Genomic DNA, 67,713 nt, shown 5'->3' on the forward strand with positions numbered 1-67,713 from the left:
GTTGTCTCTTTCTGAGACACCGATGGAGGGAGGTGTGGAAATTTTCAGAAGAGCTTAGATGGTAGCCAGTATGTGTGTGACCACAGCCAGTCAGGTGGCTGTATCCCTGTGTGTGTCTCTTTGCATTCAGAGTCCTTCCCTCCTGCCCTTTTACTTTTCTTCCTTTTCTTCCTTCCCCTCCCCTTCCTTCTCTACCTCCTCCTTTTTCCTCCCTTCCTGTCTTCTTTTTCTGAGTTTCTCTGTCTTCCAATTTTCTTATCTCCCCCAGAAGTCAGTTTCAAGATTTTTCATCCAGTATAATTCAAACACCAGTAGTCCATTTCTTTTCTTTTTTATAATTTTGTCACTTTAGATCCCAGTTGTAGCCCCCTTTGTCATCTCCTCCCAGTACCACCCTATCTCCCTCTTCCCCCTATTCTCTTCCCCTAGTCCACATAGAGTGGAGTCCTCCCACTCTACCATCTGACCCTAGCCTACCAAGTCTCATGGAGATTGTTTACATCCTCTTCTTCCATGGCCTGGTAAGGCCACCCCACCAGGGGGAAGTGATCAAAGAGCAGGTAACAGAGTCCATGTCAGAGATAAGACCTGATCCCCTTACTAGGGAACACACATGGAGACTGAGCTGTCTATGGGCTACACCTGAGCAGGGGGTCTAGGTCTTTTCTATGCCTGCTCCTTGGTTGGTGCATCCGTCTCTGCAGGACGCCCTGGGCCTTGATTTGTTGGCTTTGTTGGTCTCCTTGTAGAGCTCCTGTCCCCTCCTGGTCCTTTTATCCTCCAACTCTTCCATGACTCCCTTCATTCTTCCAGAGTTTGGTTGAGTCTCAACATCTGCTTCAATGGCCTTCTGGGTTGGATATTTCAGAGGACACCTATGATAGGCTCCCTTCCTCTTCCCTCTGTTCAACCATTTCCAGTGTCTATTCTATTTGCCCTTCTGAATAAGAATTAATCATCCTCCCTAGGGTCCTCCTTGTCATTTAGTTTCTTTTGGTCTGTAAATTTTAGTATGTTTATCCTATATTATATGGCTAATGTCTACTTATAAGTGAGTATATACACTGTGTGTCTTTCAGCTTCTGTGTTATCTTACTCAGGATGATCTTTTCTAGTTCCATCCATTTGCCTGCAAGTTTCATTATTTCCTTGTTTTTTTTTTTTTAAATAGCTGAGTAATATTCCATGGTGTAAACATATCCCAATTTCTGTATCCATTCTTTGGTTGAGGAACATCTAGAAAAGGTTCATGTGGGATAATTCTAAGGCTCATGAAGACTTACTCTTATTACGAATCAATTTCAATAGACCTTAGAAGAGCTGGTAAAGGCAGAAAATGCAGGAATGGCTTCCCAGCTGGTCAATGCCTATTTTGTCTGTCATCCTGGAGCAACATCCTTTCACTCAGGTGCAGCCTGATCTGGGCGGAAGAGCTGGCCCAACAGTCTTCTAGAACAGGAGGGCCTTCACTTTATATCATTCATGGAAAGAAAGACAGGGATGCGGAAGTGGTGAAGAGGTAACTAACATACTGTCACCTGTGTTGAGGTCCTACTGTCCTCTTCAGTGAAGCAATATAGGGCTCATCTTAGCCCATGCAGTTCAGGTCTGGATGATTCTTACTGTTTTCATTAGAGGGTGACTGGGTCCATCCTTAGTTATTCAGCTGAGAGAAGGAGGAAATTTTGAGCAAATGTTTTCCCAAAATGTCTCTAGAGTAAGTAGACTTGCAACAGTTATCTCAAAAATAAATTTTTATTTAAGGTAAATGTACAGTTCATTTAGAGAAAAATAATTATCTACAGGTCAGCAGGACTTGATGAGTTCTAACATGTGCCTTTACAACAGTGACGATCCTAAGTTGAGGATGGTCTGGTGTGTACATGGGCCTCCTGTGGCACCACAGGCTCTTAAATCATATTTTAGTACCAAGTGTGATAATTAAAAGACACAAGATAGTTTTGTGAAGTCAGTCTTTCTACTCAAAAACATTCTTTTCTCTTCAAGTGTACATGTAAATTGAGAAACAGCCGGGTGTCAGGGCAGATTCTGAAACACTTGAGATGGGTTTTTAAGTCACAGCACCATCGTTCTGTGAGCAAGCCACATTCCTCCTGTCTTCTCTGGTGTGTTCTCCACTTGGCTGCCTCAGAAACTGAGAATCATTGTGTGGTAGCACACTTTCCCCTAATGTGCTCTGCTAGTGACTGATGTGTTGTCTCCAAATTCCTTTAGGAAATTTGTGTGTGTGTGTGTGTGTTTTTCTTTAAAGCTATCCATATTTCTACTCTGGTGACCAAGGAAAAGGACCCTACCAAGTCTAGCATCTTGAAGGCATGGCTTAACTGAGTTGTACTGTGGTATTCGGAGGCCTTGGTGCCAACTTTATAGTTCTGTGCACCATCATACTGGATCTAAAACAACTGAGAAACTGCACCCATGCTCTTCAGGCTATAGAAAAGGAGACTCGGCAAACATACAATATGATATACAGTTTAACATTTTGCACAGGACAGCACCCTCTCCCGAAACCAAGGCAGCAAGCTTATTTGGTTTGCAATCTCACAGGGTTCATAGCCTTAGCTTTTACATCTGCAAAATGAAGATAGTCCTTGCCTATTAGGGTTACTGGGAAGCCCTAATAAGAGATGGAAGAACATTTATTAAGCACAATATTAAGCATACGGTAAGAACTGAAGGGCCAATAAAAATGCTTCAACAGCCATTTAAAGACTCTGCATGTTCCAATACTTGTTTCTATGTCCTAGGAGGAGCAGTCAAAGATGGAGGCAGATGCAGACCAGCTATGACTCCAGCGTTTAAATTATAGAGCCCTTCAAGGCTTTTCACCTGTATGGGCTGAACTTCAGACTTCAGTGTGATGGGGGACAAGTATTATCAGGGTGAAAGGCCCTCGTTACTCAATGAGGGAAGCTGCCTGCCTTGCCCGCTGGCAGTCACTTACCAGTTCCCCGGGCTGTGTAGAAACACATACTGACAGTGACAGTACGTTTGCCCATACACATCAAATGCCAGACACTGTACTGAACTCTTAGATTCTATTACCCATCCTGTTGTCCCAGAGAGTCTCTGTCATCTCTGTACCACAGAGAAGCTTAGGAACTTGCCCAAGCTGGCACACACAGGACAGAGACATATGTGCTGTTGACATAACATGTAGAGCTCTAAACAAACCCATCCAGCCGCTCGCGTTACTTTTCCCCCAAGCATAGCCAATAAAGCCATTCTTGAGATATCCCAGAGTCACTGCCGAGCCCACACTCCCCACACTTTTCCTGTCTCACACTTTTCCATGCCCCACACAGACACACACAGGGAGACCTAAACGGACCCTGGGTCTGTGGTTGCACTTCATTCCTGTGTCTTGGATGAGCCGGGTTCATAAACACTAAACTGAAATGACACTGTAAAGGGAGGCAATCACAAACCTCAACTTAGGACTCCCTACTAACTTACATTCAGCTTCTCACTGGTGAAGGTGGATGGGAAGAAGAGTCACCATTACTATCCTTCCACGAAGCTCTGGTGAGCTACAAACCTCCATGCTGGCTGGGAGAAAAATAACCAAACAAACAAAAAAAAAAGAAACAACTAAACCTGTATAAAGCTGTATAAAGACTGTCTCATCTTCAAAGTCATTTTCCTTTTTCCTTGAAAACAAGATACCCTTATAGGCTTTTTTTCATCTCTAGAATTTGCTGAGTTTGAGTCTAGCATATGGCTGAAATGGGACCCAAGTCACACTCTTTCCATAGAAGGCAAAACATTGGCTTTAGAAAAAAAAAAAAAAAAAAAAAAGGCTAAAAGTCTGATCGAGAATAGATCAGACTTTTTATTTTAATTTTAATTTTTATTATTATTATTGTGGTTGTTGTTCTTGAATCTAAGTAAGCAAAAGGGACTGTGATTTTCTTTTATTTGATTATTTGTTTTGCCACAAATAAAAGAAAGAAGCATGATGTTCATTTGGGCTTAAGGGAACATACTGTCCCATTAGGAAAGATTTTACTAGTTCAGAATGCTAGGAAATCAATTCTGTTTAACTGCCTGATTCACAGGAAGCCCACCAGCTTCTTTGGGTTTGGAGTGAAGATGGTTAAAGGCTAGACTTTAGGTGGGTCTTGGATTTCTGCAGTGTTCTCAACTGAAAAACTAGTCCTTTAACTGGTCAGCAGTCAGTATTGTTTAAAACCCGCTTGCTCACTTTGATGGGGTGGCCTGACTTCTAATAACAAAGGCAGTCAAGGCAAGCGCCAAGTAGAAGCCTCAAAGAATTATTTTTGCCCCCAATTTATCCAGATCCAAAGGCTCAGGAATGATGCCAAGTCTTCAAAGTAGTTGTTAAAATATTCTAAGGGGACTGGTCATCTGCCAGGCCTGCTTCTTGCTGAGAAGCATGTAGCTTCTAACACCTTTTTACAGATTTGGGACTGTGAGACTTGGCTAGATTTCTTCACCAGGGTCTACAAATCTATTGATTTTTCTATCCTATGCAGATATTCCTCAAGTCCCTGGACATTCCACTCACAGTTGCCTCACGTGACAAGGTAGTTTAATCATAAATATCCTTCCTAAGAATTTGTTGCTCATCTTTCACCCCTTACTGAGTTATCTACTACAGTAAGCTCTAGAGCAGTGGTTCTCAACCCTCCTAATGCTACGACCTTAAACAGAGTGCCCTAACCCAGCTATAAAATTATTTTGTTCCTACTATAATTCTGCTACTGTTATGAATTGTAACATAAATCTCTGATATACAGAATATCTGATAAGTGACCCCAAAGGGGTCAAGGCCCACAGGTTGAGAACCACTGCTCTGGAGACTCACCCAATTTACGTCAACCCATCTCACAGAGTTCTTAAGGTCTTGTTTGGGTAATAAAGGCCTGTGTTCTCATTCCTTATAAGCTATTATACACTGAACCAATTAGCAGTCTCACCAGATAGCTAACTACTCTAGCAATACTTAACAACACTCTGTCAGTGACTTTGTACTTTTTTTTATCTACTGTAAATCTCTATCTAAATTTCTCTATTACAGAAGAGATAAGGTTAAAAGAACAAAATGACCTTGACTGTTTTAGATGCTAGCTCGGCCAGTTCTTCCTCGAGGAAGCGGTGCTGTTCTAGACCTCACAGAAGAGTTAGATAGAGCATCCTGTCTGTGCTTTAAGCCTTGCATCTTTCTTCACTTCCCAGGCATCTTGACACTTCAGAGTAAGAATGTGGCAGCCAATGTGATAGAAAACAAACAAATCTCCCCCCGCCTTTACACAGTACCCCCAACTCCTTGTCTGTTCACACAGAGTTCTACAAATTCCCCACAGGAAGAACATGTCTACATATATGATGCTAGACAACGTTACAGTTATACTTCCATGAAGCTGCATTAAAATGATTTCTTTGTCAAACTTTAGGTTATATCAGAAGTACATGAAGAGTTTGCGAAAACTGTTTTCTCATCCCTATTACTGGGGTTTCTGATTAAGTAGGTTTGGGGTGAGGCTCAAAATCCTCATTTCTATTAGGTTCCTAGCAGCCCATGCTGCTGTTCCTGGGATATGCTGAGAACCGCAACTGAGATTGTTCAACAACACTTCTGAATATCCTTCCTACCCAGCTCCATGGTAAAACAGGCCTGACTCTTATAATTGAGCCCTTTCCCATGCCAGAGAAGGCACTTGTCTTTGACCTACAAAGAGTGATAGAACATGGACAACCAAGTATGAGAACTCATGGGAATCTTAGCATGTATTTCTAGATCATTGTGAAAGACAATAAGAAAAAGAAACCTTCTGTTAGCAAAAGGAATTCTTTGAAGACAGTGTCTTTTATAAAATAAAAAAACAAAATAAATGGTCTGGGGATAGTGGTACAGGCATGTAATCTTAGAACTTGGGAAGCTGAGGCAGGGGCATTGCAAGTTTGAGGCCAGCAAAGGAAGGAAGGAAGGAAAGAAGGAAGGAAGGCAGAAGAGAGGAAGGAAGGAAAGAAATGAAAGGAAGGGAGGGATGGAGAAAGGAAGAAAGCAAGCAATGAAGAAAGGAAGGAAGAAAGGAAAGGAAGAAAGGGGAAAAGGAAGAAAGAAAAGAAGGAAGGAAAAAAGAAAGGAAGGATAGATGATAGATTTGGGGGAACAAATACTAAATACTAATTTTTGTTGTTAGTTCTTAGTTGTAAAAGATTCTAGCCCAATTATGGACTTAGTTGTACAACATCAAGAACTATAACTTAGAACATTTGGTACTCCTTTTCTCAGAAGCTCATCTTAGAGGAATAATCAAAACCAGGGTTAAGCTGCTTGGTTTAATCTTTTTAGCACTTGAAAAAAAATGTACAGTAGTTTGAAGTCAGTCTTTGCAAACCTCCATGGAGGTCAAAGATTTCATTCATACGTACAAAATTAGTTTACAAATTTTTTTTTTTTTTTTGGCAATTTCATCTTAGTAACCCGTTTTATCCTATTGCCATTGTCCCAACCATTGAAAAAAAGTTTACAATAATTTACATAGAAATATCTTCAAAGTGCTTAAGAATAGTGATTGTTCTCTGGGGTATGTACAGGTGGTCTATACAGTGTATGTACAGGTGGGAGTCACTATCGCACAAGGTTCGTTGCTGAAATATGGCTTTCTAGGGAAAGTGCATATTTGGCCAGAGGTGGCAATACTGTCTAGAGAGTCAAGGGTTACAGATACTTGGTAACCACATCCAAAGCTGAAGTAGAATGTGGCCAAGAGTATTTACAAAAGTAATATAAAAATGATCAAGTACACAAACTTGAGCCACGAAAAGATATCTTGAGTTCTTCCAGATGGGAGGAAGAAAAGACTTCAGCGCTGGCTCAGTTACCATTCCAGAGTCAGATGTTCTTGGTTTGAACCTCACGGGTCAAGATTTGTTCAGATGTCAGGCGAGGTCGTCATCTGTGCTTACAACTGATATCTGCAGAGAAGAAAGGTTCCAGTAAGCGTGGTGTTGCTCACTGTTAGCAACTCTATGAAGTGGACTTTGCTTTCATGTTGACCACTCAAAGACCCAAAAAGCTGGAGGTCAGACACATGAGTTGTATTTGTGTCCCCAACCTGGAAACCTGAAACTCCAAGAGGCTCCCCATGACACTACAAAGAGAAAATTCCACACCTCACCTTATGTTATTGGTTGTGGTCAAAATGAGCACACATTAAAATATTGTGTAAAGTGTCTTAGGCTATGTGTATAAGAATACATGAAACAAGATGATTTTGTGTTCAGATTTTTTTATGTATGCAAAAATTAGAAAATCCATGCCCTAACACTGACACCTTTAAAATATCCCCAACCCTGAACACTCTGGCACCAAGTATTTCAAATGAGGGATACTTAACCCGTAACTACTTGGTAGGGAAAACAAAAACAGTGCAACTGATTCTGTCTACGAATTGTAAGTCTTAGAGACAGATGTGAAAAGACATATAATGTAAAGCGAACACTGTTCCATGTTTCGCTGGAGAGCTTGCAAGGACACCCTTCCTGCTCATCACGTTTCATTTAGCCTGATCCTGAAGTGGAGGCCAAATATGCACGTGGGTCTTTAGCAGAAGAACAAGTGATTGCTGTTGTCGCACCTGCAGGAAGCTGGCTCTCCTGGGTGGGATGGAGCGCCTCTTCAAGGAAAGCATTTAGTACTCTTGGCTAATATTGAATATCACTCAAGCTATTGACTTTCAGCCAGCTCCCCTAGAAATGATTTTCACATGTGCACAGTGATTTGCCTTTAGCTGTCCAGTATGCAAGGAATTGAAGTTTAAAGAGAAGCTAGATGGTTCATACTGCTATTTACATGCCATTTCTATAACCTAAAATAATATCGGGTGGGACTTATCTGCCTTCCTCTCTAAGTTAGATGTTTATTAACTGACTGTTCCAGTGGGCCAGACGTTTAGCATCTAACATGCAGTTGCTGGATAAAATGTCTGGGGACTCAGTGATTCTCCCCAGCCCAGGTAGCCAACGCTAGCAGCTATGGCCTCCTTTGAAGAGATTCATCTCAAGCCACAGTAATATAGACAGAGCACACTTACCGCTGGGTATGTGTGTCCTACTGAAGCGCTGTGTCTGCCGATGTCTATTGAGAGGTCCTCTTCAGTGGTCTTCAAGTACACAGGATTGTCAAAGTTCATGCTCTTCATGTTTTTATGTTGCCAATTCCTCCACATCAAGTAGCCACCTACTGCTGCCATCACTAAGAGCACTGAAAAAGAATCAGAGGAGACTAAGGAAGGTCTAATGTTTGTGGATCTACGATAATTGACATTAACAAAAGCTCCATGTTTTAGGGAACTTGGATAATTAGAAGTTGGAAAATGGGTAAGACAAAATTCTAAGATAACTTCAGCCCTGTGGTTGTGTGAATCTTTGCTCTGGGGAAAGTGCACTCAGGGAAGGGCAGCGTCCTAAGCTCCAACCCTCGGCCAAAGGCATGAAAATCGCAGAAGCCTTTGGAGTGCTGGTCAAGTAGTCCTCGTGTGTTAGGCCAACTAGTAAGCTAAGTTAAAGGGGCCATTAAAGCAAAGCACCTCAGCACTCACATGCTTTGCCCCTGAGCTTGAAAATCTTTTACTACTTTTAATTTATGCCTCCTGAATTCTACCTCCTTTTCAAAAAGCATTTGAAAGAGGAATAAGCAGGCTAAAGAGTCCAGCACATGATAGGACCTTTAAGGCAATTGATGAATATTCACCAGTGTGCATTGTCATGTGAAAAATTGCACTGAAGTGTAGGTACCAAGTAGGCGAGGGAGGGAGTGCAATTTAGTGTCTTGTGTGTTATGACAGCATAAAAGACAACAGGAAGGTGGTTGCAGATGAACTAAAATTGTCTATGAGATCTATATGAGAAGTGAATTTACTTACAGAGAGGAAGGATGGCCCAGGCGGCTGATGTCCCTTTTGGGGGAACACTGACCTCTGATACTGTTGTAGTCACGTTGATCCCTACAAGGACATGCAAGGAATCAGTCTAAAGAAATTTGGATTAAGACGTAGCAATCTATCCATGAGGTAGAGCTCCTCCTACCTTTGTACCTAATATTGACAGTATTGATATTGATATAGTATCCACTATAATTTGGTATCAGAACAACATTGGCTTAGAATTATTCGAATTACATGGCCATTCCGCCAACAGGTTTAAATAAGTCAGAGAAATCCAGGATGTGCACATTCTACATCTTTGGACTTTAGGCACAAGTAGCCAGTTGGGGCAGAACCAGTAGTTAAAGGCTGCATTAATTATGTAAGCGGCAGTTAGTTGACATTAACGGTTGGCAGTACTGGACCCAATACCTCCAGGAACCAGTCCACTAGTTCGTAGAATGTCTGTTGTGTTGATATCTTTTGTCTCACTGTAAGTCACAGGAGTTGAAGTACCTGGATTACAAAAACCAAGAACCTGGTTAAAGGCCAAGGTTCCTGAGTAGCCGGCTGCATCGTCCGGAGAAGTCATGTTGAATGTTTATTTTAGCTCCAGGTAAAAGAGACAACCCATTGCAGGATTAACTTGCAAAGCAGATGTATCTGAATGTAGAGAAATAGCCAGCTTTGCTCAAAACCCCAGAAACATAGGAAGCTTTGAGCAGGGCAGTCAGCATGTGGAATTTGACAACTCAGAAAGAGTCACAGACATATGGATTCCCTCTCAACAAAACTTCAACCTCATGAAATAACCACAAATGCTCTCAAGATTGCTATAGTGTGCTATTCACACCAGGAGGTCTTGCAACTATATTCTCAGAAAACCGAATAAGTGTTTATTATGGTACTATATAACGATGCTAACTGAGACATCACTATGTGAGCTCCTTGCTTACAATTAGCAAGTTCAGTTTGCTGCTCAACCAGAAGCTGAGCACAGAATCTTAAAATTTAAGTTCAGACTATCTGTGAGTTTAAACTTGTGTAGTCTCCTGAGGCCAGTAAGTGTCCTGAAGCCATGGCCTTCTTCCTCAAGTGTCTTCAGTATATTTGTTCTGTCATCTATGGAGGACTTTAGTTAGCTAAAAATCGGCTAGCTTAGGGGTATTATATGGGTACAAATTAGCATGTGGTGCACTGATACTTTTGTCCCCTATAGACTCATCTGATATTGAAATGGGTCACAGGTCAGCCCCAAAGCACTGAGAGAATGCTCACCATGCAATCGTAACACCTAATCACCTATTCTGAAATCAGTTTCAAAGGTTAGCTACAGCAGAATCTCTCAATATGGACAAGTTGTAGCTGGTGTCTTACAGTGCTTGTTCTATTTCTTGCTTGTGGTTGAAATGCAGAAAGCTTACTTTGACATTCTCGTCCATGTTCCTCAAGATTGTACCCATTGGGACAGGAACAGGTATATTTCGGAGAGTGTTCATTGATCTGTGGTGCTGGCAGGCAGAGGTATTCACATCCTCCATTCTCCATATCTTCTTCACACCAATTTTTACCTAGTCAGGAAAATTTTCTTTAAAATAGGCATTGCAGTATTAACTATGTATAGTCTCCATGGAGCTTAAGTTTGTCCACTCTGTCAATCCTTCAAGTGAGGTTAACATCAGTGAAGAATGGCTAGCACGGGCATTAAATGGGTATCAATCAATGTACCGGAAGCAAACTCTAAAGATACCAGAGTATTCATAGAGTAAGAGTATGTCTTCCCTACATGGGTGTGAAGGGAGATGAGGGGCCAAGTCTGGTTCACACTGTTCAAAGCTTAGAGTGAAGACCCAGAAGGAGACAAGTCAATTTTCCTGGCTTTATATCGACTTATTCCTACAAAGTAGAAGGAACTCAGCCCCAGGGAGGTATAAGGGTCTCATTAGATAGATGAGCTGGTGTTCTGGGTAGGAGATAACATGACTAGATTCAATTGATAATTTGCATAAGTGTTACAGATTGTGTCCGTTCATAAAATTTACACAGTGAAGTCTCAACTGCCAGTATCTTAGAATCTGACCTTATTTGTAGATAATATATTGACAGAGGTAATCAAGTTAAGATGAGGTCATTAGGGTAGGTTTCCAGCATCCAGTGTCCTTTTCAGAAGATGAAATATGGATGCATGCATGTTTCAAAAAAAAAAAAAAAACAAAAAAAAAAAAGATGTGAATAGACACAGCCATCTGCAAGCGCAGAAGAGAAATGTGGGATAGAGTCTTCCCTCAAGTTCCCAGAAGGAACCAACTTACCAGCACCTTGACTTTGGACTTTTTAGTTTCCAGAATTGTGAGACAGTAAATTTCTGTTGTTTAAGGCACCCAGTTTGCGGTATTTTGCTACAGCAAACCTAGAAAACTAATCATAAGGTGTATCTGTGGCCTGAAGGCTACCGTGGAAGCTGATACAACAGGCTTAGCAAGGAAGACCCAGGAGATATAGAAATGAAAGCTCTGCCGGAGGGTAGGAAGGACCTAGGAGCTGATTCTGAGGCCATTTCTTTAAGATGGCTGGGATGCACGATCAGGCATCAGGGGTGGAGTTTGGCCTGGGGTTCAAGATGGACAAAGGCTCCGTTTTATAGGAAGGTGTGCTGCTAAGGAGCCAGTAGGTGATAGGTTCTAGATCACACTACTCCTTTAGCATGGTCACGGGCTTCTCCATGCTACCTGATGGCTGGATGAGTTCATGGTAGACAATGATGTCTTGTGCATCATTGAGGTTGTTGACTAGCGTAGCCAGCTCCGACCCAGTGAATTTATTGGCACCATACACCGCTTCATTTTCTCCATCTATCCAGTAGACACGATCCTAAAACAGAACCCCTACAATTAGCATGCATATACCCAAGATTGACACCAATCAAGATCTAAGCTTTTCATGATTAGGGAAAGAGAAGCAAATGACAAGTTTCTTGAATTCTCTTGAAGACTAATGTATACCAGGCCTTGGGTGAAAGTTGTTCAGGTATCTACGGCTCCCTCCCCTTCCCACACACCTGTTCCAAAAGCATCTTCTTAGATGTGAGGTACATATCTTACCTCAAATATTGTGAGTGCAAGAGGATGTGCTAGGAACTCCAGAGACTTGAGCACTATCCTGCGATCTTGACCATTCAGGTCCACACTAGACAGCATATGCAGTTTGGAATCCAGCCAGTAGAGGCGGCTTTTGACAAGGTCTAGGCAGGAAAATAATTGACATTATATGAGTGGTTGCTGCTCTGGCTTCTATTTAAAATACCCAAAGTATTCTGTTTTATGGTTCTTAACGGGGTCACATGATACTGGTGAAGCCACATGTGTCTATCTGCATTCCCTGGGGGGGGGGGGGGTGATTGCTAAGACTATCAAGGTATGTTACATTATAAAAGGTGTTTAAAGAAAAAGAAAGAAAGAAAAGAGAAGGCTTGTATTTTGCATCTCTTCTCAGATAATTCAGAAGGAAACCATTACAAGTTACCACACAGGAAAGGCAAAGACACCCATGCTTGCAGTGTTCCACATGAGAACCCCAAAGATTCAAGAGTCACTGAGTTTCCATTGCATTTTAGTCCAATCAGAAATTGCTGGCACCCACAGTTTGTTAAGTCTGCCCTGTTTCCCCAGCCAGTCTCTCCCAAAGTTGCTGCTATCGGTGGAACTAGAAGAATCACCTCAAATTTATAAGGGGCAAACATTTAAACACTATGAAGACAGCTGACTACTGAGTGAAGGAGCAGGACATACATACCAAGTGTAATTCCATTAGGCCATTGGATGTCCTCCGTCACCAGTGGACGCCTATCAAATCCATTCATTCCTGCCTTTTCTATTTTAGCTGGCTCACCCCAATCTGACCAGTAAACGAAGCTGGGAAGAGTTAAATCAGAAACATGCCTTAATGGCTTAGAAGAAATAAAGCTGCAACTTAAAACAAAAGCTTAAAGAGTGGGCAGAACACTCTCGAGCTTGAGGCTCTTGAGATGAATGCTGATGCTGAAGGCTCTAATTATGCTTTGAGTAAATTAAACTTAACAGTTGGAATTCACAAGGGTTGGAGGCACAGCTCAGTGGTAGAGCACTTGGCCTACCATGTATGAGGCCCTGTGTCCACTCCTCAGGACTATCGGACACAATAATATAATTTCCAAGTTATAGCCAAGTTAGTCTGTGTTGATCTGATATGTAAGTATCAGCCCAAAGTCCCAAGTCTCTACATTTCCTTTTAAAAGGCACATTCTTTCAGAGTCACAAAAGAGGCATTTTCTGTAAGCTCTACAGGAGGAGCTTGAGGATTATGTTCTAATGACATTTCATAGGGGCCAAATGTGATGATTACAGTCAACTTTCTAAGCTGCCTGCATTTGTGAAACATTTTGACAAAGGTCTATTCCTTTCAATTGTACTTTCACAATTTGCATTTTTAGATAGAAACCTTGAGGGAACAGGGCTATGCAAATCCCAGTATTTCCTGCAAGTCCTAGATTTGACCACCCAGAGCTAACTAACCCAGCAAAGTGTTCACACACACACACACACACACACACAAGATTATTTGTGCAGAAGCTGGGTAGACAAAGGATTCAAACATACTTTCCGTGTATATAATGCATAAAATCTAAATCAGCTGGATAAGAAGGAGCAAGATTGGAAGAGCCCATCACACACAAGGGCTGTCCCAGGGCTGCTCATAGTTGGTTGCTCACAACATTTTTTATTAGTTTACTATTTATCACATGCATCAATTGTGTATTGTGATTGGTTTCAAGAAGATATTTTCATTCAAATTCATCATGTCCACATGGAATTTTATTTAGCCATAGAGAAGAAAGAAATTATTTTATTTTCAGAAAAATGAGACAACTGGAGGTGACCGTATTAAGTACAGAAAACGCCAACAACAAATATCACATCTTTTCTCCTACTTGTAGATAGCAGATTGTGTAAAGATACATAAATTGCATGTGTGTGTGTGAAAGAGAGAAAGAGGGAAGAAGAGAAGAAGGGAGAGAGAGAGGGGGAGGGAGAGAGAGGAGAGAGGGAGAGAGAAGGAGAAGAGAAAGGAGAGAGGGAGAGGAGAGACATGAGATGAAAGAAGATGGGAGAATTAGCTGGAGGGGTTGAGGGGGGAGTGGAAGGGGCCAGGCAAGGAACACTATCAGTGGTGTCTTGAACCAGGTAATTCTGTTCCTGGGCACTCTTCCAATAAGTGAGATCTTTATGAGTAAAGGTCATGAACACCTTATGAGAAAAGCTCCTGACCTATGTGGCTAAGTGAAGGTAAACATAGAATACGAACCCAGACAAAGGGTCCACAGCTATGGAGGCAGGCTCTCGCAAGTCAGAGTTAAACAGGAATTTCCTCTTGGCTCCATCTAGGGTAGCTACTGAAATAGTCTTAGAAGCCGCATCAGTCCAGTAGATGGTCTTGTACACCCAATCAACAGCAATGGCTGCAGGATTATAGACATTGTCGATCATTTTAAAATGTCTACCAACCTTGTCATCAATTGAGGCACTGAAACAGAATAGGTCACAAGAAATTGAAAAGTTGTCACCATTGGACCCTGGAGAATGGACTTTCTGCTTATGAAATATGTTCAAGGACTTTACTCAGAAAGGTCCCTGGGAACTCCATTGCTCCCCACTGAAATAATTTAGCCATGCTGCTTGGGGATGGAAAGCTAGTAATACTGTAGCTTATCTAGTTGTGGATATGAATTCTAGATACAAGCTCAACAAAACAGGAAGAGAAGCATTTGACTAAGCAGCCATCATCCCAGGCCTACAGTTTCTGCTGAGAAAGAACTGCTACCATCATCGCTATTTGTAGTACAAGGAGATAGTTCACAACTATAAAAGGGGAGGAAATATGAGGAATTCAGATGTCTTCTGCAGGCATAGCCATCTTTTACGTCATGAACAATGGTCCATTCCTAAGTAACGGCTGACGGCAATTTAATAGCCAAAAAACCAGTGCTGGATTCAACACCCCCAGCTAAGTTGGTGGTCGACTGGAGCTAGACAAAGACAGAACCAACCCCTACTGCAACCCTTCCCACAGGCCCAATGACAGTGACTTCTCCGCCCAGATGTCAGGAATGCTGCTGCTGAAACTTACCTGAAGATGGCCCTTTGGCTTAGATCAGCCCAAAACAGCTTCTGAGCTGCGATGTCGGCATCCAGAGCCACCGTGTTTCTTAGTTGTTCTACAAGTTGGATGTATTCCTTCCTCTCTAGTCCAATCTTCCTGATGTCTCTTCGATTAGTGAAGATCAGGCTCGGCTCTTTGCCTGTAAGACAGAAACGAGGTTGCTTTAGTTTTGCTGTCAGGCAAGCTCTGCCAAGTCACCTGCTCCCCACAGAGGAACGCTTATAAAGATACTGGTAAACATCTCAGTAGTACCCAGCCTGGGGTCCCAACCCCCAGGATCTGGAAGTACTTCCACCCTATTTAGGAAGGCAGTCTTGGGGTTGCAGGTACTTGTTTGAATTGTGCTGTTTGGAAGCAAACATGATGACTATTCATAGCATCCTATGCAAAAGGGGCACCAAGGCAGATGGGTGGGAAGATGGTTTAAACTATCGTGCTCCACTAGGCGTTTTGGAGCATTGCTCTGGGGTGTGGCTATGTGTAGGTTGGCTGCTGCAGCCACCACTTGTACCTTTTAGAATCACTGGCTCATAAAGGTACCAGAGCAACACCAGCCCAAGTCCATTTACCTACTGCCTTGCACACGCCCGTGGCAAGATCCATTTGATAGCCACGGCTACATTCACACTTGTAACCGCCTTTTAAGTTGATACAAATCTGACTGCAGATCCCCGGGTTTTGGCATTCATCAATATCTAGGAGGGAAATTAGAATTAGTCTTGCTGTCCCTAGAGGCTTGTTCCCCCTCCCCCTGTCCTCTAGGAGCCAGGCTCTTCGTTTCAACTCACCTCCGCAGGTTTTCCTATCTATCAGTTCAAACCCAGCTGCACAGTCACATTCATAGCCTATAACTAGGTCTTTGCAGATATGGGAACAGCCACCATTATTGACCAAGCATTCGTTGATATCTGGAATTAAAGGGTAGCAAAGTCAACCGACAGCTTTTTTTTTCCCTTTTAATATTTTAATTTATTCTTTGAGACTTCCGTGTATGGATACAATGTATTTTGATTCTATCCACCACCCCTTACCGACCTAACCCTCTGAAGACGCTTTGCAAACGTCTCCCTCACAACTTCATGTGCTCATTTTGTTTTCTCTTTTGTAACCCAGAGTCCAAATTAGCATGACAGCTTATTCTTCATTGAGTTGTCTTATTCACATTTAAGCTCAGGCTATTGGTGATGCCTTTTCTAAGATTTGATGATGATTATGATTATTGAAGCTATACATTTCAGGCTAGATGGGAAGCTATCAGTTAGTTATGCATGACTGAGTCAAGTTTTGTGATTGTTTTTATTTATCTGAAGGAGTTCCTAAACTCTGGGTTAGTTTGTCAGTGGCTGAAGTTCCATTTCGTAATGCTTTATCTTCAAGCTTAACCATTAAATTTTAGTTCATCCTGAGTTCAACAGGGCACTAAACAAGGTCCAAATAGCATCAGCTCCGACGGGCTGAATGCAACCTCTCAGCTGTGGCCTCAAGCAAGCCCCCTCACTTACGGCATTCTTTCAGGGGCTCATCACTCCAGTCTCTGCAGTCCTGCTCCTGGTCGCACACTTTGGTGATGTCTATGCATTCCCCACTCCTGCACTTGAACTTTCCAGGACCCAAGCACTGATTGACTATAAACCAAACACAGGAGAGAAGTCCCCCCGTTGGTCTGACTGGAGCGGCCAATGGCCTGACAGAACGCCCTTGAGAGCCCCCTCACCGTTTTTGCAGTTGACTTCGTCAGAGCCGTCAACACAGTCTCGGATGCCGTTGCACTGCCTGCTGCCGTGGATGCAGCTGCCGTCTTCACATTCAAACTGGTCGGGTCTGCAGGTTCGAGAGGCTGCGGAAGGAGGTAACACGGCGGAATGAAGGCCAGCCGCGTGGTTGCCGGCCGGCGCGTGGAGGCGAACCGGAAAGCTACTTACGGCAGCTGAGCTCGTCGCTGCCGTCCCTGCAGTCCGGATCGCCGTCGCAGCGCCATTTCTTGTGAATGCACTCGCCAGAGCCGCACTGGATCTCGCTGGCGGGGCATCTGGTGTGGATCACTGGCTGCCGGCCGCACTGCTCCAGAGACTCATCCGACTGGTCGGAGCAGTCCGCGTCGTCATCGCACACCCAGCTGAGCGGGATGCAGGAGGACGTGCTGCACTGGAACTCGTGGGCGCCGCAGGTCGGGGGCGCGCAGTCCAGCTCGTCAGTACCGTCGTCACAGTCGTCCTGGCCGTTGCACACGAAGTTCCTGGAGACACAGCGGCCACTGGAGCAGGTGAACTCATCGGCGCTGCATGTGATGTTGCCTGTTAGAGGGAAGACGCCCCAGGGAAGGTGCATCAGCCTTGTCTGTTTGTTTGTTTGTTTTTAACAGAGGCTTCTCGTCACCAAATCAAAGAAAACTGATCTTTGATGATTAACTTTAGCCTTCTAATTTAAGAAGCTATAGCGCTGTGATACTGAGAACAAGCGTCTGGAACATGACAAAACAGTTTCACAGTATAAGATGCAGCCATACCATGTATAAGAGCAGAAATAAATGACCAAGAAAACAGTAGGAGGCTAGAAACTAATTTGAGATGAGACCCACAACTGACGCTTAAAGGGACAGTGTTCAATGACTTAAACTGGTATTGGGTATTTCATTTTGGAAGGCAGAAGTATGTCTAGACCAACCTATTGCATGTCAGCCCAAATCACATCACTAGCTGAGGAAATGCATCAGCTGTATGGGCAATGTATAATGGGTATTAAGGCACTATCCAAAAGGAAACGAACCAAAGAACACTCTACACGGTTTCTTTCTTTTGGGTCTTTTAAATAAGCATCAGGAATACCATCTTAATAATTTTCAGCATTTTTTTTTTAAGTCACTGCTAGGGCCAGAATCACAGCCTAGCAACCCTGTGTGCTATTGATGACAAAGTAGTCATAGCAGCCAGTTTAGATTTTGGTTAAATTCCTGCCAAACATACCAAGGTCACAATTTGATGGTAATTGGACAGGAGACCACGACTCTCTTGGGAAGCAAAGTGTAGATTTTTCGAGGGAAATGTTTGGCAGCTCCAGGGCTCGCCATGACAATGTATGAAGCTCAATTCTATGACTGAACACGAAACTCATTGGACTAGGTGCAGTGGTGGTGTCCTCACGAAGTGATTTGTACAACTAGTGTTTGACCTGCGAGGACTCTGGACTCCCTCGGATACTACTGCAGCCTGACATTAGGCTCATCAGCTCAGATTCTAGAAGCGCCATCAAGGGGTAGTAGCTTGAAGGAAAACTGAGAGCAATGTTTGTTCCAACCTGCAGATTTTCCCCCAGGACCTCACCTTTAACATGGAACACCTCATTATAGACTTTCCAAGAATATAAGCATGAAAGAATAGGAAACAGTGCTAGCATTCAGAGACAGTATTATAACAGGACACGAAGGTTGGGTAGACTATTTGCTGGCAACGTGCTAGATCAGGCTTCTATGCTAACTTAGCCATGGATTCTAGTTGGCGGAAATGTTTGTCTCATACTCAAGTACCTTATTCTAACAAGCTAATCTAACTAAACCTATGGTTGTGTCTTCTGGCCCTGTCACCTTCTACTCTTATTGAGCCAATGTAAGGAAGGCCCATGAGTTCCTGTCATAAAAGACAAAAGCCCACATTGCTGCTACCTTACTAAGCTATGTTAAATGCACTATGCTGAATGTAAGCACCAAGATGACTTCTCTGCTTGCTTCTGTGTGCCTGGAAGACATGCCAGGCAATGGCCAATTGCCAGGAAAAAGGACTTTCATAGTCTTATGGTGGTTAGGAAGGACAAATACTGAGCAGACAGCGAAGCCACTGAAAAGTGAGTCAGTGGCTCTGCGTCTTCGGGCTTCAGTTAGCACCCCTTGTTCACCTTTCTTTAGGAAAAGGGTCGTTGGGGTAGGCCACTGCACACTGGCCTTCTTACCACAGTTTTCTTCATCTTCTCCATTGTCACAATCATTTTCACCATCGCATCGCCAGGACACTGGGATACACTGAGTGGAACGGGCGCCACAGCTGATTTCATTTATGCGGCATGTTCTCATATCTGTTGATGACATACAGTCTCAAAAGAGCCTCCAAACTGGTCAGTGCAAAGCTGCTGCTCCCGTGCTGCCTGGAAGTGCAACACCTGGGACTCAGTGGTCAGGGACAGGGCACACTGAGTGGTGGAAGCCAGGCAGATCCTTCGCCAGCTCCGTCCTTAGAAGCTCCGCCAAGCAAGGCCACCTGGCAGCGTACCTGAGAACCTTGACCTCCTTCAAGGTTCTGCCGCATGCTCAGCCCTGGCTTTTGTTTTACTTGGCACAGTTAAGTTGATTTGTTGGCCTGCTCCTACTCCATTACTTATGTTTAGACATCAGTGGGCACACCAGATATTGTCACCTAATCCTACTCCCTTAAAGGTCAGACGGGCTAATACCTCTGAAGTCTTCCAGGGGACAGTTTTTTCCTAGGCCTCCTTTCACAGTTTTCTTTATATATGCAAAGCAAGAATATATCCTGATCCTTGATTTTTACCACATCATTAGCTACTAAAACATGGGGCTGAATCTGTGTAGACCTTGTCTAGGACCCTCGGGTTTCTAACTCACTGACAAAATTGTCGCTAGCGTTTCTTTGCTAGAAAATAAAAGTCTAGCCTTAGTTATTTTCATAATCATATCCTAAACCTAAATTTGGTTCATGCCAATCCTATTTCTTCTGTATCAGCATGCCTCTCCTGCAAAGAATCCTCAGACTTTTCATCTCAACATTCAAATAATCTCTGTTTATTTGATTCCAACACACCTTTCTCTGTGGTTTTGGGACTTTTGCCTGCACATCATCCTGTGGGAAGAGAGATATATTTGTACCTTTTTAAAGCTTTTCTTATCCAGAACAGACTTTATGGGCCCTGCAGGTTTGTTAAAATTCCCAAATTATCTCATTACTAATCATCTTGTTGTTTTAATAATATGAAAATCTGGACATTTCAAAACTTATGCTCAACTCTTAGGAATCCTTCACATCTTGAATTCACCTCCAGGATCAGAGGATCATCTATTCAGTTATTGTCAAACGTTTGAAATCTATGCACCTAGTCAAGGAGTTCTTAATTGAATCTGCTGGCTTCAGTCGTGAGTATTCAAATGAGGAAGCTACCCAAGAGAATGTCAGTCTTGTTAGACTAGGGAAAGCAGTCTTTAAAGAAGATGGAATAACTGTTAATAGCTTGAATGACCTTCAAGTCAGTTGGCCTCAAGTTTAAGGCAGGCAAAGAAAAATGAATGCCAAGCAATCGATAAAAGCTTCACTTAGAACAGAGACAGAACAGCACGGAAGAGGTCAAGTCCAAAGCAATTCAAGGCACACTCACGGCACTGTTCTGGGCTTTCATCAGAACCATCTTCACAGTCAGGATCCCCATCACACTGCCATCTGTTAGGAACACACTGGCCGTTTTTGCACACAAAGTCAGATTCAGCACAGGTCTTCTTCACTACAAGAGTTTAGTGCCAGAGTTAGAATTAGAGTCAGTTATCCCACACCCCACTTCTCACATTAGGGTAAAAACTACATTTAGGTATGTTTTCCTTTAAAGGTAATTCTGAATCGATTGACTGATATTCAAACTGTTGATATCTAGGGAGTTTTTAGAAAGCCCATCTTTTCCTCATAGGTCTCAGAAGAGGGAGTTATTTATTGGAGAGACTTGAAGGCCAAAAGAGTCAAGGGAAGACAAAGGCTGTCCATTGTCTTATGATCCAGGGGCATCTTAAAAAAATGAACTAGTCTGTTTACAATGCTAACACCATGGATTTCTTCCAACTCATTGATACACTCTGAGATGTTTTTCCCTAAGACCATTTTCTGTCCCTATAACGGAACACTTTATAGTGGACATTTTGTAAAGGAAAGGAACTTATTTCAGTTCAAGGTTCTAGAAACTTGGACTCTTAAGAGCATGCACTAGTAACTGCTCAGCTCTGGGTGATGATCTCACGCCTTGCTGTCTTGCCCACTCTTTCAGTAATTAATCTGGTCCAGGGAGAATTTATTCCTCCTCACTGATCTAGTCACTTCTTAAATGCCCTAGCACCCCTCACACCATTCTTTTAAAATTGTTTATTAAAAATCAGACTTCAGCATGAGCCCCAGAGGAGACAAGCCATAGAAAATATTTTTAATAACCAAACGTTCCATCCTATGACTGGTCCTTCGGGTAACTGTTTGCTATGGAGAGAATGGTGTGTCTTCATATATTTCGTATCCTGGAATCCCTGCCGTGCTGTACTGGGAGGGAGGACCTGAGGGATGTGATTATATCATGAGGATGGAGTCTTCGCAGGGGGGATGGCTGCCCTCATTAGAAGCACGAGTGCTTGTTTACTTGCTCTCTCCTATCATGGAAGGACATAGGAGAAAAGCAACCATCTGCAATTCAGAAAGAGGGCTTTTATCAAACCCACTCAGGTGAAAGTGCTGCCACTTCTTTGGGGGACTTTCTAGCACTCAAAACTCTCAAATCAAACTGTCATCATTTACGCCATCCTGCCTATGGTATTTTCGCCACAGCAGTGTAACCCAAGATTGTTTCAGGGGCATATATCACAATGCATGCATTCAGAGTAAAGGTATGTAGAGGTATCCTCCAGAACTGAATATTGCCATTCCTCCTGGCCTTCTGGGGCAGAGGAGCTCTCCCCCTAGACAAACTTAAAGCCAATAACAAGTGGTAGAACTTGGAATTCAAAGAGATTTTAGGCCTTCAGCCAAAGTTTGGTTTAATATCAACCAAATGAAAATCACAGAAGCTGCCAGTGCTAAGTTCCATAATTCACAGCTCCCACCAAATAGCCAAAAGGCAAAATATCAACTCTACCACTGATTCTTCGTTGCGCAGGATGTAGAGTTACACTATAGCTTGTCATCCATTCATTAGACCAGGAGAGTAAAGACAAGCAAAGCAGGTGGTTTGGTTACCATACCCATGAAGGAGTCTGAGAATTGGAAAGAACCTTGCCAAAGTAGCCAGATAAGACACCAACACCCTGTGACTAGATTACACTAGATTCTTCCATGCCTATGTGTCTATACTTTCTACCCAAACATCCATTTTCAAACTACCACTCAGAATGAGTATTCTGTATTTGTAAATCAGATAGAGCCTGCAATGCATTGCGAATTTAACAGAGATTATTTGGCGCAAGTGCTTTAAGCTAGGTAGAGGCCCTAGGAGCTAGGGCCTACTCTTAGGTCACCGTGGTTCAGCCTATAAACTTGGGAGACAGTTACTTTGAAACAGTCAGCATGGGCTGATGAATTATGATGATCCCTAAGGGCTTATTCATATCCTTGAACTACATAGCTAAGGAACCATGGAAAGCCATGCCAGCTCATAAATTCACCCCTGTTTCTAGATCACCATAATACAGTGTTAACACAGAAAATACTATACAAGGCTATACATGTTCTCCAGGGCCCATATGGAAACAGAGGCCAGGCTAAAGGGCTTGTTGCGTTAATTCAATCTGTGGATCACCTCTGTAAATTGCAAAAGAGAGAACAGGGTAATGGCCATGAAGAAAGCAGATGATTTTGCAAGGTAGAAAATGCCATGGTGATATGTAAGATGAGCTATGCAACAAAGAGTTAGAGCAAAGATAAATAAGGACATGTCTTCACAGAGTTCATTTTTCTCAATCCTGAGCATATACTGTAAGGGCAAAGAAAAGATACTCGAATCAACACTGACATGCAGACAGACAGTGTTTTACAGGGGAGGAAAGCCATCTCTGGGAACCCACAGAAGCAAGTGGCATATGGAATCCACACTCAACCTGATTGATTACACTAGATGTCACTCTCAAAAGTGAGTGCTCCCGAAAATGACAACCAGTGTGGGTCAGAGGTTAGGCAGGGAAGTCGGAGGAAGGCTTCGGCAGTTTTAAGTAAATAGTTTTTCCACTTCAAGCCCACGTTTAAGGCTGCTTTTGGTGATGCTTACGCTTTCCCTGTTTACCTCCGTGGATGGGAGCTAGCATCAAATCTGCCTAGCGATATGTTTAGTTTATCATTCCTCAAGTGATCTTGACTCACTGTGCTGTTCATCTACCCCCCCTCCCTCACCCAAATCTTTCTACCTTGTATCTGGTAGAGAGTATTTATGCAGAAAGGACTTGGTCTGGTTATTGCTCCTATGATGACCCAGGTGTTTCTGCTGAGTTAGATGATAAAACCTTCTATAACAGGAAGTATAAAAATAAGCAAAGTAAGGCTTTTGCCTGATACAAGATTTTTTTTTTTATTTTTTACTTTTTGGTAGACTTGTTCCTTTCAACCAGAGAACAGCTGAAAGGAGGTCCTCTTAGTGAGATACGGATTGAGAGAACCATATTCTCTAAACAACCTAGAAACAGTAGGGAACTCAATGTCTCCTGGAGCAGACTGAAATCTTTATATTAAAAGCACACAAAGGAAAAGGATAGCACAGGAGAACCATTCTTGGTCATGAGATTGGGGGTAAGTTTTTACAGAATGGACTTTCAGAGCTGGCACTGGGGTATGGCTGGCTAGGATTATGTTTGTGGCATTTTAATGATGATAAACAAAGAAGCAGGCAAAGGCATAAAGAACATGCCAGACAGTCCTCATGAGACTTGATAAGCTAGGGGCAGATGGCAGGGGAGGGGAACTTACCCTTTCAGTGGACTAGGGTAAGGGAATGGGGGAGGAAGAGGGAGGAAGGGTAGGATTGGGAGGAGTTAAGGGAGGGGGCTACAACCAGGATATAGAATGAATAAGTTGTAATAAAAAAAAAAAAGTTCATGCCAGTCAATACAATCTGACATGGCCTTTATTTTTCTTCTGTTCCTGAGTGCTGGGATATGCATGTGTCTCTATATGCAGCACTGTAGGTACCATCTTTCAAAAGGCAAATGACAACGGTCACACTGATCTCACTCAACATTGCTCGGGGATTTTAGAATACAGAACAGAGGGATTAAAAAAACTAAACTTCAGCAAGAATTCCAGGTCTGTGTGATCTTGGCATGAAGTTCTCAGCTATTCTTTGTGACATAAGGTCATGGGGCCTACACACAGGCATTTCTCACAATGACCTTATGATAGAGGCTGATCAATGGTATGATATTATGTTCATATCCGTTTGGGGAAAGAATATTTTCTACCCTGCCTAATGCTTTCAAAGAAGCAAATATTGTGAGCAGAGAAACAGAAAGACTCCTTTTCTGATCTTTGACATGTGCCGGCTTGTTATTTTTACACCAGTTAGTTAATCTCGGAAATGTTAGGGGATTTCATAGTATCCACAGCTCACTGTCTTCTTGGATCAGAGCCACTTGGGACTTCAAAGATTTATTATTTTATTTTTGTGTACATGTGCATGTCTATATGTTTGCATACCATGTGCAGCTGTACATGGGCCCATACCCAGGGAATGTCCATGAGTGTCACGTAAGAGTGTCAGATCCCCTAGAGCAGGAGTTACATGAGATGCCCAACACGGGCGGTTAGAACAGAACTCAGGCCCTCTGGAAAAGCTACACACAATCGTAACCACTAAGACGTCTCTGCACGTTGCCCTGTTTGTATAAAGTCACTTTCAAGCAATCTTCTGTCTGCTTCTAGGTCTTCTCTTTCCTTTCTCTGTTTCCTATAGCACATGCCTGTCTGACATAAGATAAATCAGGTCTTCTCACTTGGAAGAAATCCCACTTGGTTGCCAACATTCCATATTCAAGTTGATTACTTCACGTCAAATATTCAATTATAGTCCTCTAGATCAGTATAGATTAATTGGACTCTGATTCAAAGCGATACTTTTTATTTGTAGAATTTCAATACATTTGTAGGAACTAACAGAATACCTGCACATTTGAATCAAGTGCATAAGCCCAATCAAGAAGTAAAGCTTTGTGACAAGCGAGACTGCCAAAGTCTTCACTTACCACAGTTCTTTTCATCACTGCCATCAGCACAGTCTTCATCTCCGTCACATTTCCACAGCAGAGTAATGCAGCGGCCATTTGTGCACTGGAATTGGGAGCTGTCACATTTGCCTTTTTTCCCTAGGATGAGAAAGGAACATTGAGCAATGCATGCATTGAAGGTGAGTCGGAAATACAAGTTCCCCAAGTTCCCTGGATAGGACAGCTGCAGATTCAGCAAGCTGTAACATTCTAGGGTCCAGCCTTGGATGGGTTTGGGGACAGTTGACACCAGTAGCACAGTCTTTCACTGGGCAACAAGCTAAAACAGAACACGAGAGTTCCAGCTTTTCTCCCAGAGAGGCACAGCTGTGATCCCAGGTTCCAACTAGTAGAATCTGGAAAGCAGAAAATAGTTATAGAGCTTCTGAGAAATCCAGTCACACGCTGGCCAGTGATGTTTTATGTCACCATCTCCAGTGGTGACTGTAAAATTGTAAGAGAGCAAAATAATTCCTAGCATCTAGAGAATACTCAGCTGAAGAACCAGAAGGAAAAAAAAAATCTTCAGACAAAAAAAGAACCACTTCTGAGAAAATTGAAGGGTTAGGAGAAGATTGCAGACTTTAAGCAGCTCGGGAATGCATTGGAAAACATGGACACCCAACACTAAAATGGCTTCATCGACAGGAAGGGGTGTCCATAGAGAACTGTCTGATTGAGAAGAAGAAACAAAGCATGCAGACCACCCTGGGCATATTTCCGAAAAGCGTGAAGGAAGGACCCGCCCCAGAGAGAGCTCTAGTACTCTCCTCTGGGAGAAAATTTAAAAGGCCTTAGCAAAGGATAGCTCATGGACACAAGGCAAGATACTGATGGGCCTGACCCTCTAAAGGCCTGTAAGAAGGTGGATGTGCTTGTGCTAGCCCCTAGAAAAAGGTCGGGACACAAGAAGATAAGTACAGAAAAGCTTGTAGAACAAACATATAAAGAAAATATTTTTGTATAACTGTGCAGCATGTGTTTTAAGATGATATCAGAGTTTAAAATTCTAAAGAAGTGGGCCAGTGAGATGGCTCATTGGCTAAAAGTACTTGCTGCCCAGCCTGGTCACCTGGGTTTGAGCCCTGGAACCTATGGTGGAATGAAATGACTCCTGAAATTTGTCTTCCAACCTTCACACTGGCACAGTGGCACGTGTGCTCCCTACCCACGGAATAAGCATATAATTTTTAATGTTTAAAAACAAAAATAAAGATACTTCATTATTGAAAACAGAAATATGTTTATAAACTTTTTCTAAGTTGAGGGTCCACCAAGCATATTTTTGAAGTGACAACAATGTCCTTGGCCTTGACTTTTCACTCACAGCCTTGCCCAGAGCATCTTCCAATCCTGCAAGGCCATCCATGCTACGCATCCTGTACAGAGGTACTATTTTAATCTTTTACAGGTGTATTTTTCTGTTCCTTTACATGTTTAAATATATTTGGATACACACAAATGTGCCATTGTGTTATAACTGCCTACAAGATTTAGTGCAAGTACCATGCTGTATACAGGTAGCCTAGAATCAATAGGCTTGACCATAGGTATGAAGTCAAGCCATTGTGGGTTGAATGAGAATGGTCCCCATAGGCTCACACATTTTAATGTTTGGCCTCCAGTTGGTGGAACTCTTTGGGAATGATTAGGAAGTTCCAAAAGCCCAGTCTCTCTCTCTCTCTCTCTCTCTCTCTCTCTCTCTCTGTATGTGTGTGTGTGTGTCTGAGTTTTTGTGTCTCTGTCTCTCTCTCTCTGTGTCTAGGTCTTTGTGTTTGTGTGTGTGTGTCTGTCTGTCTCTGTCTGTCTGTCTGTCTGTCTGTCTGTTTTTCTCTCTCTGGATGAATCAGGTTGTAAGTTTTCACCTATTGTTCCAGTGTCATGCCTGTCTATCGGATGCCATGTTCCCCATCATGATGGTCCTAGACTAACCTTCTGAAACTATAAGTGAGACCCTAATTAAGTACTTTCTTTTATAAGTTGCGTTGCTCATGGTATCTCATCACAGAAATAGGACAGTAAATAAGACAACCATCGCTGTGTGCTTAAGCAAAGGAGCAATGAATTGTTCAACATTGTACTTGTTCGGACTTATCTCTATCAGTGTATGATGCATGGCTGTATCTCTAAAAGAACACGGAGCTCATTTTTCTTCCAGGATCCAGAGATGAGATGACTCAGCAAGCAATGGCACTTGCTACCAAGATTGAGACATAAGTTTTATTCCTGGGACTTACAGGGTAGAAAGAACGATCTGATTCTTGTAAATTGTCCTCTGACCTCTTGTGTATGCTACGGCACCTGTGTGCACACATATATACACATGATAGCATAAGAAATAAATAAGGTAATAAAATCCTTTTTATGTCTAAAAAATTGGAGAGTGATTGGAAAAGCAATCTTGGGCCAATGGAATCAGACCTAGAATAATGAACCTAGTTAGGTCAGAGATGTAAGGGGCCTCTGGACTCTTCTTTGCATAAAGTGTGTTTGCGTGTGGCCAACAACATGCAGACAACCATAATCCCTTTAATAGCATTTCCTGACCACACCCACAGCTTTATTCAAGAGTGCTGCTGCTATCACAAGCAAAGAGAAAACTACTTGTGGAGGCGGTGAGCAGAAATAAAGGGTTGATAATGGTCCCCTGTCTTAAGAACTGAGGCCTCCTTTGGAAAACACGTGTTTAAACACCAGCTCCCCTAGCAAATCAAAAGCATCAAGAAAGCACGGTTAGGAGGCAACAGGGTGCCATTTCTAACTCAGTGGAGAGAGAAAAGGAGAGCAAGTTAGAGCCCTATACCCAAATTCCGCTTCTCCCAGCTCAGTTGCTTTGGCTCAGGAGGGACCTGCCGCTTATAGAGTGGTGAACTAAGACTTCATGGAGGTGCTCCATGGCCAGGACAGGTAATGTTCAGGTGCTTTCTTCAGTAGCATGTCCATCCTTCTTCAGGACCAGATTGCTTTGCAATATAAAAGGAGCAGCTCTTGTCCCTTAAAGCCCTCTCCTAAACACACTGCATCGACTTACAAAACCCAGCATGAGTCCTGGGGTGCATGCAGATTTGCTGGGGGAGGGTGTTTCCAAGCAGAAAGCCTTGCGATTTCCTGCCACCTCTCTTCATTTGCAGCTGGGGCATGCTGGCATAGGAACAGACAGGGCAGAGGCAAGCACAGACTGGAACTCTTGTGTGAAACACAATGCTCTAGTTGGTCTCTCTAGTGTCAACTATGCCCTGCCATCGGGGAGAATTCTGAGTTTTGTAGCTAATTCCCAAAGAAATTAAAATTTGGCCCAAGTCAAGATTACTATACTACCTTCAGGTACTGTGTATATTGCTTTTAAAGATATACGGACCTTTCTGCTCTTAAACTTTTAGCAGCTAGAACTTGGCTACAAAGCAATATAACTTGATATTTCTTACCAACATTTCATAATGTTTATTCATCCTACAAATGTTTTATAGAATAAAAATGCTAGGGAGTTACAAAGGAAACAAGAGGTGAGCATCACTTGTTTGTCTTTAAAACCAACAAGCTAAGTGTGAGGTATCTGGCTGCCTCCCCCCCATCCCCCTCTGCCCTATTGCCACTGTGCTCTCAGAATGTTCCCCATATTCTCAAAGCTGGAGATGCATGTTCCCGGAGCCATTTGCTGGTTCTACATTCTTTCAGTTTGATGGACTATGGGGAGGGAAGGAATCTACTTTGAGGACTTTATTAGAAAAAGGAGTTTACACTCAGAGCATATAGAATAAAACACACTTAGGATAGTTCATTGCAGTAAGGGCTAAAAAAACGGACAGTTGAAGGACTTTCATTATGAAGGACAAGTCAAAATGAGCCAAAAAAAAACCCCCAAAACAAACAAACAAACAAACAAACAAACAAAAAACGAACATTGAAATCTGTAGAGTGAGAATGATAACCATGCCGTCAGACTTGGAAGTTGGTTTTTGTTGTGTGTTTGTTTGTTTTTGTTGTTGTTTTGTTTTCCTAGGATTAGGCCTGTGAGAGAGAAGTTCCTAAAAAATGAGGCTTGTGTGATGGATCTTGTAGACACTCAAGCTGTCTTAGAGCTAAAAGTCCAGGATATAATATGATAAGGCTAATACATAGTTCATGGTCGTCGTCTCTGGATTTAGATGTAATATACAAGCTTTCAACAGTAATATGTTAAAATCCTTGTAGGTTTGGCTCAAAACAGGGTTATAACAGACACAAGAATTTTCATCTGCTCATTCTAATATCTAAAGCAACTTCTACTTTTTGGTTTTATTTTGGTTTTTGGTTTTTGGTTTTTTAAGACAGGGTTTCTCTGTGTAGCCTTGGCTGTCCTGGACTCACTTTGTGGACCAGGCTGGCCTTGAACTCACAGAAATCTGCCTGTCCCTGCCTCTGCGAGTGCTGCTGCAATTACAGGAGTGTGCCACCATGCCCAGCTAATCTAATTTTCTTGTCTTACACGTGTCTGTGTCACCCAGGCTTCTGCTTGCTTATCAGAAAGTTATGTGTCACCATGATACACATGACACTTTATTACATGAGGAAGACAGTAAGTCCCAAAACATTCCTGCTTGTCTAAAAGATGATGGAGAAAAGGTGATGGTAAGCCAGATGCATTGCTAAAGGGTCCTCTAAAGAGAAGCAAACAAAGACCCTAAGCCTTATGGCCACGCCTCTCCGATTTCTAGCTCCCTCAGCACCTTAGGGTAGCTCCCTGGCTCTGTTGAGGTCTCTGTTCTCTGCACTTCTGGAAGAACTCAGCCACTCAATTGAACACAGAGACCTCAGCCACCAGCCTGGAACACTAAGGTTTTCTCTGCAGGTTCCAAAATGATCCTACCTTTCCATATGGGTGTTCCATTGACACCATTGCTGCTTGGAGGTCCAGAACTGAAAGCACATGACTTAAGCTTTTGATTCTCAACCCTTTGGGCATTATGGGATTGTAGACCTGTAGTTTTACCTTCAACCATGAATGTGAAAGTTAAATCTCAAGTTCACTAGTACAGTTCACAGAGGAAACAGACTGGCATGAAGTCATCCACAACCAAGTTTCTTTAATTAAGCTGAGCTAAGCCACGATACACCATAAAGAACGCTGGGAGTGAGAACACTAAGGACTCTATACCCCTGGATCTGTCTGCTCTGAAGGTGGGAAGCCGGAGTAAATATAGTTTTCAGTGGGTTCCTTAAAACTGCAGTGTTCTAAGAAAATAGCTCGGGGCTAAAGGGATTGGGGGTGGGATAGAGTAGGAGGCGGGGAGCCTGGAGTTCTGCCTCCATTGCAAAGGAGAAATATTCTCTTAGTGTTAGTTGAGGAACATGAAAAGGCTCCTCTTCCATGAAGAGATTAATCTAAGTTTCCTTCTAGCTCGAATATTGAGCAGGAATACCTTTGCCCTTTTGGGCCAGAAGATTTGGGGTCACTTGTACCTACCCATGTATGTGGCTATTAAAGTTAGTAATAGATAACATTCTCCAAAATATTGAACATTCTGCCTTTGTTGTCACTTATAGATGTCACGAGACTTCAGAACATAGTACCCATGTCCCGGGAGCATTGCTCATCTAAGTAGTTAACACACCCACTGCCACACACAATCAGCAGCTCACTGGCCTCAGGAGGTGTGGGGATTTGAATGCACAGGTTGCCACTGTCTCACTGGTTCATCAAGGGTTAACATGGAAAATCAGCATCTGAGCTTCAGTAAAGCGCTGCCTGGGCCTTACAGTGAATAGCTTAGCTGGCTTTCAGGATGGGCCACAGATTTCCCTGTAGGCTTTGAGTGACTTTGGCAAGAGTCCTCTGGCCTGAATGCCTAGAATATTGAGAAGATGTTCATAGTATCAGGCCCAGCGAGGACTTAAATCTGGAGGGGGGGTCTGGTGTTGCCACCCCCTGCCAGGCCCAGCACTCCCTTCCCATGCCAACACCTAAAGGTGCTATCATCTGCTGATATTTCTTCAGTCCATTTCTTTTGGCATTTCTAGGGCCACCAAGGGCATTTATTTTTAGTTTGCCTCATCTCTACCGCTTGCTAATTTAATGCCAATCCTTCTATTCATAGGCTAAAACTCCTTTTAGGACAAACAGACTTCTGAGTCAGCAAAAAAAAGTTTTTCCGTTGCAGCAAGGTACCCAGAAAAAGGTCCTGAGATCCGACTAGTAAACTGTACAGTTCGGTTATCACAAGCTGATCCATTTACACCTGATTGGGATCATCTTAGAATCATAGGTATAATCAAACAGTTTTTATTGTTGGCCAATTGCTGCTCCAAGCCTTCTCATCTCTTACCTCATTAGCTCTATGTGAGCTTTCCTCTTTCCCTCTTTACAGTTTGGAAAAAGAAAAAAAAATATAGTGACTTACCAAAGACTATACTGGGCTTATAAGAGTTGAACCTAGGTGCTCTGGTTCTATATCCCACGCACACAAATGACAGTAACTAACTCAGGACTACATAATTCTAGAACATCCTATTTGCTTAGAATTTGGCTAGCACTGTCTACTGAAATCCATCAAGAATGAAACAGTTTCGTTTCTCAAGAAGACATTCTACAGTATAGCTTTATGGTTGAGGTAGGGCTATTTCCTATCCCCATCATAGCCTTTTAAATAAGCTGCTAGAATTCCATTAGCAGCTCTTTCTAGAAGGACTAAGTCTCTTGATCTTCTTGATTAGGGCACATTGGCTGAGTCATTGTAAAGGCTCTACCTTATCTGCCTGGGGATGGAGAACAGTCCAAGTGGCACCAGCATGGAGACCAAAAAGAGACAGAGGCAACAATCCTGGAAGAAGCTTTGTTCTCAAGCTTGAAATTACACACTGAATATACTGTTAATTCCCATAAGCCCTCATGTCTGTCACTGGGTAGAGGCAGGAGATAAAGGACAGTGTTTTACAGCAGACATGATGATGACAACCTGAGTTCGTATAGGTAACAGTCATCTGAATGCCTTAGCAGATATGCACAGTAAAGCAGTTTGTTCCCAAACCTACCCTCTTCTCTTCTGTGTCTTATCTCTACTCGGCTCACCACTTACTCTGAGCCAGTAGCCCAGAGGAAGCCCAGACTCTTCTCCTCTGACTTCGGGCCATCAAATCCTGGCCATGTCTAACCTCTCACTTGATCTAAATTTAAGCCACCCTTCCCTTTGCCTCCAGGCTGTCGCAGTCTCTATCCAAATTAAGACAGTGACTTAAGCCACTTAGACTCTCCAGAAGGGCCGAGGACAGGATCATTTCCTGGCTTCCCACTGACTCCAGGATTGAGTCTCAGTTCCCTACCAGCTTCCCCTGACTTCTTCCTCTCAGTCACCACCCGCCATCTGCTCTGGCTACCGCAGCTGAGCTAACAACTCTAAGGGATTTCCCTTATTTCTCCTGCCTTACGTCGCCCTCACTAACATTTTGTTTCTATTTGTCCATCTGATTCCTATTCCTTTCCCCACCAGGAGCAGGATCAGATAGCACCACTTCATGGAGGCCCTCGGCCTTCACATTTTTGTCCCTAGAGACAGGTGGGATCTGGCTTATTTCCCAAAAGTTTTCATACCCATCCCAAAGCCAGTTCCCTGCGGATTTATCACCTAGCATCCAAAGGTTTGCTAAGTGCTCGTCAATAGTCCTGAATGCATTAGTTGGTTAATGAATTGGCCTGTTAATCCATTCTGCATTACAGACTTTTGTCAAAATATTTTTCTCAGTTTTTCTGAACTTGAAATGAAGTGGGACCTGCTAAATAAATGAAGTCTTCCCTGGTAGGATCCTCTGAGAGATAAAGTTATAAAGGTACCCACTTCCCATGCCCATGAGAGTACTTTCATCTCATCTGCTGGCAAGTTATCATTAAAACACCAGGCACGTTGCACATCTGTCTGCCGTAATTAGTGAGTCAGTCACATTTACACATGAGAGAGTCTAACACACACGGAAGGTCTGGTGAGGTTAGGAGGTTGGTGTGTCAGACCCAAGTCTTACTTCTGATATGCTGCTACTCGTTGGGAATGCTGGCAAAAGCCCACCACTGTTGTTTGAATCATCACCTTCACGGGACCATTGGCTGAGATAAAATCTCTTCTGGCTTTGGCATGTTAAAGTCTTAAGTTGCGGGTGATTTTAGGGAAACATTTTGAGCTGTAATCAAAGCAGCATGTGGGAAGTCTCAAGACACCTTCAGCTGATATCTGTGGCTTTCATGATCAAGAAACACCAGCTCTGTTTACTCCGTTCACAGCTTCTATGCTTGGCTCTTTTGGGATCTTGAATTTCCTCGTTTGACTTTCTATTAAAAAAAAAAAAAGGCACAAAAAGGCCAGCTTTCTGGTTTCTGTGTTGACATGATAGCAAGTGATTTTGAGCAGATGTACAAAGAAGACTGGCTTCAATTTATAACCTGCCTGGTAACTTCCCTGCCAGTTAATAACTTAGAGCTTGAGAAAGTATTCTAGGAACAGTGAAGATTAGAGGCAGGTATAGAGACTTGAACAGCATACACTAACAGTCTTTGTATGAAATGTTAAACATATGAACTCTCAAAGGTTAATCATCACTTCCTGGTGAACTGCACATTCCCTCAACCTCACCTCCATGCTGAGACTGTTTCTGGACACCCAAAGACTACTGGCCACATTGCCAACCCAGATACACCAAATTGGTGGCAAGACTGGCCACCCTACGGGGTTTCTGACCCTTCCAAGTTGTAGTTTCTTACCCTAAATGTTCTTAAGTGCTGGCTCAGGCATACCCTCAACCCCCCTTCCCCCAGGGCATTTCTACCACACAAAGCTAGGGAAAAGCCCTTTTGCACGAACACTGAGGCATTGTGGAAATCTCTGTGCATACTCCCATGACATGCAGTAGATTCTGTCTTCCATTTCTAATTTAGAGCCTAACTGTGACTAGCAGGCCCAAACCACCCAGGGTTCCACCGAAGGCAAAGTGGTCCAGCTTAAAATACCACCTTCTTTCTCACGTAGCTAAACCACAGCCATCATGTCTAACTAGTTGGGATTAACCATATTCAGGGCCTTGATTGCAAACCAACACTGGAACCTTAGCAGAGAGACACTGATTCATACTGAAAACAGAAAGAGTAAAAATGAGCTAGTTTTTACTTACAAAATCAGGTTCTCCAAGAACTGGGTTATGTTATGCTTTGAGGATCTCAGAAAAAAGCTACCTCAGATTATTAAACAGTCTTAGATTTCTCCTGTTTAATAAGTACATTACACTCATCACCTCCACAGAAGGGCTTCTATTTTTCTTAAACACCATCTACTGTGCCATGGTCTGGGTGATCATCTCTTGCAATTACTTCAAGTTAGCAGAACCTTATCACCTACTATGTGTAGGGCAGCTGCCTTAGTCTGTGTAAAACTCTCTCTTGTAAGCCAGGTCTATATGTGACAAGCATCATCTCAGGGCCATTTCAGCTCTGCAGTGTCTCATAGGCGAGCATGTGCCAGTGACTTTGCAAAGCAAGGTCAAGTTAGCCAGGTCAAGAGGCAGAGGCTGAAATGGGAATTACCCAATCTCCCTCCTGCTTTCTCCACTGTGAAGAACTTTATACCCTGTGAGGGACTAGAAAATATTTACTATACAATTTTTTCTTTCTATGCTACGTGGTAAGTGGCAGGGTTTGGGAATCTAAGCCGGAAGCCATATGCCTGGGGCCCTCTCTGTGCTCCTGTCCTTAGGGCTGCACTGTAGGATATTACATTTTGTCGGTCTGACATTTTTCAGACAACAGAAGGGGGTCAGAGCAGCTGTTTAGCTCTTCCACAGAAAGCACTGGGGTGAAGTCCTGTCTGTGGTCATTTGTTTTTCCAGAAAGCAGACATGTTGATCAGGTTTGCAATTGTTTAGAAGGTAGAAGCAGCCACCTTTACAAGTATTGCAGAGCATTTGCAAACGCAGTTGGTTGGCCCGAAGTCTTTAACACATGTCAGCTCTACTGAACTGGGCTTTTATAAACATGAGGTAAACTTGGCCGTTACATATATGCTGTAGGTCTCTGGGGACTCAAGCATTAAGAGCAAAGAGCTGAAATGACACAGGACCAGCACTAGAGATACTGGTAAAGAGGATGAACCTGGGGGGGAAGCTGTTCCGGGCTTTAGGAAATGCACTGCCTGTGGAGTCTCGATTGTAACTCTCTTCTAAAAAGAAAAACCTTCGTTTTTTCATGGGTTGCTAGCCTCTCTCCCACCTCTTGTTCTGGTAAGACAGGCATAATTGCTCCGGGTCGTCCAGATTCCTACCTACAGGTACACTGGTGTTGCTGGTAAACACTGACTCCCAGAGAAAGGAAAGTAATAAGTAATAGTCTTTTGTCATGTTGGAAGAGCCTTTGCAGAACCCTGGCTTTAAAGACTGCACAACACCTCACATCTCAGTCCCAGAGCCCCCATGTATTCTGCCATCAGCTTTTGTAACGTCTCATTTGTTAACGTCTCATTTGTTAACGTCTCTTGTTAGCCCCATTAAAGTTCCATGCAGAAACTTTGTGCACACCTGCCTGCCCTGTGTCAGGTAGTTTGGAGCAGCCTCTGAGCGCCTGCGTGCGTGCATGTGTGTGTGTGTGTGTGTGTGTGTGTGTGTGTGTGTTAGGGGACACAGGGAAGGGTTGGTGAGAAAGATTAAGCATAGATGGTCAGGGACAGAAAATCAGTCCACGTGTCTTGGTGTTTTTAACCTAAGGCATGCACAGTTGGAGTTAGGGTCACTGCCTGCTTCAACCAACTGCAAGTTTCCTGTAGTTCGGAAACAGCTGTTTCCCCAGCAATGATGGCTTAGGTGTGTGCTGGGTTCTCTTTTCCACGTTTTGCAGCAACATCATATATCCCGCTTGCAGTAAAGGAACGGAGGATATCCTCACTTTCCTGATCCCATCTGAACGACTTCGGACTGCTGACCAGCTCTTTGCAGGAGCCTGGGTCCTTTCCCAGCACCCCATAAAAAGCAGCACCTAACGTTAAAGCCAGCACGTTAAAAATCCCAAGAAAACAAAAGGACCTGCAGTTCAAGTAACTCTTTTTCCCACCTCCCTGGATCACAGTCAATAACGTATTTTGTACCTTCATGTTTTGAAATATTACCAAAAATATAACGCAAGTCAAGTCCCTCTTCTGAGAGATGGTTTAGTAAGTTAGCATTACTCATCCATTAATGATTAATGGCAGCGTCTGAAAATTTCTGTTAAGCAGGGCTCCTGTGGGCTCATGGGCTTGCCACACATAGGATTCTAGCGTCACCACACACGGGCCCCTTCCAGAGTGCAGGCAGGAGAAAGCGCCAGAGGGAACAGTCCCTCTGAGCCAGGCTGATCTTAAAGGTAACCCAGCTGGGGCAGCTCAATTAAATCCGCGAAGACACGTGATCCACCTTAACGCAATCCAGCCAGCAGCCAATCGCACGGGGCAGAAAAGCCCTGCCCAGCTTCTCACGCTCAGGACAGCGGAACCAAAGGCCCAGGGGCTCTGGGAGCCAGCCTAGCTCGACCGATCGCTCGACCACACACTTGAAAGTTCGCTCGCGCTCCAGGACACACGTGACTGCACGCAGGCGGGCCTTCTAAGCTCTCCGGCGACAGGAGATGGGGACCACGGACTGTTTAGAGCTGGGACAGCGTTCTGCCCTAATTACCTAGAGCGGGTTGGCAAGCAAGCTCTCTGGGGTCACCTCTTAAGACCTCGTCAGTGGCCCACCGAGGATCAGACGGGGGCCCTTGCTAGGAAGGAGTCTTGCTCTGGAAAGTTGTGCGACCCAAGAGGGGGGGACTGAAAACTCACAAGCCCGACCCCCGGGGATTCGACGGTAGTCACCCCCGGCCCTCCCCAGGTTACAGTCACACTTGAGCTCCTGGAGCAAACCTTCGGTCCTATTGTGTAGAATAAGGGCTAATGACAGTCGCTGCACCGGGACTCAGTTTCTCTGGGGGGAAAGTGTCTCCCGGAACGAGGCTCGGCAAAGTAACCTGATTAAGTCTTGGTCCCCCTCCCCTCCCCCGTTCAGTTATCTCAAAGACCCAGAGGTGGGGGAACGCCGCAGGAGCGGCGGGATCCCCGGAGAAGGAAGGAAAGCAGTCGGAGGACGGTCCGGTTGAAAGCCACACTCGGAGCCCGAGAGCCCGCCAGGCGCCCTGGGAGTCGCAGTCCGGGTGCGCCGGCTGCGCACTTGTCATGGCTCGGCCTCCAGGCTGCCGCCCACCGAACGTGCGCCTGCTCACGGCTGCGCGAGGACTCCCGGCCGGCCGGCACCTGGCGCCCGGCGTCCCCGGAGACGCCCACCTTCACCCACCCAGCGCTCTCAGCCCCGCTTAAGTCCGAGGGGCGCACCCGGGCTTCCAGGCCCCACGCTCTGCCCCGGTCTTAACAGCCCGCCCGGCAGAGGAGGCAGAACCATTGTTCAGTGGCTCCCAAGCCCACATCCCCTAGCCCTTGTCAGTGGGGGTGAAAACCACGTAAAGCCGAGGTTTGGGAAAGAAGGGGGGACACAGAAGGATGACAACAAGTTCAAGGGACGCTTTAGGACACCCTAAACCCCACGGTCCCTCCGGGCCCGGCTCCCAGTAGCCTCGGCTCTGACAGCTCAGAGGCGCCACCCGGGTGGGGAGGGGAGGCAGGAGAGGAGCGTGGAGAGGCGTCTGCTCGGAGGAGGGGGGTGGGCAAGAGGATCCCCGGGGTCCCCCAAAACGCAGCGATCGCGGCCGCCCGGGCTTGTTCCGGGCCGAGGGCGGAGGGGCGCGTCCCCACTCACCGCTTGCAGTGGCGCCGCCGTCCCGGGGCGCCCAGCACAGCGCGAGCAGCAGCCACAGCGCCCAGCGCGCGGACGTGCCCATGCTGCCCGCCCGGATGGTGCCGCCGCCGCCGCCGTCGTTGTCGCCGTTCGCTCCGCACAACAAGTTACCAGCCCTTCGGAGAGGAGGAAGGAGGTGGGGGCGGGGAGGGAGGAGGCGAGGAGGAGGGGGAAGGAGTGAGGAGCCGGGAGCACGGAGAGCAGGGAAGGAGCGGGCACCCCCTTTTCCCTGAAACTTGCACGCTCTACTCCCCGCCAGCCAGCCACCCGCCCGGCCACCCACCCACCCGGTCACCTCCCCCCCCGCCGCGGCCGCGGTGCGCGCGCGGACCCTGCGGGCAGAAAATAACGCAGGCGTTGCAGAAGAGGGGAGGGAGAGGGGAGGGGAGGGGACGGCGCGGGAGGAGGGGGCGGGGAGCCCGTTCGCCTCTAGGGACAGCGGAGTCGAGCGGCCGGGGGGCACCCACCCGGGCGGCAGCAGAAGTGCGGCCGGGCGGCTCGGGGACCCCAGCGGGGGAGCTCAGGCCAGCAGCTCCTGCGGGCACCGCTCTCCCGCGCGCGGTGAGGAGGGTGCGGGGGCAGGTGGCGGCGTGCGTGCGTGAGTGGCAGTGGCTGGGGCCGTAGCCGCCGCCATCCGGACGGCTCCGGGGGCACGGTGGCTCCGCGCGTCGGCCCGGGGCTCACGGAGGGACCCAGGGCGGCCGCTGGTTGGCTCACTCACCGTCCTCACCTCCAATCCCGGGTGCCTGTCCTAATTTCCTGATCCAGGGAACCTGCGCCCGCAGCAGCTGTGCGCTCCCTAGCTCCCTACAGTCTCTACTGTACCCTTCTGGCGCCGCGGCTAGAGCGCTGATGCAACTATTGCTGCTGTTGCCACCGCCTCCGGGATGATGGAGCTGGCATTTGAGGGGTCTGGGGGGCAGCAAGGAGCCCTCTCCCTCCCTCTCCTGAGCCCTTAGGGAGAGCTGGTATTGTGAGGTGGGTAGGGAGCATCTTCCGGGGCAGTCTTCTTTCCAACCTGAAAGTGATGAAGAGGAGGGGTGCGAAAGCTCCGCTGCTCTGCTGTGGGGTTCGGAGTCCCATCTCAATGGCAAGCTCAGATGCCATTTTGTTAAAAATTAAGTGTGTCTTTAAGAGAGAGAGAGAGAGGGAAAGAGAGAGAGAGAAGGAGAGAAGGAGAGAGAGAGAGAGAGAGAGAGAGAGAGAGAGAGAGAGAAAGAACAAGAGCGCTCCCGCGGTTGTGGCTTGTCCTCTGTAATAGAACAAGACTAAAATAACCGAGTCTGGGATGGGGAGGAGGGAAATTGCCAGCGCAGCTCTGCATTCTCTCATCAACGATTATAGTTAATTGCTAATTGCATAAAATGATAGTTTGAGGGCCTGTAATTAAAAGCTTAACCTTTCCTGGTTGGAGGAACGGGACCCCGGTAGATTTATTCTTGGTGTACTTTGTAAGGTTCAATTATAAGTGTTGTGGAGGGGAAAGAAGGAAGCAAAATAAACCCTCCCAGAAAGAAGAGACGGGTGTAGGGACAGGGGAGTTGCCAGACAGGACCTGAGCCTAAGATTTGCTCTTACAGTACTTCACTTTTCCTGAGTAGATTCCCCTGAATGAGATGCCTTCTCTTCTCTGGTCTAAGCAGAGTTAAGGCGTACACTGAACTATTTCACCCGTTAATATAATGTGCATACATTTCTTTCATAAGTTGCTGTATCTTGAATGAATAAGGGTTGAGAGATTTCAGATTCCCCGTCCCTGTCCCAGCTTTCTTCTGTCATTGCAGTCTCCTTGCCTTGGTTCTCCTGAGCAGTTGTCACTGGCAGGCTACTAAGAGAGATGTTTATTTGGGAACTTCCTATACCAAGGAGACAGGGGGTAATTCTCAGGCAGGACACACTTTGGTCCCTGTAATTTATCCTCATTGTGACTGATAAGCCCACATGCAGATGGAAATCTTTCAAAGCAATGTGAATGCTGTTTTGTATAATCAATGGGGAGAAGATGGATGAAAACTGCATGGGAAACGAAATTCATGCCATTTTACAGAGCAAGTGCTCACAGCTGTTCACCTCACAGGCCAAGCTGAGGGGGATGGTCAAACTTTAGACCCTTGGCATCTTCAGTGTCTCTGGGGCTTGAAAAGCTCATGGTCACTTAACAACAGATGAAATGGGTGGGCATGTGGGTGCAGTCCATATGAAAAGGCTCAGGGTTAATGAGACATCACGTTTGTTTTTAATGTTTTACTTGCAAGAGGAATGTATACTACAAGGGAAACAGTGATATGGTACAATAAGACTTATCTCTGACAAATATGTGTTATTCTTTCCAACATAAATAAACTGTTGGTAAGCTGAGTTATGGCTCTCTACTCAGTCTGGTGGCTTTTTGTTCAGTCATATGACTGTGCCTTTAATTGGCTGTGCAACTTCAGACCTGTAAAATGAAAATAAAAACAACCCACATGATAATGAAAATCTTCTGTGGCATCAAGGACCAGCTCTCTTCAGCATCCATTACCAGCTGAAAAAAAGTTACAAAGGAGACATGCATATGATTAATAGAGAGAGTAACCAATAACCTAAAAAGAATAAATTGATCACAAGTAGATGATGTGGGCAAACCAGCAGAGACCCAGAAGCCTTCAGGCAATTGTGTCAGTGGTTCTGTTTACTCCCATAATCCGCCACATGAATTTGTGTGCCCCAACAACACACACTGAGCAGCGCTGGAAGAGAGGTGCTGTGCGAGGCAACTGCTGTAGACAAACGCTTATCTGAAGAGGCTGTGGGAGCTGATCAGGGTGAGAGATGTTGAGAATCATAGCAGTGTTTGCATACAATACTGTAATCCAAAGTTGTTTGAGATATGTAGAGCACAGAGATGGCGCTGGGGCTGTTGCTCAGTGCTGGGCTGCTTTTCTAGCGTGCACAAGGCTGTGCATTCCAGCTGAAGCATCACGAGAATGAATAAATGATTGATTGAATGAATGAATGAAAAGGATCACAGGGAAAACCCATCTGAGTTGGTTGCAGGACGTGATATAAGAAAAGGCTTCCTCAGTTGGATGCGTTTGAGCTGATGGAGTCAGCATTTTCACACAGTCAAGTCCCAGCCTGCCTCAGCCCCTTTATTGTTGGTTGGGTTAAAAGACTAGCTTTGACTAATTAATAGACAGAAATTACAGGGCATCACTTCCAGACTGGGGTATTTAGTTGCTAGTGTGAGTCTCTCTCTCTTACTGTCTCCCAGCAACAGGAAGCATTCAAGATGTGGCTGTGCCGTTAGCCCAGGTTTCTGATTGACTTCACCAGTAGCTGCACACACGTTTACCATGCCTGTAAGAAGGATTTTAAATACATTGTAAATGCTTGGATACCTATACTCACATATCAAAGACCACATTGTTCACAAAGCCCAAAATATTTCTCGTTTGTCCTCTTAGGGGAAAGACTTGCCAACCACTGACACAGAGTGAGGCAACGATCTAGGTTGAATTAACCCACTGAGAGCTTGTATGCAGTGTGGCCTGGTATTAAGTTGACTGGGGAAGAGGAAAAGAAGGGTTTAGAGGGTTAAGGAGAACAAGACACAAGAGCGTCATGTATTCAAGGCGGTGTAGAGAGTTCAGATTGGCTCAAGGTTGGGGTCCAAGGCGCTAGTGATGAAGAGCAAGACTGAAGAGGAAGAACTGGATTAGTGCGACTTGGTGAGTCACCCTAAAGTTTTAGAGTTTACTATGATGCACAGTGAGGCTTGGAGGTAGAATTTGCTCAGAGATTTGGCATCCAGTTTCTCTTCGAAGGATGACTCTTCAGTGGTGTGAGATAGGGTGGAGTAACACCAGCAAAGGAAAAGCTGGAGACACTGGCAGCGATGGGATACATGAAAGAGCAGAAAGAAGATTGTTGCCCTCACGGCGGACTCCCTGGCCTCTTCCTCAGAAATCCTACTATAAAAAAGCCTCAAAAAAAAAAAATTCTGTATGTATAACCCTCTCCCAGTGATCTGGGGGGCAGAGATTATCATATTTCAGTGTTTACATCTATAAAATTCTTTAAAAACACTGCTTAAAATCTAAAAGTGTCTGAAAGAAACTCTATTTGGAGAGTGACTCCAATGTGTTTTATTTGAGAAATCTCAACTTCTGTCAGAGTCACTAGAGAAGCTGGACTCAAAAGCATGCCGGCCTCCACCCTCAGAGTTTGGGATTGAGCAGGTCCAGGGTGCTGCTGAAGATTCTGAGGTTTTTAACTCTTCCCCAGGAATACTGATGCTGTCGCTCAAGGAATGTGCTTTGAGACTCACTGGGGCACTTCCTCCCTCAGTGACATGATTAGGTGAGTGCCTCAATCAATTAGCCTATTGCATTCCCCGGGTGCACCATTCAATGTTTAAGCTCTAAGGATATTCCCCACCAAGCTGCTTGAGTTATGGGGAGGCTCAAGAACTTAGTTCCAGGCTTTTTCTTAGTTAGAAAGATGTTTAATTCTAACTAATGTGAAAGGTAGACCATGGCCAGAACCACCTTTGTCATTGTGCCAACACGACGGAAGCCAATTTGGAGATAAGATGTCTGCAGTTTCATCATAATAATTGCATTTTTGACTTCTACGAGATTTGCACATGGTCAGAAATGATCTATCTAATGTTTTCTTACTCGGTAATGTGTGTAGGTTTGTGTGACATTACAGCTAATACTCCATGAAGAACAGATGTGCCTCCTCCCAAGCTCTTTCAGAGGGCGTTGTCCAAACATCTTTATTGTTCTAGAAATATATTTACTGGAGTTCAAATACTGACCAAAAGTGGCTTATTTGGGGACGAAAGGAGAGGCTCAGATTTGAAAGCCACTTTGATTTAGGAACAGAAGGTACTTTGGACTTGTAGGAAAATAGGTTAGCTTAAAGTGAGAGGAGATACCAGGGAAATAGATGAATACAGTTGAGGAAGATATTGGTATGTTCTCTGAGTGTTTAGTCAAAGCTTCCAGTATACCATTCAGGATTTATGATCAAGAGTTGGTAAGAGCTGATATACATATTTGGAAATACGATTAAGAAGGTGATTTTCTTTGCACAGGATCCAGAGAGCACTCTCTAGGTTCCTGAAAATCTTTGGCACTGAATAACTATGAAGAGATAGTGTGAGTCCGTGGTTAGAGGAATGGGAGGGTGGAATCAGGTTTGGGGGAGGAAGGTTTTAAAACCCAACTCTGATGATTATGAGCTGTGAAAACTTTTATCTAAACACTTTTTTGTATCAGCACCCCCCCCTCCCACCCCAACCTGGATATGGGTTAGCAAGCCTACTCATTTCTTACAAGGATTAATTGAATTCAAGCAATCACTTATAATAGCATCTAGCCTATAACAAGTGATCAATAAAAAAGTTCTAATCGTCAATAATAGTGGTGATTGTTGCTGTGGTGATGTGAAAAGGGAGGCAAAGGTGTGTTGGACCTTGCAAAATGGAAGGCAATGGTTTTTGATCCTCACTGTACACTAGCTCTTTTGGTTGGTTTATGAGAATGTCAGTACTAGCGTCCTTCTTAACAGCAGTAATTGTAAGTGGGGTTTGCCCACCAGCAGCTTCAGGCTTCCCAGCTAAGTCTGATGTATATTTGAATTTCGAATCACTCCTGTCCATTCTGAAGCTCTGGTCTGGAGTATTGAAGGGGGGACATCTTGGGATAAAGCTTGAAGGTGACACCATCCATAGAGAGGATGAGGGTCGTGCAAAGGCAAATCTTCCACAAGAGTTCCAGAACAACCTTCCAGTCTTTGCTCTGGGCTTCCTGATCTTGGCCTGGCATTTCACACTCCGCTAAATTTGTCAGCTGTAAGAGAGCCAAAGACCACAGGAGGTCAAAAGCTGGGCACAGCCAGGCTGTGAGAAACCCGGCTGGCGTCCACCCATCAGGTGATGGATTACATATCACCAGCCTCATGCCTTTCTGAATCAATCTAATGAGGACTTGTTGAGCTCCTTCTGTGGGACCAGCATCATGCCAGGTGAATGGAAGCAGCAACCAGACAGCCATGTGGCTGTTATTGGGGAGCAAGTTGCTGTTGTTCTGTTTGCTCTTTCTACGGGAGCCAACTCAGGCTTGTTAAGCGGTAACTGACAGTCCTTTCTTCTAAGGAAGTTTCTCTTGAATTTGCTGCCAATAGGAAGTGTATTATTTTGCAGAGCACTATAGCATTCATTTATCGAGTGCCCACTCAATTATGAGGCATGACAGAGTTTGCCATCTGAGAAAGGAAAGACCACTTAAGCATTCTTAGAGTCAGAAGTCTGGAAAAAATAGACAGACAGATCAAAGAGCTAGGAGTTGGATTTCCTTACAACTAGAGAAGCTCTTTTAGCAGGAGCTGGGGCTTCCATTGAAGTTTTAAAGACCTTTCACATCAGTTTTCTAGAAAGCAAATCATGACTTTGAGACTAAAGGAACAATGAATTTAGCAAACATTATAACAGTGTGATTATTTTGCTAAATCATAAACAGAACCTAGGTGTGGTTGCACACCCTTATAATGCCAGCTTTGGGGAGTCAGAAGCAGGATTATGAGTTCTGGGCAAGCCTGGGCTACATAGCAATCTTAGGGCCTCTTTCTTCTGACACCTACTTTTCATCATATTGTCCTAACATCATCAAAATATTTCCTTGTAACCAAAACATACTCTTTTGCTATCTGTGTAAGGAGTCTGCATTCTAAGGGCAGAAGTTATGGTTTAAATTCATCAAATGAAAAGATGGGGAAATGTTACTCAATAAGGTTCTTTTCATAAATTCCAGATCAGCACCTTCCAATGAGTAAGTATGTGAGAAGGGTGAGCTATTTCTTGTTTTCCTTCTCTTTTTCCCTTTTGCCAAGACCTGTAAAACAAAACAAAAACATAAATAGAGAGAGAGAGAGAGAGAGAGAGAGAGAGAGGGACAGAGAAAAAAAAGATGGGAATAGTGAGAAAGGAAGAGGAAGAAGAGTAGAAAGAATATTCAAAGCACTCAAGGGTCTAGGAGGCTCTGTCTCTCTTTGTGCAATGATCTTATAGAGTTGGCATTGCAAGAGAGACAGATTTCTACAGGCACAACAGAAACATGGTAACTATGTCTTACATACTGTGAGAAGAATGTCTTCGACTTGTGTGTGTGGGTTCAAAATATGCTGCAAACATGATGTCATTACTCCCTGGAAGGAGACTGTGGACCAAGTCTTAGGAAAATAATCCCTTTCCAGGAGCTTGCAGAACACAAGCACAGTTTAGTGCCCATGTTGAGTTTATGCAAAGTGTCTATGAAGGATTTGATTCCTAGCCCTCCACTTGGAGGACTCATGGATGGCTGGGTGAAGTCTAAGTGATACCTCTTGGTAAACTCATATTTTAAAGAGGCAAACTGTGAAGTTTTATTACTTTTTGCTTATTTCTCCCTAATGATCAGTCTTAGTTCTTGGAGATATTTATCAAACATCTTTGTTTTAGGCAAGGCAAGAGTAAAATGAGAACAAAACAAGTTACCAATTAGCATAGCATTGAGCTGGCTCTCCTTGGATCCTGTTGGGAGTCTCAGAGCAGTCCCTGAGGAGGAGAGTAAAAGTCCTCCTCTCTTGTTCTCTGGTGCCATCTTTTAGTAAAGCACAGTAGCTAGAGTTAACAACTTGAAGTGGACAATGTAATCACGAGTGATAGTTTTACACACACACACACACACACACACACACACACACACACACACACACACACTTTTTTTCTGTTTTGCAAGAAAATGTCAGTCAGAATTAGTCAAGTTGCTCATATTTCTCCTTTCTTGATTGCTCTCTGTCCCTCAGTCCTGTTCTCTCTCCTGCTTGCCTGCTGTCTGAAAATATCTTAGGCGTTCTGGCCATGGAAGGAAGTTCATTGGATATGAAGAAAAATGGAGCTGTTCCTTACGGATCTAATAACATTTCCTCAAGTCTAGTTGATTTCAAGAGACATTCATTGGAGAAATTATCGGAACTGTTGCAGCAAGGGTTATTTGGAAATTGGAGGTGAAAACAGGAACTATTTATCAGGTCAAATTCTATCCCAGTTTCCTTTGCCCCTGACCTGAGCTGCTTGGAGTTTATTTTTACAAATGGGTCTGATAGTCTGTCAACGTTATTATTCCATTAGTGTCTTGTTTTGTTTTTCTTTTAGCTTTTTCTTTGGTTATTTTTTTAAATAAAATTTAATCTTTTTTCTAAAGATTTTTAATACTGTATTTGATAAACAGACCATGATTGCCACCTTTATGGGATATGGGATATAATATGATGTTTTGATATAAATGTTGCATGATCAAATCAAGCTAATTGACCTAGTACTTCATTTACCTATCACTTTTTATGGTAGGACATTTGAAATGTCCTCTCCTGGTTGTAAAATATAAAATATATTATTCTGGTTTGTGCCCAATTGGCTGTGCAATGGATGGCAAAATGTTCCCTTTCCATCTGTACCCTTTGACCAACAGCTTCCATTGCCTGTCCCCAACCTCTCCAACGGTCTTGGTAACCCCAGGTTCACTGTTTCTTAATTGCCAAGGCATCTTCAGTAGAAAGCAGTACTGCTTAGATAAATCTCCCAGCTATAAACACTTGTCTTGTATTTAGACTTGGCCCTGTAAACCTGGCTTTATCACCAAACAGTTGGTTGGCAGGTTGGCAGTGTTTTTCTTGTTAGCTAGATTTGGGGAGGACTCTTTTTTCTTCCCAAATACTAACAATTTAAAAAAGAACCCCCCCCCCAAAAAAAAAAAAAACCCAAAAGACAAAACAGCTCTTGTGAGGCTATAACAAGGGCTTTGGATTTATTTGAACCAAATAAGAAAGTGATGTCACAGTGCATGTATTTAGAATTGCACTATCAAATTTATCTTTTCACCTGTTCTTGCTGTACACATTATTCTTGCTGAGAAATGGCCATGCCTCACCTTCCAAAGGCTTAGTAAACACTTTAATATTGGCCCTTGGAGCCTCCTCCCACCCCCTTCTTCCCACACAGAATCCCATGATACAATCACATGTCTTCTCATACTTACCTTTGCTCTTGGTAACTAGTAGCATGCAGGACACAATGACATTGTTGTCATCGCAGACATGTCCTCATATTTGGTAAGGTTGGGATCTCAAAGCATTATTCTGTTTATTTTTAACCTTTTTTCTTTATGTTAATATTCCCATAATACTCAGGGTCATCTTAGGAGGTTCCCAGCATGTACTTTAAAGGTCCTCTAATGACAAATTCAGGTAACTTATATCTCAGTTACATTTCCTACAGCTTCTTAACTGCCTAAACCCCTCCAAGGACTGAAACTCATGCCCAGCATGGTGAAAGCAGTCAAGGTATCAATTTCCTGCTTGACAGCAGCACCATCTTGGACTCCATATTTGCCACATCTATCTTGAACAAATGTTGTTTCTTAGAAAGAAATTAACACTAATTGTTGGTATAATGTTCCTGTGGAATGTATACAATTTACCCTTGTTCATTCAAATGCTGATTTCTCTACCCCAATATTCAATCTGGACATTGCATTGTGATGCTTATTCTAAGCATCACCTGTCTCAAGTTTGTGTAAACATGCCACCATTTGTTCTCTGTATTGTCAATAAAACAATCAGCCAATGCTGAGCAATGGAAAGAAGAGCGTGGGACATCCTGGTATGGAGGGAGGGAGAAAGAAGCAAATGGGAGGAGTCAGAGAGGAGAAATTGGCAGGAGTGGACCTGGAACCATGAAGAGAGATGAACCAGACCTCAGATATGACTAAAAACAAGTATAATATGGGAAGTCTGAATGGGAGAAAACTATGCGGGCTTGGAGGTTTATGATGGAGTAACTATTGCCCAGCATTGAGCTCAAGGTTAATTAAATAAGTCCTAGTCTCTGTGTGGTGAGTTGGGTATACAGCTAGTTTAGGAATAACCACTGTTTAACTAAAATATAAATCAATAATAAATATTAATAATCAACAACAACAAATGTTTCATTGTATTTTATAATCACTGAAAGGGATTTTCTGTGTTCACTGATAGAGACAATGTGGATCAGGCTTCAGTCTTAACTTTATATTCTTATGACTGAGATTGGAAGTTCCTTTTCTTTCCTATTCCTTCCTTCTTCGTGGAGACACCCCACTAGAGGTAGCAAGAACTTTTTTTTTTTTTTGTTTCCAGAAACTGTTGCCATTCTCTTTGAGATCTGCATGTGGCCCTCAGAACATTAGATTTGGATTTACCCTGAGAAATGCTTGGGAGAGCCATTTTCCTAGAGCCTGGTATGTTCCCCAAGGATTCTGAGATGGTCCCAGACTAGCGTGCTCTGATGTCCAGCGTCAACTGAAGGAGAAAGAAGCATGGCCTTGTCAGAGCAGTATGGATTTCTTCAGTGTGTACGTGTGTGCATGCATGTGTGTACGTGTTTGTGGAGCCAGAAGTGGACACTGGGTGATCTCCTCTATAACTCCCACCTTTTCACTCTAGTTCCAGAGGGGACAGAGTGTGTCATAATGAGTAAGGCATAACAACAGGAGTATGGATCCAATCTGGCTGTCAGGGAGCAAGAACCCTCCATGTTATTTATTTGTTTGTTTATTTAAATTTTAGATTCTTTCCTGTTTTTAATTTAGATTGTAATTATTTTGGAGAATTTTACATATGAGATCTGTATTTTTGGTTTTTTTTCTACCCTTTTCTCTCCTTCTTCCAACTCCTCCCATGTCTCTACCCATTCTCTCTCAAATTCATGGTTCCTTTTGTGATTATAATTTTCTATCTATCGATCTGTCTATTTATCTGTCATCTATCTATCATCTATCTATCTATTTCTAACTATATCTATCTATGATCTATTTCTAACTATATCTATGTATCTATCTATCTATCTATCTATCTATCTAATATCTATCAACTGTCTGTCTGTCTGTCTATGGCCACTTAATGTTGCTCTTACTACATGCATTTGAGAGTGACTGCTTGGGGTTGGATAACCACTCAGGAGTCTAGACTATGGAGAAAATGGATTCTCCCTCTCTCAGCAGCCATTGACTGCCTAATTCTTTATCCAGGGTGGGACGTCATAGAATTTTCCCTGTCTGTGTTGGCGTGTTCGCTGGTACTGTCTTTACTCAGATCTTGTGTAGGCAATCATATTGCTGAGGACCCATGGGGTAAGCTTCCCTGTCATGTCTAGAGGACAGAAGCTATCAGCCCTCATACTTGTTCTCTGCTACTTTCGGTTTTTCTATTCAGCTTTTCTATCTCTCTTTCCAAGATGTTCCCTGTGCCTTACGTGTAGATTTGGTAAAGCAGTTTGTTGTAGGTACACCAGTTGTGGCTGGATATGCCAGGTCACTTATTCCCTGCATGAGAAGCCAACAGCCGTGGATCCTGCTGTAATCCTCTGCTGCAAAAATAAGCTTCTAGTTATCTATCTATCTATCTATCTATCTATCTATCTATCTATCTATCTATCTATCTTGATGAGGGAGCAGTGTGAGTTACACTTATCTGCTTGTATTTGAGACTGAGTCTCTTATGGAACTCGGCACTCAAAGATTGGTTAAGACCACCTGGCCAGGGAGCAACAGGGATCTGCCTGTGTCTCCCTGCCTCACCAACACAGAGGCGCATGACTGTGAACAGCTTTTTATGAGAATGCCAGTGTGGAGGCTCCGTGCTCATGCTTGCACAGTAGGCACTCTATCCACTGAGCCATCACCCCAGCTCTGTCACATGAAGTTCTAGAGCTGTGAGATGCAGCTCTCCTGCTGCAGTGAATAAAATCCAGAAAATGGCACTCTAGAAGCTCCTACCTTTTCCAGGATCGCAAGACCTTGGGAGTTTGGGAATCAAGGAACTAATAACCCCATGGCTTTTAGTGATTCAATATTGAAATTTGTAGAACTAATCTGACAGGGACCGTTAATAAATAAGCAATTGACAGGAGTTTATGTGTGAGTTTGTGAGTGTGCATTATAAAGACTTCGGGCCCAGACTGTTTAGAAAATGTTTTCTGCATTTTAAGTATTATTATCTCCGTCTAGGGGGTGAGCCTAGTTATTTTGCTTAAGAGAGAAAGAATAAATTTCCAAAGTGCTGTTTGTTGTAGAAGGGGCCATGACAATCACCTTCATATGGCGTGACCTATGCTGCCATTTGGACTCTAAAGCTGGGGTTTTCATCCAGGCTTTGCCATTTATGGGTGCCACGCCCTTTCAGAAGGTCCTTAACTCCTTCTGGGCCTCAGTTTTGCTCAACTGGGAGAGATGTTTTCCTTCTCTATTCAACACCCATCTGGCTCTAAAGAAAGAATGGGTGTGTAGGTGATTGTTGATAGTTTGGCCTGGTATCCAATGAAGTTTTTGCTGTGACTGTGTATTGATTTGCTGAATTCTGAGTTCTAGAAAAGGTTGTAAAACAAAAGTAAGTAAGTTTGTACAAGGAATCTTGCAGTTCCTCTTGGGAGAAAGGGATGAAAATATCAATTCCTAATTGCAATAGCACGTTACAAGAATCTTCATGGTGGAATGGGTGATATGGCACTCTAAGAAAGGCTGAAGGTGTCTGTCTCAGAACTAGAACTCAGTACTCTGTAAGCAAGTGTGCTAGGTCTTGTCTTATTACAAAAAGTAAAAGAGTCTGCCTTGAGCTCAGGGCTCAACTTTGAGGAGTTTGGAGAGACACAAACATTCAGAGCACTGCAGCCTCATGGCATGAGTAATTTAATAAAGAACTTTTCATAGTCCCAGGCACATACTAAGAACCTGCTCCATTTAACTGCTGTTACTTATGAGAAGGCACTCATCTTTGGAAGCTTATTGACTTATTTTACTCCTTGAACAGAGGCTAATGTAACCAAGGCTGGCCTTGAATTCCTGATCCTCCTGTCTCTACCCATGTACTGGGATTGTAGTGTGTACTACGCCTGGCTCAAAGAATTTTTTTTAAGGAAAGTCAATTAAAACAGGCTACTTACACTAACTCTGTTACAAGTTACAACCCCCTTCTAGCCCAAAGGGATATGTGTGTGTGTATACACATATACACACACAGCATCCACAGCTGCTACTGTTGGTGTTGTTTGGGGGAGGTCTCTCCCTGTCCATCTTGGGCTGGCCTCATTCCAGCTCCTCCAACAACTTCGGTTTCCTGAGAACCAGAATTACAGACATGCTACCATTCCTGGATTTAAGGGATTCACTCTTAACGCTTCGTTCTGAGTTCCAGTGGAGCCTCCGATCACTACAGCATTCAGTAACCTTAACAGCACTGGTTCTCCACCTTCCCAATGCTGCAACCCTTTGACACAGTTCCTCATGTTCTGGTGACCCTCACCATCACCATAAAATTATTTTTTTGTTGCTGCTTCATAATGTAATTTTGCCACTGTTAGGAATCATAATGTAAAACCTGTGCTTTCTGATGGTCTTAGGAAACCTCTGTGAAAGGGTTGTTCAATGCCCCTCCCCAACCCTGGACAAAGGACCATGACCCACAGGTTGAGAAACACTGCTTTACACAATGGAGACTGTCTACAGGCCGTCATGAAGCTACAGGTTTGCTATTTCATGCTTAGTTCCCCTGGAACCCATTACTATGTTGGGAAAGACCCTTGGAGGAGAAGAGGAAGTCTTGTGACTCACCTTACAGTATTAATTAATGTGTGTTTGTGGTGCTGCAAAACGAGGGGCCAGGCACTCTCTTCTACACATAAATGTTCCTGGAACGAAGCACAGAAGAAATCTCTTTGAGTGTGCTCTGTGAAAGCATTTTGCCAGCTCAGAACTTAGAAAAGAGGTTGAGATTGGAATGGAAAGAGGCCCCAGAATTCTTGGAGAAAACATTGCAGGTGGAACACGCATTCTTTTCTCTTATCAGTTTTGCTCCACCAAAGAAGATGAAGGCTGTGCCCTTCCTGAAGAATGAAGGGATATTCTGATCACACAAGGCCTTCATTCCATCGGTGATTTTTTACTTCTCCTTCCCTTTGTAACAATCATCATTGTAACTGATGCTCTAGGTTCATTCTGTTGCCATGATAAACCACTGACCAAAAGCAACTCAGAGAGGAAAAGGTTTATTTGGCTTACACTTTGGGTCGTAATCCATCTCTAAGGGAAACCAGGCCAGGAGCTCAGGACAGGAACCTGAAGATGAGAACCATGAAAGAATGAATTGCTCTCTGCTGGCTCCCCCGACCCCTTTTGTTTTATCACTTTATCCTTCCTTCCTCCCAGTCTCCATCTCCCCACTTCCCCCTCTCCTTTTCAGAGAAGGGGAGGCCTCCCATGGGTACCAACCCACCCTGGCACCTCAAGTTAAAGCAGGACTAAGTGCCTACTCTCCCAGTGAGGCCAGAGAAGGCAGCCCGGCTAGGGGAAAGGGATACAAAGGCAGGCAACAGAGTCAGAGACAGCCCCTATTCCATACATGGTTAGGGGACCCATATGATGACCAAGTTGCACATTTGCTACATATGTGTAGGGGGTCTAGGTCGAGCCTGTGCATGCTCTTTGGTTGGTGGTTCAGTCCCCATGGGCCCAGGTCAGTTTACTCTGTAGGTCTTCTTGTGGTGTCCCTGACCCCTTTGGCTCCCTCAGTCCTTCCTCCCACTCTTCCACAAAACTCCTCAAGCTCAGCCTAATGTTTGACTATGGGTCTCTGCATCGGTTTCCATCAGCTGCTGGATGAAGGCTCTCAGAAGACAGTTATGCTAGGCTCCTGTCTGCAGGCAGAGCAGAGTACTATTAATAGTGTCAGGGGCTCGCTTTCTCTCATGGGGTGGACCTCAAACTGGGCCAGTTATTGGTTTGCCATTCCCTCCATCTCTGCTCCATCTTATCCCTGCACTTCTTGTAGGTGGGACTAATTTTCCATCAAAGGCTTCTAGGTTCCCTTTCCTAGGAATGGTGCTGCCCACAATGGCCTGAAACCCGCTGCTTCAGTCCTTGATCCAGACAGTTCCTCAGTGACATGGCCACAGGCCAGTCTGGTTGATAACGTTTTTCACTTGAAGTTCTTTCTTCCCAGGTGATTCTAGATTGCCTAAAGCCAACAATTAAAAAAACAAACAAACAAACAAACAAACAAATGAAAACAAAGAAGCAAGGACACTCACCTTGTTTCCTAAAGACTTTAAGGTGATTTTTAAAAAAGGATTTGGAAGACTGAAGCAGGAGGATCAAGCTTCGATGCCAGCCTAGGCTAAAATGATAGTGTAAGGCTAGCTTAGGTTATATGAGACTCTATAAAAAATAAATAAATAGGACTAAAGAGAAAAATTAAAAGCAATAAGGTGAAGTTAGCTATGGAGAATGCATTCCCACGGAATAAGAGTTCTTCTGTGAGTGTCCTAGTGACCAGGACAAAAAGGAAATGAACTCATGCTTGAAAAGAAAAATGAAATTTCCCATTTCTCCTTTCTCCTCCATACACAGAACAGAAGTGAATTTTCATAGTTTCTCATAAAAAAAGATGTTTGGGACTCTGATAATTTAGGTTTCCTGTACTGATTGCCACCAAATCTTATAGGCCTGACTTGTGTGATAGCCTCCATTGCTATTTTTCCAAAGTCCAGTTTTCCAGAGGAAAAGAAATATATTCCAGGCAGTCATGCATTCTCACTGTTTATTGTCACTGCATGCAGGTGAAGCGTGGAACCCAGGGCTAGAGGTTACCTCTGGTGGCCACAAGGGCACAGCTCTGCTTAGCAGGTGCCCAAGAACAATACAGTAGGCTCCAGACTAGTTCCCTCAGCGGGGCCAAGACAGCATTTCCTTACCCATAGAAAAAGGAGCCCGAAGCATGAGACAGACAAGGCCACCTGTGCCTCTGCACAAAAAGGGACAAGCACCTCAAAGGAGAGGCAGATAATTTGAAGGAGGGGGAGAAAAAAATTAATGGCGATTTTATTACCTTAACCGGGTGTCACACTTTTGCATATTTCTATCTTTTAAAAAAAAAAATCTTCTCATGGGTAATCTTAACACCACGAGGGTGTGCATACAAATTCATTCCATTTTTCACTTAACGAAGCAGCATAAAGTAGGTTATTACATTTTATATTACCAGAGTGTGCGGTGTGCTGTGATATCATCTTCAATGTGCTTCAGACCTTCCATAAACTATGTCATACACCACATGCCACAAGTTAGTGATGCCTTAGGAAATTAGGCAAAGAGGCTGCATAAAGCGATTAGAATCAGTACGGGGATGGGGGTGGTGGTGGCAGGGGATTCGACCTGGGCGAGGGGGAGATTCCAGTAAGAACAGAACCAGAAGGGAACGTGTCTGCAGGACTGGACACCAGTGGAGAGTTGAGGGTCTGAGGACTCGGTTATGTGAGTCTCAAGACAAAGCAAGTGTGCCTCCTGAGAAAATATTTTAAAGTTTAAGATCTGCCCTTTCATCTAAGGTAAAAAAAAAAAAAAAAAACCCAGCAGCCACCGGTGGTGATAGTAAGTGACATGACTTTATAATTATTTCCTCCTTTTCAAAGCAGTTTTTTTTTTTTTTAGAAGCCACTTTTGTCATGGTCAAGAGCATTTCTTATCTCTTTCTTTGGAATGGAGGGTGCAGGAAAAAAATCTTAATTACAGAAGGAGATATGGCATTCGCTTTTGAACTAGTTCTTCTGTGTAAATGCCTAATTATCTGCCTCTCACTTTGTTCCATTTCCCACCCAGCCTTCCCAGAAATCAAGAATTTCTGATTACTTCATAAACAACAAATTCACTGAAAGCATGCCTTTAAAAGAAGGTTCATTTCATTTTTTGTGTTTGAATGTTGTGCTTGCATGTATGTATGTATGTATGTATGTATGTATGTATGTATGTATGTATGTATGAATACCATGCATGTTCCTGGTACCTGTAGATGCCAGAAGAAGACACTGGTTGCCCTGGAACTGAAGTTACAGACAGCTGTGACCCACCTAACATGGATGCTAGCTCATCTCTCCAGCCTCAGGTATCAGAATTATTTGTGTGTGTGTGTGTGTGTGTGTGTGTGTGTGTGTGTGTGTGTCACTCACATTGAGCCCAACATCTTCTGCACGAAAAGCAAGCAAGTACTCTACTGAGCTGTGTCCTCAGCCATGAAAGCATGTCTTCAATGACCTCTAGGCTCTGATACACCTGTTAACAGCTTGCACAGATGGCTTTATTTTTGCTTTGAAACAGGTCATTCCACCCCCGCACATTTGCTTTTCTGTGTTACTTCTATTCCACAAAAAGATGGGAAATTGTATTTTCTTCAGTTCTGGTAGTTTTTTCTTTTTGCTGGCCAGATGATGAAGCTTGCAGAAATCAGGATTTTAACACATGACCCCCTTCTTCTCTGATAATTTTAAAAAGTAAGGGGAGGGAATCTGTCACTGACTTGCCTCCGACAATCCCTTTGCTTAAGTAGGCTGAATCTTCAGAAATTCAACCAATGTGACTTTTAACCATCTAAAAAACCTTCTTTTAATAATGAATGAATGTAGGTGCATGAAAAGACACAAGGAAATTAGGGGCTTTTGGTTGATTTAATTAAGCAGCTGGGATTAATGAATCTGGGTTCTGCCTGCAGTGATGGAGCCTCCTCAGTTTTCTATTATTCAGTTAATGAAAGGAAACAATCAATACGTGTTTGGAATATTTTCTTCCTCTGCAGGTCTCAGAAGTTGTTAGCTTTACTACTACTAAAAAAAAAAAAAAAAAGAAAGAAAATTTAAATGGTAAATATTCAATCTAAGTTTAAAAATAAAACCCTCTTTTCTTTCAAAACGGGAATGCATTTTGTGCATGGAGCAAAATGGAGATGGGCGGGCTCCAGGTGTTTGGCTTCTTCAGAGCCCTCACTGGTGTTTCAGAGACATGAATGCACTCACCACACAGACCAGACTGCTAATTGCCTGGCAAATTGATTCAGAATTTGATTGTGAAATGAATTCTCTGTGCACAATAGCTTTGGTTTTATTCAGAGAAACACTGGCGTGCCGACTGATGAGAACCCATCTAAAGTCTCTGATGGGACTATCAGATGGTGACCAAAGCCCTGGAATTCCCGGCACATCAGAATTTACCTGTTGACTCTGACCTTTCCTGTGGAGTTCTGATGGCCCCACTCCTATGAGGGAGTCCCTGGGTCTTTTTCCTAGATTAAAAGAATTTCTCTTTCTTTCTTTGTGGTTTTCAGAACCTTTATCTTGGGGTCTGAAGAGCTGTGCCACGGTGAGGAGCATTTGCTGCAAAATTAATAATCTGGGTACGAGGTGCTTTCCTGTAGCTCCAGCTCTAAGGTAGGTAGAGACGGGAGAGCTGCTGGGCCTTGCTGGCTTTTGGCTTAGTGGAGAAAATATGTTCAGAGAGAGACCCTGCCTCAAAGGACTGGGCAGAGAGTAATAATGGACACCCAATGCCCTTTTCTAGCCTCCACATGCACACAGAGAGACATACAACCGCACACAGATACACATACAAATAAATAAATAAGCAACCCTTTTCTAGTACCTTTATCTTTGTTCTTCCTTTACTTTGGGTACTTACACCCTTGATGGAGGGATTCCTTGTCATCTTACCCCAAGGCTCACTGGTAGCCCTACAAATGGCCTCTTCTCACAGTCTTTCTCCTGATTTCCTGTCTGGTGCTACTCCATCTTTTTCACTCTCCTCTACCCTCTTCTGTAGGCATAAGGCTATTGTGTAATTCAAATGTTAACCTTTGTAACCTCTGTATCTAGCTGTAATCCCTGTTCTGAGAATCTCCTATCTCAATGTTGTGTTGACACTGCATCCAGTTGTCCCCTAATACACCAATAAAGCAGCTTGTAGCCAGTCACTGAACAGGGGAGAGAATAGGACTGGGCTTCCTGCCAGCCAGGAGAGGAGGAGTCAGAGGAGGAAGTAGGGGATTCAGCCATGGGAGATATCCAGGAGGGATCGGAGAGAGAGAGCTCAGCAAGGAAAACTACAAAGCCCAAGTATTTCTGGGATGTCCCCTGTAGGAAAGCAGATTATTTTAGGTGATTAATGATAGAGTAGAAACTGGGCAGTTATTATGTTTTATTATTATTAAACAAATATAAAAGAGTCTCAGTTATTTGTGTGATAGCCGGGTGAAGAGAGAAATCAAGAGAAACACACACACTTTTATAAAAATAACTATAACATTCTGGCCCCCAATGTGGGGCAGAACTTACGCAAATTTAGCCAAAACTTAGGTAGAATCTAAACTTAAACAGAAGACAGTTTCTTAATTCTGTTCATTAAGAGAATAGCTGGATTAAGAGAGAAACTGAGAAGCAAACACAGTTTTGTAAAATTAACCTCAACACTCATTATCTATCATTTTGGAGGGCCTAGTTTGTTTCTTTTTTTAAATTTTTATAGAGTAAAAAAATTAGACCAAAAGCATAAAAAACTTATAACATTTTAAACTCAAATTTTATCTTGTGATAGTAAAATGCTATAAATAAAATCAAAAGTTAAGAAATAATTTTATTACGCACACACACTTGTCCCATATATTCAAAAGACAACTCTCAGAAGCTGAGAATTAAATTCACATTTTTAGGCTTGGAGGGCAAGTGCCTTTCTCTTGAGAGCCATCTTGCCATCCCTGAAAACATTTCTGAGGCTTAGGTTCCACTCTATTCATCTTCTTTTCTCTAGAAGTGACTACATATCAAATCTCTCAGAAAGGCACATGGGTCTCCATCTTTCTTGTATGTCAGTACAGATATGCAAGCATCTGCCTCACAAAAGGATGCCTTCTTGCTCTGGGTCATTAAATCAAGAGACAGCTTGAACACTCCTAACCCACAATGCTCTGAAACCTTCAACAGCTTTTGTCCAAAGCATTTTAGGTAAGGGATAATCAAGCCACATGGGAGGTGGTCCAGAGATAAATGTAATAAATGCCTCTTGTAGAAATAATGTGGAGAATAAGTAGATTGGCTGCCTATTGGGTAAGCCTGTGGGGAGGATTCAAATTTAGAAGATTTAAGTAATACAGCTGGAGTCTTCCATGCCGGAATCTATGTTTCCTGCTGGGGTTCTGTCTCTGAGAACTCCTCAGTGTGAGCAGCTAGATTTCTAATGACTACTCCAAATTCCTCCAGATTTCCTGGACAAGCTGATTTGCATCTGAAATGGCCCCAGATACTGTGGTGTTTTGTTTGTTTGTTTGTTTTTGTCCTCTGCGTTGTCACTGCTTTCTCATATTTTAATATGTACAATAGGGCCGTTGGTCTTGTGGATGTGTTCTAATTCCCTGGCCACGTCATGGTTTGGCTCTCATGTTCTTACAGTACCATCTTTAGTACATGTTAAAGTACAAAGTACTGTGTCCTATATCTTCTTGTCTATTGAAGTGTCTAAGCAATGGCTTCCGATACACTCTTCATCCTAATCCACCAGAGCAAGCTTGGACCTAGGTAGAGGCTGCTACTCATGGCTAATATTTAGGCAGCTTTGCACCCCCTTCCTTTATTGCCATCTTTCACCTTTCTGGGAATAAATGCAGACCTTAGAGGTAAGGTACTAAAAACATGTCAGGGGAGCCTAAAGCCTGAGAGGTCAACATCAGCTGCAATGGCTAAACTGTTGCCTACCAAGGCAGGTCTTAGAGAGAATGATGCAAATGGCTTGTAGCTCCTGGGTTCTAGATTCTCTCTGGGGAATGCTTGAAACTCCCGATTCCCATGGCTTCAGGATTTCTTGACTGTGACACAGCACAAGATGCTCGGCTAGCACTGAGTATGTGAGGTCCACCTTCTGTATGGTAGCACACAGTGATTAATCTACAAACACTTTTACAAACAACTTCTTGCTTTGCTCCTTTCAACTCTTCAGCTTCTTTCCATCACTCTTTTCTTTGCCTTGACTTATGGGTCTGCTCAATTTTCTCATATAGCATCTGGTCAACTTGTTCTTGAAGCTAGTGAATTGTAGGGATACACAAATGGAGAAATGGAAAATATTGATCAGCCTTGTATAAAGCCTGCCAAAACTGTCTTCAGCCCTTCTCACTTTCATCAAATACCAGGGAATTAAACTGATGAGTCATGGGCTCCGACAGGCACCTGAAACTCAGGATTCATGCCCCACTTAGTGTCTGCTGTTGGTGGGGAGGGTCCTCAACTTCTATAAAAAGACAATGTTCCCAAAGAACAACTCTATTTTTGCATATTCCATTTTTAGCTTTCTTGGTCTTATGTCCCCCAGTGATTAACTTGTGGTTTGTGAGAAAGAGTACATGATCCATTTTCTCTCTGAGCCTTTTCTCAAGGTTAAGTTACAGCATTAGGAGACTATCTTACTTGTTTCTTTTCTAGGCTTTTCAAGGAAAATAAACAAAATGACATCAAACACAAGACATAAAAAGACCAAAAGAAATTATTTTCCAACCTCCAAAAAAAAAAAAATACTGAAAGTGTAATTTCCAGCCACTTGTCTCAGTAAATGCCTCTTGGCAGGGATTTTTAGGTCAAATGTCACTGGGGCATTTGGCTATGTGGGTTCTTTGTTGACTCCAGAAATTACCAACTTGGGGACACTAGGTTGCTCTTGAACCCCTTTAAATCTTAGTTTTGTCACATGCAATATGGGTGTACAATGTGATGAATCAAAAGGTAGTGTGGGATTAGAATGCAGGTATAACTGACTATAATTGCTGTTCTCTCTGTCTCTTTCTTCTACAGTGATTCAGAGCACCGCCCTCTAATGGGGCTACAAGAGCCTTGTCTTGGCTCCACCTGTTCTTGTATGTCACTGGGGCAAAACCTTCCTCTCGTCTGAGGTTTCTGTATCTCAGACTTAATGATGGTGGTGGTGGTAGTGATGATACACCTAAGTTCATTTGAAGTTTTAGCTAAATAAAACAAACAAACTTAAACAGAGAGTGTTGAATGTCTATTCGTTATTATAAAATGAGTACCGACAGTTTCTTCAAAATCAAAATATTAGGATCCTAGCACATGGGAGGCAGAGGCAGGAATATCTCTGTCAATTCAAGGCTAGCATGGTTTACTTAGGGAGTTTCATAATAGCTAGGACTACATAGAAAAACCCTGTCTCAAAAAAAACCCAAACAAATAAAACAACAACAATAACAAAAATGTTACAATATCACTGAAATTCTGGGTTGCTGGCAGAGTTGTGATGAGGTCAGAGCAAAGTCTTTGTAAATGTTTGTCGTTTCTTCATGGTGCACAAAGTGGTTGTTTATTTTCGTGTAAGTGGAGTCTTAGATACTAGGGCCTTCCCTCCTAGCATAGTCTTCCCGCACTGGCTCTTAGGATGGTAGCAGAGAGAGAGCACTTCCTTAGTCCTCTCTCAGAAGCTATTGCTGCAGTTGGGAGGAGGAATGCTGATGTCTGTGTGTGAGTTTTAGTTTCTTTAAAGAACCCAATTATGTTAATGTGAATATGTTTTTGTTTTAATCCCAGGTGTGGGATAAGAGGCTGCTTCATACTAGATGATTATGATTTGTCTTGTGCACTGTCGAGGGAGTGATCTTTGCCAGCTGCAAATGGTTTAATTCTGGGAACTCTGCTGTTCCCACTGCTGCTGCTGCTCCGATGCTGCTGGTTCATCCTGTTGCTGCTTTTGCTGTTGTGTTTGCTATTGCTGAATTGCTGGATATTCTGATGATGAAGACTGGACTTGCCTCAAGGAACTCTACATCCCTAATTAGCAGTAAGTAGCTTACAGAGATCTATTTTCCCTTTCCCCTCTAATGTTCTTTCTCTCCTCCCTCGTTTTGGGGGGTTGGAAAGGATTAGAGAGGAATAAGTGTTGGAAGGGGGTAGAGGTATAAGAATACAAACAAACAAACAGATTTTAAAATGTACCAACAGACGTCCAGTAAGAAGGGATGCTAGTGTCCTTTAAGGAGAGATGCTGGCAACCTGAAAGGAGGAACGTTGGTGGAAAGGAAGGGATGATGGCGTCATGTTAGGAGAGATGCTGCTGGTTCTCTCAGACACAAGAAGGTTCTTTTTTTCTGAAATTCTAATACCCATGTCTCTTCTCCTTCACATGCAGAGTTACCACAAGCAACCTATGATGGTATCAGAATCCGTGAGCTTAGCTGATATTTGAAAGCAAAAATAAGATCTGGGTATCTGGGTTTGGTGCTGAGGAAAAGCCAGTGTGTGGAGCAGGGAAGAAGTGTCAGAGACAAACTGCCTGTTTTGTAGGTTTTTCCTGAGCTAATTTTCTTGCAGCTCCTTTGCTAGGCCTGCTTAGGATATAATCTATATATAGTGCATTGTCTTTGTCCCTAACAAATGTGGACTTTCTAATCTTGGTTTGCCTTTTCTCACTAATTGGGCTGAACCTAATCTAGATAAGCTGCATGATTCCTCTGAGTGTCCCATAACTACTCTACCGTTTTCTCTGGTGGGTAAAAGCCTCAGGACTTGAACAGCAGAGGCTCAAGATTGCCTCTCCCAGGCTCTTGAGCAAGAGCCCTTTTCCTTACCAACAGCTGATAAGTGAGCACAGTGGGAGGGCACTCGTGCCGCAGTGCCCGCTGTACTCAGTTTCTCTCCCTAACTTCCAGGCAGTGAGGCAATAGAGATCTCCTCCGTCTTTTCCTCATCAGGGTGACTCAGCTTGTACTCATGTCCATGCCCACCAGAACCACTGCACGTTTTCTGAAAAAACATTAAATTAGGGGGTTACACAAGCCATTATCCCTACCCATCAAAACAGCAATTAACTCAATAACCATGACATTAAACCAGCAGTTTCCCCGGTGAATGTAAAATTGGAAACCAATGTTGTCATGTGCTTGGGCCAGCCACGAACAACCATGAAATAAAAGCCAATATTGTACATGTAAATATGAATATGATATTATAGGGCAGTGAGACATCAGAGTAGCTCTTTTGAGAAAGAAATATCATGAGGATAAAGAGAAATGAAAGAAGAGTATTCAGGACGGGAAAATATCTCTACAAATGAGTGTCTGTGCATGACTCCCTGTGTTGTTTATTATACCATAGATTACATGACATATATAACATATTAAAAATATTTCTGGAGGATGGAGATATGGCTCAGTGGATAAGGATACTAGCTGCTCTTCCAGAGGACCCAGGTTCAATTCCCACACCCACATGAAAGCTCAGAGCTGTCTGTAATTCCAGTTATGGGGGATCTGACACCCTCACACAGATATACAAGCAGACAAAACACCTATGTGCATAAAACTAAAATAAGTAGATCATAAAAAAGAAGAAACATGGTTGGTTAGGTAAAAGCCAAGACATTTGGAAATGACAGTATAAAAATTGATGCTAACCATGTCCTACAAAGTTCCACAAATTTGTCCATATAGTTGTCCTTCTTTAAATAGAATTAAATTAAATTTTACATAAACACAAAAATGTTAATTTACTGAAGAACTAGATATAAACTTAAATGTTTTCAGTCCTTTCCATTTTTTGATCCATTCATTTAATGGTTAGAACCTATGTTTTCTTTCTTCAGATAGAATTCCCTCTTGTAAATCAATATGCAGAAATATGCAAGGATTTTCCAGCCAAACGGAGACCTCAAAGGCTGCTGCCACTTAGATTTAGAAATAAATGTTTTCTTATTTGATCATAAAATTAGTCAGTATGCAGAATATTTTTAAAAATAAAGTATAAAGATTATCATCACAGTGCAATTCTGCACTGAGACCGTTACTCCCAAAGATTAATGGACTTCTTGCTTTCCTTGTATGTATGAACTTTGTACATCATTTGAATACAACTTTCATAGCTACTCTTTTTTTAATTAACTTATTTTTAAGTAATTACAATTTATTCATTTTGTATCCTAGCTGTAGGCCCCTCCTTCATCCCCTCCCAATCTCACCCTCCCTGTTCTCCTCTCATGCCCCTCCCCAAGTCCACTGATAGGGGCGGTCCCCTGCCCCTTCCATCTGCTCTCACCTATCAGGTCTCATCAGAACTGGCTGCATAGTCTTCCTCTCTGCCCTGGTAAGGCTGCTCCCCCATCAGGGAAAGGTGATCAAAGAGCCAGCCACTGAATTCATATCAGAGACAGCTCTTGTTCCCCTTACTAGGAACAACTGAGCTGAGTGAGCTACATTTGTGCAGAGATTCTAGGTTATCTCCATGCATGGTCCTTGGTTGGAGTATCAGTTTCAGAAAAAAAAAAAACAAAAAAAACTGTGCCCAGATTTCTTGTTTCTGTTTCTCTCCTTGTGGAGTTCCTGTCCTCTCCAGTTCTTTCTATCTCCCCCTTCTTTTGTAAGATTCCCTGCACTCTGCCCAAAGTTTGGTTATGAGATTCAGCACCCTCTGTAGTAGGCTCCTGTCCTGTTCCCCATTTTCTCACTATTCCAATGTCCCATTTGCCTTTCTGAGTGAGGATTGATCATCTTACCCAGGTTCCTCTTTCTTGTTTAGCTTATTTAGGTGTACAGATTTTAGTATGTTTATCCTATGTTATATTTCTAATATCCACTTATAAGTGAGTATATACCATGTGTGTCTTTCTGCTTCTGGGATACCTCATTCAGGATGATTTTTTCTAGTTCCCACCATTTGCCTGCAAATTTGATGATTCCCTTGTTTTTAATTGCTGAGTAGTATTCCATTGTGTAAATATACCACAATTTCTTCATCCATTCCTCCATTGAGAGACATCTGAATTGTTTCCAGATTTTGGTTATCACAAATAAAGCTAAGAACATGGTTGAGCAAATGTCCTTGTTGTGTACTTGAGAATATTTTGGATATATGCCTGGGAGTGATATAGCTAGATCTTGAGGTAGAACTATTCCCAATTGTCTGAGAAAGTGCCAGATTGATTTCCAAAGTGGTTGTACAAGTTTACTTTCCCACCAGCAATGGAGCAGGGTTCCTCTTTCTCCTCATCCTCTCCAGCATGGGTTGTCACTTGAGGTTTTGATCTTAGCCATTCTGATGGGTATAAGGTGAAATCTCAGGGTCGTTTTGATTTGCATTTCCCTGATGACTAAGGATGTTGAACATTTCTTTAAGTATTTCTTTGCTATTAGATATTCCTCTATTGAGAATTCTCTGTTTAGCTCTGTACCCCATTTTTTAATTGGGTTACTTGACTTGTTACTTTTTAACTTCTTGAGTTCTTTATATATTCTGGATATTAGCCCTCTGTCAGGTACAGGGTTGGTGAAGATCCTTTCCCAGTCTGTAGGCTGTCATTTCGTTCTGATGACAGTGTCCTTTGCTTTACAGAAGCTTTTCAGTTTCATGCGGTCCCATTTATTGATTGTTGCTCTTAGAGCCTGTGCTGTTGGTATTCTATTCAGGAAGTTGTCTCCTGTGCCAATGAGCTCAAGGCTCTTCCCCACTTTTTCTTCTAACAGATATAGTGTGTCTGGTTTTATGTTGAGGTATTTGATCCACTTGGACTTTAGTTTTGTGCAGGATGATAAGTATGGATCTATTTGCATTTTTCTACATGTAGACATCCAGTTAGACTACTACAATTTGTTGAAGATGCTATCTTTTTTTTCCATTGTACGGTTTTGGCTTCTTTGTCAAAAATTAAGTATCCATAGGAATGTGGGTTTATTACTGGGGCTTCTATTTGATTCCATTGATCCACTATTCTGTTTTTATGCCAGTATCATGAAGTTTTTATTACTATTGCTCTGCAGTATAGCTTGAGATCAGGGATGGAGAGACCTCTAGACAATCTGTTGTTGTATAAGATTGTCTTAGCAATTCCAGATTTTTGTTTTTCCATATGAAGTTGGGAATTGTTCTTTCAAGGTCTGTAAAGGATTGTGTTGGTATTTTGATGGGAAATTGAATCTGTAGATTGCTTTTGGCAGTATGGCCATTTTTACTATGTTAATCCTCCTGATCCATGAACATGGGAGATCTTTGTATCTTCTGATATCTTCTTCAATTTTTTTTCTTCAGAGACTTGAAGTTTTTTTTTTTTTTTTTTTTTTTTTTCAAACAGGTCTTTCACTTGCTTGGTTAGAGTCACTCCAAGGTACTTTATGTTACTAGTGGCTATCATGTAAGGTGTAGTTTCCCTAAATGCTTTCTCTTTTGTATACAGGAGGGCTATTGATTTTTGTTTTTTGTATACAGGAGGGCTACTGATTTTTTTTGAGTTAACTTTGTATCCAGCTACTTTGCTGAAGGTATTTATCAGCTGAAGGAGTTCTCTGGTTGAATTTTTAGGTCACTGAATTATACTATCATTTCATCTGCAAATAGTGATACTTTGACTTCTTTAGTTTGATGTTGGCTATTGGCTTGCTGTATATTGTCTTTACTATGTTTAGGTATGTGTCTTGTATCCCTAAGGCTTTAAACATGACTGGATATTAGATTTTTGTCAAATGCATTTTTTGGCATATAAGGAGATGATCATGTGGTTTTTTTTTTCTTTCAGTTTGTTTATATCTTGAATTAAATTGATAGATTTTCATATATTGAACCATCCCTGATACCTGGGATGAAGCCTACTTGGTCATATTGGTTGATATCTTTTATGTGTTCTTGGATTTGGTTTGCAAGTATTTTATTGAGTATTTTCGCATGAATGTTCATAAGAGAGATAGGTCTTTGTTGGGTCTTTAGGTATCAAGGTGACTGTGGCCTCATAGAATGAGGTTGGTAATATTCCTTCTCTTTGTATTTTGTGGAATAGTTTGAAGAGAATTGTAGATAGTTCTTCTTTGAAGTTCTGATAGAATTCTGTGCTGAAACCATCTGGCCTGGGCTTTTGTTGGAAGGGAGAATTTGGTGACTGCTTTTATTTCTTTGGGAGATATAGGACTATTTAATCTATTTGCTTGATCTTGATTTAATTTTAGTAAATGGAATCTATCAAGAAAATTGTCCGTTTCACTTAGATTTTCACATTTTGTGACATATAACCTTTGTAGTAAGACCTAATGATTGTTTGGATTTCCTCAGTGTCTGTGGTTATGTCCCCCTTGTCGTTTCTGATTTTGCTGATTTGGATAGTTTCTCTTTGCTTTTAGTCAGTTTGGCTGAGGTTTGTCTATCTTGTTGATTTTCTCAAAGAACCAGCTCTTGGTCTCATGGATTCTTTGAATTGCTTTCTTTGTTTCTAATTCATTGGTTTCAGCTTTGAATTTGATTATTTCCAATTGTCTATTCCCCTTGGGTGTGTCTGCTTGGTTTTTTTCTAGGGCTTTTAGATGTGCCGTTGCTTGAGATGTCTCAAACTTCTATCTGGAGGCACTTAGTGCCATGAACTTTTCTTTTAGCGCTGCTTTCATTGTGTCCCATAAGTTTGGGTAAGTTGTACTTTCATTTTCATTGAATTTTTAGGAAGTCTCTAATTTCTTTTTTTCATTTCTTCCCTGACAAAGCTGTCATTGAGTAGAGAGTTGTTTAGTTTCCATGTGCATGTAGGCTTTTTGCCATTTCTCTTGTTGTTGAGGTTAGTTTTAGGCCATGGTTGTCTGATAGGATACAAGGGATTATTTTGATCTTCTTGTATCTGTTGAGGCTTGCTTTGTGCCCGACTATATGGTCAATTTTTAAGAAGGTTCCATGAGGTGCTAAAAGAAGGTATACTCTTTTGAGTTTGGGTAAAAAGTTCTGTAGACATCTATTAGATCCATTTGATTTAGGACCTCTGTAAGTGTCATTATTTCCCTATTTAGCTTCTGTCTAGATGATCTGTCCCTTGGTGAAAATGGCTTGTTGAAGTCTCCCACTATTAAGGTGTTGGGATCGATGTGTGATTTCAGCTTTAATAATGTTTCATTTGCAAGTGCAGGTGCTCTTTTATTTGGGGCATAGATGTTCAGGATTGTGATGTCCTCCTGGTGGATTTTTCCTTTGATGAGAATGAAGTTCCCCTCCTCTTTTTTGATTAATTTTGGTTGAAAGTCTATTTTTATTAGATATTAGGATAGCTACCCCAGCTTGTTTTCTGGGTCCATTTGCTTGAAGAACATTTTTCCAGCTCTTTACTGTGAGGTAGTATTTATCTTTGTTGCAGAGGTGTGTTTCTTGGATGCAGCAGAATGTTGGATCGTATTTCCGCAATCATTCTGTTAGTCTGTGTCTTTTTATTGGAGAGTTGAGTCTGTTGATGTTGATAGGTAATAGTGACCAATGAATGTTAGTTCCTTATATTGTGGAGCTGGTGGTTTTACTGTGTTTCTATGCTTGTTTTCTTTTAATTTTTGTTGTGAAGTTATCTACATCCTGTGTTTTCTTGGGTGTAGTTGATTTCATTCGATTGGAGTTTTCCTTCTAGAATCTTCAGTAGGGCTGGGTTGTTGTGTAGATATTACTTAAGTTTAGTTTTGTCATGGAATATTTCGTTTTCTCCATCTATGTTGATTGAAAGCTTTGCTGGGTACAGTAGTCTGAGTTGGCATCTTTACTCTCTTGGAGTCTGTATGACATCTGCCCAGGCCCTTCTGTCTTTCATAGTTTCTGTTGAGAAGCCTGGTGTGATTCTGATAGGTCTGCCTTTATGTATTACTTGGCCTTTTCCCCTTGCTTTTAATATTTTTTCTTTGTTCTGTAGATTTAGTGTTTTGACTATCATGTGACATGAGGTGTTTCCTTTCTGGTCTAGTCTATTTGGTGTTCTATAGGCCTCTTGTATGTTTATGGATATCTCTTTCTTTAATTTGGGAAATTTTTCTCCTATGATTTTCTTAAAAATATTTTCTGGACCTTGGAGCCTGGAATCTTCTTTTTCATCTATTCATATTATTCTTAGATGTTGTCTTTTTTTTTTTTTTTTTTTTTTTTTTTTTTTTTTTTTTTTTTTTTTT

At 43.0% G+C, this 67,713-nt stretch overlaps 1 protein-coding gene across 7 annotated transcripts; it reads right to left on the reverse strand.

Moving 5' to 3' along the window:
• Positions 1-6,313: 6,313 nt before the first annotated feature.
• Positions 6,314-38,952, reverse strand: Vldlr (very low density lipoprotein receptor). 7 transcript variants are annotated; one of them, XM_055613866.1, is made up of 20 exons: positions 38,927-38,952; positions 37,870-38,024; positions 25,081-25,200; positions 20,487-20,609; positions 19,053-19,175; positions 17,033-17,404; positions 16,825-16,947; positions 16,613-16,735; positions 15,899-16,018; positions 15,680-15,805; positions 15,078-15,249; positions 14,256-14,474; positions 12,708-12,826; positions 12,017-12,156; positions 11,645-11,786; positions 10,340-10,486; positions 9,348-9,431; positions 8,916-8,996; positions 8,085-8,254; positions 6,314-6,966 (listed from the first exon to the last, which is right to left on the reverse strand). In XM_055613866.1, the coding sequence occupies exons 2-20, from the start codon at positions 37,949-37,951 to the stop codon at positions 6,931-6,933; spliced, it is 2,622 nt and encodes an 873-aa protein (XP_055469841.1). In that variant the 5' UTR covers positions 37,952-38,024; positions 38,927-38,952; the 3' UTR covers positions 6,314-6,930. The 7 variants fall into 7 exon arrangements, with proteins under 7 accessions (XP_055469841.1, XP_055469839.1, XP_055469838.1 ...); XM_055613864.1 differs by lacking the exon at positions 38,927-38,952 and adding an exon at positions 38,639-38,780; XM_055613863.1 differs by lacking the exon at positions 38,927-38,952 and adding an exon at positions 38,630-38,780.
• Positions 38,953-67,713: the final 28,761 nt, after the last annotated feature.

This window comes from Psammomys obesus, unplaced genomic scaffold (genome assembly GCF_907164565.1).
Source record: "Psammomys obesus unplaced genomic scaffold, mPsaObe1.curated_primary_1811, whole genome shotgun sequence".
NCBI classification, from domain to species: Eukaryota; Metazoa; Chordata; class Mammalia; order Rodentia; family Muridae; genus Psammomys; species Psammomys obesus.

Bases quoted from the DNA above. Each gene is read 5' to 3' on its own strand.
- Vldlr (XM_055613866.1), bottom strand. From the start codon at position 37,951: ATGGGCACGTCCGCGCGCTGGGCGCTGTGGCTGCTGCTCGCGCTGTGC. The intron at 16,019-16,612 runs GTAAGTGAGGGG...CTTTAATTCCAG, and splicing joins TGAGCCCCTGAAAGAATGCC to ATATCAACGAATGCTTGGTC. The intron at 8,997-9,347 runs GTATTGGGTCCA...ATGTCCTTGTAG, and splicing joins TAGTGGACTGGTTCCTGGAG to GGATCAACGTGACTACAACA.